Raw genomic sequence first — 62,762 nt, 5'->3', positions numbered from 1 at the left:
CCCACAAGCCAAAACCAGGCGCTTACATCTAAATCAGTACCCACCAGCTATAATGAAAGCAGAAACACCTTCACTGCACTGCTACGGGAATGACTGCGGAAGCTTTGTGACCTGCTGCCTTCTTCCCATCCCAAATTTTCCATTGACTCCCATGAGGGATTTGCGTATTCCCAAGTCCAGCCCCGTCTTCTCTACAGTGTTGTCCTGAATCCCAAAGCCGAGATGAGCTGAATAAGTGAATGCATCTAAGGTCTCTTCTTGTTCCTGTCTCTAGTGAGGGACTGGCGGGTGCTGTTGAAACCCAACTGCTTGCTCTCCTGTTTGGATCTCAACAGGTCCCATTTTAGAAACATCCTCAATTTTAGAAACATCCTGCTGAAGAAACAGCACGTTTAGCAGCTATAAAAACGACATCATCTTTAAAATCCACCTTGTGAGAAACCGGTTTTCTCCTTCATTCCTGCCCAGGATTCTTTAATTCTGGACAATATTTTCGCCAGAAAATTTGGTCTTCGACGCACATTTCCTGCTTTAGCTTGTTTTCTTACTGGAGTTAATGGCTTTGGTCTTGAGACTGTAAAGCAAGAGGGGAAAAATTTCAGCCTGGTGTCATCCAAGTGACAGGGAATTCTCCCCTCTATTTCCCCCCGCTAAAAGTTACCTTCTCTTGAGGCCAATGCAGGCAAATGGTAAAGCTTGGCTCTCTCTACGGCCAGCTGCCTTTCAATTCGTGGAAGGATCTTGCCATATTGGGCTAATAGAGAATTTCTGGCAACTGCTCTGTCGGTCAAGCGATGATCGCCGTCGTTCTGATGAAGGAAAAGCGCAAAGCAAAAGCTTAACTAATTACAAGAAGTTCCTTGCACAGACCTCTCCGGGCTATTTCGCATTAGTGAGCAGATTTCCTCTACGGGTGTGGTAAAACACCTCCACTGCACAGAACAGCGGCAAGTTCTACCCATCCGCACACACCGATTTCACCTGGTACTTGTAGCAAAGTGGAAGGAAGACTGGAATAGCAACAGAGCCTACAACTTGAAGTTAAAACAATGCTGGCACTCTGCAGAACCTTCTTCTGATACACCTGTTATCACCTGCAATTTTCTGATATCACCTGCAATTTGCAAACGACTTACTACATAGCAGGCTTTCCCTTGTTCTTCCTGAAACGCCAGTGCCCTGAATATACGGGACAACTGGAAATTACCCTGGACAACATGATGTGAAGATTAAAACAAGCAAGAAAAAGCGACCTACGCACACCACCTGGCCACATGACAGTTTTCAAATGCAGGACCTACGACTTCCAAAACCACCTTAGAAGTTTGAGTCACTGGAAAACTATGATTCCAGAAAACAGCAAACGCGTCACAAATCCAGAACACAAGTTCATGTAACACAAAATGTAATCTGGCTATTTTGAGAAATAGAGGTTAGACAAGAATTTTTGTCATAAAAGCCGTGAAATGAAAGTTGTGGAATTGGAGAGCACACTGTAACTCGCAGAAATTAAAAAAACAAAGAAAACCCACACAAATTTAACCTGTGGATTGGCACCTAGCCTGCTCTCAGCTAGAAAAATACAGTTGCGTGCAAGACACAAGCGATGACATACAACCTACTCGTCATCCCATAGGAAGGAGTGACACAAACAACTTCCAGTAATCTAAGCCACGCATAACATACGTATCTCAATAACGGAATGGTAAGATTGGCTGATGGGAAAGATACATGTTTATTCCTCAGATGCAAACAAACTGTTCTCAGTGGGGTCAACAGTGGTGTGTAACATTTAATTTATAGCTTCATAGAGTAGCTTTGGAGTAGTGACGTATATTGGTCAACATTTAGCTTCAGCTGTAACCAAAGGTGTAGAAACTTGTTCCGAGTGTTTCAAAGACTGGTATGAAAAAAACAAAGCAGGATTTTTATTGAGTACTATCAAAACCAGTTAGTAACACCCAGCAGAAACGTGCACGCTTGACAGAACAGAACTTTCACGCTTACCATAAGATTTACATTCATGGATTGATTCAGCTCTAGTGCTGCAATGTAGTTGGCACGCTGCAGATGGTAGACTAAAAGGAATTCTTGATTCTGAACACCAGCACTGGTCCTTAAAAACTTCTCCAAACGCTCCTATGAGAAAAAAAAAATCATTCCAAAAATCTGTTATGGCTCTGCCTTTTCTCTTTTCAAAGAGACGATGAACATTTTTCCTTGCTCCCACTTACTTGTTCGGTGTCTGTGAAAGGCAGCTTCAGCAAGTCTTCCATCAGGCCCATCTCACGGCACATTTTGTACATGTGTTTTAAGAGGTCTTCTAAGTTTGCCTGAGCGGCATGTTGGTGCAACAGACCCCAAGCCTCCACCATGCACCTGTAATTAATTTTTCAGACGTAAAGGGATGTTAATAGCATAACCAAGGAGATGCCCCAAGAGTCTTGTACTCAAAGTTTAAAGGAAACTTAGGGGATGATGATTTCTATTCTTTGTTCTCCATTTTCACAAGATTTGCGTGACAAAATGGTGGGGTATATTTCTTTACCTATTGGAGAGCAACACAGTGAGGAGAAGCTGCACTTCCCCGCTGCTTGCCGTGGGTGGCCTCATCAGCTGGATGTATCTGAGGGCTTGCCCACGCTCCCCTTGGCACAGGAGGGACTGAATAATTCTCTTGTGCTGCCATGACGCGGTTTTGATTGTAGCGGGATGAAAGAGCAGGGCCAGTGAATTCTGTACAAGTTAGAGATCGGGTTTTAAAATCATTTTCTAGATTATAGCTTTGTACTGCAATGTATGTCTAACTCAACTCTACCATACTTACTTCGTAATCATTGTGATCTAGAAGCCAAAAACCTTCAACAAGCTTAACAAGTCCCCAAGGCATGCCAAAGGCAGTTGCAAAGGAGTCGATTGAAGTTTCTGTCTCACTCGGAAAGGAACGCTTGATATCCAGCAGCAAGTAAATTGTCTGACATCAGGTATCTCATTAAGGCTAATCAGTTTGTAAGACCAAAACTTTATCACATTACCTTTAGAAAAACATAATGAAGTAAGAATATAAAAGTGGTAGGAAGCAGAAAATACATTCAAAACATTGGAGCATCCAATGCTCAATTATTACAGCAAATAAATTCCACAGTTGGGTTTTTCCCTCATGTCCAGCGTCTATAAAACAGTGTAAATTGTGGCATCCTTACAGTACAGCTCAGCTCCGAATGATTAAAACTGGATTTAAACCAGTATGCGGGTCACTCATTGGTAGCGTCATTTTCTCTTTCTGACGTCCGTTTTTAGGGACAAGACAGCTCTGGGCTATAAGCGTTTCTAAACCCCTTGCGGGTTAGGCAACAAACAGCAAAAGCAAGGCTGTGTATTTCAGCAGCTTAAAAATTAAGTTTCTGCCCCATGACTTTTCTCTTCTCCCTGTTGCTTATTCCGTGTGCCTGCACTTTCAACGGAACCAAAGCAAGCACTGTGAGCTGCGCTGGAAAACCCGTGATTTCAGCAAAAATCCGGTACTGGTAAACCACTCTTAGAAATCCTTTTGCTCTGAAACAGAAATTGTTTTATAACCCATCATGGGTGTTTTAGAAAATTTTAAACGGTGTTTAAATTTGGAGAAAAACTAAGGACATTTTATATCTTCAACCCTTATTACTAAAACTGTTTTCTCCCTATCGGAGAAGACTTTTGCAACAAAACGTTTAAGAAAAAAGTCATCAAAAATCCACAGTACAAAGAAATAAAACAGCGCTTCTGTCTACAACTTAACGCTAAACTAAATGTTTTCACTTGCATCGTCTTTGAAGCATAAATGAAAAAATGTCATGAAACAGGTCGGCGACCAACACTGAAGAACATTTATGTGCATCCCCTGAAGGTGTAATCAAAATAACTAGAAAGGATACAATTGCGTGTTTGCAGTTTTCTTCAATGTTTTCTAGCAAATAGAGATCCAGCAGTGCCTGAAATGAAAAATTAAAAGTTCTGAAAAAACGCCTGTCTTCCCTAAATCATTGGCTTTTGGGTGGGGTTTGGCGGGGAGGGCGGCCGTTTGTTGTTGTTCTCAGTGAACAGGACACTCACATGCAAACTGGCAGGCGGGTATTTCCCAGTTCCTCCTGCATCTCTCCGCCACAGCTTCTCCACTTGGTCTCCTAACTGGGAAACCATTCCATCAACCATCAAGCAGTCCGAGTCCCATTTTCCTCTGGAACAAAAGGTAGCAAGGATTTGGACAGAGTTAAACACTAATTCCAGCCTCCCAGTGTGACGGCTTTCCTCCAGTCTTCTGCTGACTGCAGCCCTGCCCTTTAATCTCCCGATGGCACAAAGCAGAAAAAGGACACTAGAGGCTCTGTGCTTCGAAGGAACACACGAGCCTGTATGTAAGTTACTTGAGAAGTAAGCCAAGGAAGATGAACTTTGAAGTCAATACCTCCTACCCTGCAGCTTCCACCTTAACTCACCTTGCAGCCTCTTGGTCACAGTGCCATCGCCGAAGCTTGGTCAGGTCTTTATTCAGTTTTCAGTACAATTTCCAAAGAAAAACCTATTATCGGCTAATCCAAGGCATGCCGCCTACGTGCTAGGCAGCTAGTCCAGGAAAGAGAGCTGACGTTAGCAAGTGCCTTCTATCCGACAGCCAGGAGAGTGCGAGGCGTGCCAACTCCATGTAACTCCAACCATCTTACGAAATCACACCACGTACTTGTGAGAAGGGGACTTAGGCCAATACAGTTATGACCCTCTATTGGTCATGTGGTCATAATCGGTCATATGGAGGTGACTGATCCTGTCCTAATCACGTGGCCTTTTTCAGTAGTCAGAAATTATACACATTAGCCAATGAATAAAGTAGACTACCGAAAAATGATGATACCAACCAGTGGTACTAAGCAGAGGTAGATATCAACATTTTAACACAGGAAAGTAACCTCTCTGTTCAACAGAACACACGTGTCACTGAAGTCAAGAGTATTGCTGGCAGCGGCATTACGCATAGCCCATGCAACTGTTGAGATAAAAGCCATTCCCTTCCACTTCTGAATTTGCCGTGGAAGTGTTCTAGAGTCTTCCTCTAGCTCTTACCTTGATAAACGCTCAAGTTTCTGTCGGTGACCAGTATAGTAGCTCTCAATCAGAGGATAATTGTAGAAAGGTCTCGACAAACGCGTATCGTCATCTACAGGCAACAAAGTAGAAGCAAGTTAAAGCAGTCATATCACACTTGTAAACGAAAATTTTTGCCTAAAGAGACAGAAGATCGTACAAGCTAAGCATCAAGAAGCCTCCAACTCTGAAAGAAGCCAATCCTCTTTCTGCCTTTGCTAAAAGAACTCTAAGAGACAAGACTCAATTCCTTCTTGCCCCAAGTGCCGTTTCAAGGTTACAGTTCACGCAGCATTCACAACATGTAGGGTAAGCTGAAGTTCACCTTAAAAAAAACCACCCAGTTCTCAAAGGGAATGGTTTTAAAACTATTGTTTAAAACAATTGTTTGTGAGACAATTAAGGCTGACAATGGAATTTATAATCCATCCAACTAAAGAAGGATTTCCAAGGTGTACTTTCTCCTCAAGCAACTGATAGAAAGTTCAAAACATGCAGGTAATGCTCTCACTGTAAAAACAAGCATTCCGGTACTTGTTGTTTAATAGTACTTTGTTTAAAATCTCAAGTAGTTCAAGCTGTGGACACAAGCAGCGCCTTGACGTCAGGGGTCCATTGCTATCCCTAAAATCCACCCAGCAAAGAAACTGCCTGCCTCATTCTACGCTGTGTACTTGACAACCCAGCAAAATCTCAACTTCACCCACAGAACTTCAGCATACCCTGCCACTGAAGGCACTGCACTTGGGACTGCCGGGTCCTGCACTTGGGTCACAACAACCCCATGCAGCGCTACAGGATTGGGGCAGAGTGGCTCGAAAGCAGCTCGGCAGAAAAGGACCTGGGGGTGTTGGTTGACAGCCGGCTGAATATGAGCCAGCAGTGCGCCCAGGTGGCCAAGAAGGCCAACAGCATCGTAGCCTGTATCAGGAATAGTGTGGTGAGCCGGACTAGGGAAGTGATCATCCCCCTGTACTCGGCACTGGTTGAGGCCCCACCTTGAGTACTGCGTTCAGTTTTGGGCCCCTCGCTACAAGAGGGACATTGAAGTGTTGGAGTGTGTCCAGAGAAAGGCTACAAAGCTGGTGAGGGGTCTGGAGGACAAACCTTATGAAGAACGACTGAGGGAGCTGGGGTTGTTTAGCCTGGAGAAGAGGAGGCTGAGGGGAGACCTTATCACGCTCTACAACTACCTGAAAGGCGGTTGTAGAGAGACGGGGGCTGACCTCTTCTCCCTGGTGACAAGTGATAGGACAAGAGGAAACGGGTTCAAGTTATGTCAGGGGAGGTTTAGATTGGATATTAGGAAACATTTTTTCACTAAGAGGGTTATTAAACATTGGAATAGGCTGCCCAGGGAGGTGGTGGATTCACCATCCCTGGAGGTGTTTAAAAAAAGGGTAGATGGGGCACTTAGGGACATGGTTTAGAAGTGGCTTTTGTCAGGGTAGGTTAAAGGTTGGACTTGATGATCTTAAAGGTCCCTTCCAACCTCAGCAATTCTATGATTCTATGATTCTATGAACCAGCACGACTTCTTCCTGACGAAACCGTTACAAAAACATGGCTAAGCACACGTTCGTGGGAGTCACTCACTGGATGGTCGCCTTGTTACAAACGTATGACAGGTCACGCTTACCTAAACCCTCTGGAAGGAGACCGGATCGACAGAACCAGATGACCACTCGTGCATACAAAGAAATGAGGCCGGTTACCGCTTGCTTATTTGTCACGTCTGCAAAACCTGAAAAAAGGCAGGAGATGATTAGCGTTATGCAATTCTGTTCATTTTCACAAAACTCCCTTCATCCTACTAAACCAAAAGTATAAAAATAGCACATTAGAAATCTTTGTCTTTGCGTTTTTCATGCTGTATCGCTTTCTTATTTGAAGAAAAAACCCACTATCACCACCAAAACAAAAAGCAACCCCTATAAAGAACTAAACTCACTAAAGGCTAAAATAAAAAAAAAACCAAAAAACCCAAAGCCTGAACTACTAAATGCACGCAGGAATAAGACATCTGTTTCTCACGTAGCAGAGATTCTTCTGATAGCAAAGGGATATTCTTTTCTTTTCTCAATAGGCCAAGAACCATTTCTAAGAGAAAAAGCTGTAGAAACTCAAGTAACTCACTTTGCATGTTACTCGTTTACGCTTCCTTCGTATTGTTTAGCAATTTGCAACACGGTGTCTGCATGCAACTAGAACTTGCTAGCTAAGAATTCAAAGGAATAGTTTTCAGCAATACCACATTCGGTTGCTGTAATTTCAGCCCAGTTGCCTACAAAGCTTCTCTCTGAATGTAGCCTCCCCCACCCCCTTGCATGAGCTCCACCATAAACTGTTGCCCTGAACTCAATGCGTGTTTTGTGGTGGTCCCAAGCGCTCAGCTTTAAGCCCCTTCTCCCAGCTAAATGTGACTGTCTTCCAATCCTCAAAAACAACAAAAGCCCATGTTGCCACAATTCCAAATCTTAATAAAACATACCAAAGATTTTGTAGCACTACTACAAACCTTTTTCAGTAAGCTCTTGTGCTTCTGTGAGAAAACAGTTTAAGACCGTGCTAAGGTTGCTCAAAAGCAACTGGCAGCGCTGGAGAGACCGTAATGTCTGGGGGTCAATGAAGTTGCAAGAGCCATCAAACAGCGGAACACCTTTTCAAGAATAAATATTAAATCGTTAGCCGACAGAGCAATTCCAGAGTTTCAAGGCGCACTTCAAGGACCGCGTGCAATATCCTATAGCGGCGTATTACTGAGGAAGCTCAATCAGAAAGAACGACTTTAGGTTTGCAGAATGACTACGCTAGTACTCACAGATTTGGTCAAATTCTTCCTTTGTAGAGATCACTTGGTTCCATGTCCACTCAAGAACAAACCGTAAATTACCAGCAGACCTTGGCTGCTCTTTAAACAAAGAGAACAAAAAAGAAATGAATCAACAGGCTCCAACTCAAAGAGGTACCACGTAAAAAAACAACGTTCGAAGTATTACCTTCAGATATCCAATGTTTAATGCATCCAGTCAGAAGTCCCACAGAACCTGTCTGGACAGCAGCTGACAATACTGCTTCCAGCTGCTCCTCCTAAACGTAACAGACAAACTCAAATGAGAATCTTACCTACTTGCACCATGTGAACCATCAACAGTAAATGTTTCTTTCTAACTTTATACTCATTCAGACATCACAAAGTCAATCAGGACACAGGCCAGGAACGCCACGTCCTTTCTCTTAATTCCAGCCACAGGCTGGACTGCCCGCTGCTCTGAGGAACACATTAACACACTTTTCCTCTGACATTTCAACTTACTGCAGCCTAATTCTAATCTTTCTTCGCATGCCTCTGCATTACAGTCTTCACATACTGAGTTCCAACTTACTACGTCCAGAAACATCCTCTGCTAATACGCGTTACACATCTGTGCATATAAGTTTGCCATCAGGAACGCAGGAAGGGGACAGGACAAACACAACTGTGCAACGTTTGCATGGAAACAGTGAAGCTACGGCCAAGCAGCTTTCTAGACTATGAAGACATGAAGCAGTTCTGACACCCAAAACAGTACGTTGGAATTTTGTAACGTGACAGAAAAGAAGCGAAACATTTACATCCTAATGGTTTAAATGTTAGGCTCTTCAAATACTGTATTATAGTGTAGTGGTAATCCTTACAAGGATAAATCACAGGTATGCACAGACGCGCGATATTAAGTAGTAGCTTATCTCAGCTGGTGTTCTCGTACTTCTCTCAGGTGAAAGGACCCTTCATAAGTTTTTACTTTGGTTTTTGGGATGGGATTTGTTTGGTTGGTTGGGTTTTTTTAAACACATTCAAAAGTATCTTTCCCCTCTAGGCAAAATCATGACATTCAAAGCGACTTCTACACATGTAGAACACACATGTGATATTGCCATCTTTTTCGGAAAACTGGTTTCAGACAAGGAAACACACCATTGGCCAGCTTGCCAAGAAATTTCTTTGAGCTACCACACTGTGCAGAAGCGTTCATGTCCTAACACACGTCCACAAATGTGGTGACGAATGCAGGAGACAGGAAGAGGAGGGCAGCGGGAAGGCTGCTCTCCCCTTCCTGCTGATTGCTCCAGGGAAAGGTTGGTGCATTGCAAATGGAAAACCTATGGCAGGGGGAGTGAAGTCACTGTGGTGGCATAAAGCACATAGAAGGTAGCGAGTGTCATGAGATAAAGGTGATTAAGGTGTTGCAGCTGCAAGAGGGCAGTCTCAGAGGAGCAAATTGGGCTACTGCAGCACAAGGCAGAGGCTACAGAGGTGAAGATCCGCCCGGAGAGGATGCAGAAAAGCCTACCGATGAAGGGAAAACGAGGGCAAGCCGTGAAGAAATTGCCAGGGAGAGCTGACAGCAGTAATCCTTTACCACAGCCCACTTCCTTGGAAGCAAATGATCACGTACAGTGCAGCAAGCCGACGTCTGCAAGAGCTCGCATCCCAGTGAGACGCCCCCATCGTCGGCTACTGCACTGAACCACTGCTTTGAGAAACTGACAGGGATGGGGGTTGCTCTGGGGGACACATGCGTTATGTTGGGCTGACCAGCACTGACTGCACGCTTCCTTGTGCGCATCTGTGTGTGGCACCGAATTAAGAGAGGGGTCTCTAAAGACAGATCTCTTAGGGCTGTTCCCAGTCAAAGTCACTACTTTGGATCTAAGGATACGATTACTTCTGCTAGCTCAGGTCAACACCTGTATTTCAAATTGGAGTATCGTGTCTTGTAGCCCCTCCAGCCCTGTCAGACCAGATGGATGTATTTCCCCCTTGATTCCCTCATAGGCACTCACCTGACTCAAACTGGATGGCTGGACATCAACTGGTCTTGGAGACAGCAAGCCAGCTACAAGACACCTATTGTAGCTATCCTGAATGGCTTCCCATATCGAAGGACCAGATTTCTTCAAAAAATTCAAGGTCTGAAACATCAATCGAAAACCACAGATTAAGACAGCATTGTTATTCCGTCACTACGCTTCTGGATAACCTCTAAAAGGAAGAATCTAAATGTTCACTGACACCGTCAGACAGCCTGAACCACTAAGATGCTTTAGGTTAGCAATCTGCGTAATTAAGTCTTTTCTACCTTCTCTGTCTATACACAGGCCTTGCTCTTTCCCTCAACACTGACACAAAATACATTCTATATAAGCTAAGCTAACATGCAACTTCACGCTTTGGAAGATCCTTTCTATGCCTATTCGTATGGAAGCCGATTCATGTTGGAAACATTTAGTGAGCTGAAACTTCACTCAAAATTATCTGTCACAATCTGTGCCGTGGCTCAGAAGTTATAATTTGGCCGAGTTTGGGAGAAAACAAAATTTTCACTCCTCAAACAGTTATGTGATTTTTCATTTTCTCCATTCCCTCCTTTTTCAAGAGAATTGGGGATCAAAACTCTAACTCAAGACTATGCAGGCAGTTCGACTGAGGGGCAATAAAGAAGTAACACCTTGCCCCGCCTTCTACAGTGGTTTTGTTCTTGCTCCTGGAGCAACGTTGCATTCCTTTCTAGACATTCAATCCCCGATCGTGCTTCAAGAGGAGACAACGGCAGTTGTACAGTCCCAAGAGGGGACCTAAAACATTACCATTTGCATACAACTGGCGGCAGGATACAATTGCAACTATGCGTGTGGACGGGCAGGATGAGCGTGAAACGGTCCCTAACACGGAAAGCAGTGCAACAGAAAACTTAGAAAAGCTACATCTCCTGCCACTCGCAATAAAGATACAGTAAAAGATCACCTCCTTCTGGAAGCCGGTGCAAGTCATGTGAACGACTCCGGAGGTCAGCAAGCACGTACCATCTGCAGAAACAGGGAACGTTTGACAACCTTCCGTACTCTCACAGTTATGGCATGACCAGTTTACATTTTTTACACACCGGTGTCTAGAAACATATAAGCTTTGAGCTTCAGTTCACAGGCATTTCAGGCTATAACCAGCACCACTTCACCGCCTACATTACAAAAGCACCAAAACTCAGCCGGCTGTCAGATATGTTCCACAATAGTAAATACCTTGTCAGTACAACGTGATCAGAGTTGGGTTTGTGGGCGACTGGGTGTTTTTTTGGTTTGGTTTGGGTTTTGAATGACAAACAATGACTGAACAAGAGAACCAATGAATGGCATTTGACCTCATTTTAAGCTTATCACTCTCAAAAGCAGTGAAATACCTACCAAAGTTATAGTTGCCTGGATGAAAAAACCGCTCAGGTGGTGGATAAGAAGGAGGAACTCCCCGACTTAGACTCCGCTCATGGACCAGAATATCCAAAAGGAGCTTCGGAGAAGTCACGCTCACTACAGTATCCAGCGACCACAGTGCAAAATAGGGGCACTCATGAGGGAATTCTTCCGGCCTTAAAGAAAACAAGCGCGTAAGCTAAATGCCGACATTCAAATGAATTATTGGCAGGCATATGGAAAACTACTGAAGAAAAATCTACCTTAGTGAATCTGGCATTTGAGCAGAATACCAGCGATTAATGTCAAATACACCCAGGTAAGTAGATGGTTTGCCCTGACCGTACGTATTCACTTGCCAACTGAAGACTGAGACACTGGTGTCAGGAGACGTGACTGTAAAAGACAAGACATTGTTTCTGACTTGTAGAAAATACGATAGATCCGATATTTTTAAAACACCACTTTCTATTTTGGCTTCATTCTGTTCTGTCACTCGTGAAACACAACACTTCCTAAGAGTGATTACAGTACTTACGGAATAGCAAACATCTCTGTGATAGGTTTCAGTCACACTGCCCCTTTTTCTTGTCCCCTCGTCCAGATCACTGGTCAAGATACTAAAGAGAAGTGGCCCCAGTGCAGTGCCCTGGGGAACAGCACTTGTGACGGGCTACCATCTGGATGCAGATGCGGACATCGGTTTGAAGAAGGGAAAAAATTCTGGTCACATTCCTAAGCAATGGAGAGTTTGAACTTCTTGTTCAAAGATGGCAGCTGGAGGAGTAAAACGACTGACCATCATCATACAAACGGCCCCACCATACATCGCGATAGCATGTCAGCAAGCATAAAATAAAACCCACTTTTTCCCTTAAAGAAGTCCCACATAACTTAAGCATCCATTTTTTCTTCGTAAATAATCCCAACAATCTAGTCTATGCAGATAGGCAAGACTTTCAGACTGTGGGGACAGAACAGCATTCGTCGCTTAGGTTCCAAAAGCACTTCTTTTAAAATCACCAAACACGGACATCAGAACAAACCTTCATTTACGCTATCCTCTCCGTCAACGTCGCTGCGGAATTTTTCGACAGTCTGGCAGCTGATTAATTTAGTACTCATCTGGCCTCTCAAGGGAAAGGCTCCACCCGTGAGATCTAAACTGAACTTTTTGCCATGGTATTCCAAACCCTGGGGGAAAAAATCAGAGAAGAGAGCAAAGGTCATTCTAAGATAAAAACATACATTATGGCTAAATATGAGAGACAGTCTAACAGAATAGGCTTATTATACTGTGTATTTCGCATGAGCCTATTTCTGATGGTAAACAGAAACTACGCCTGACATGCAAGAGAATGCAGTGTCAAATCGTAACGGGTAAGTTTGGCTGTAAAGGCTTTGCACTTTTTCAAAATTTAGAATTTCCCTAACGTTATTCAGATCTAAACATGTTTTGCAGAATTCCTTGCGACATCCAAGAATGTTCTTTATAAAAATAAATATATCGCTACAAAGAGATATCTAAAATGATGCAACACACATGCATGCAAAGCTCTTTGCTCCATGTCTTGATTGCAGAACTGATGAAGTTAGAGAAGCCCCAGCATTAGAGCAGCTAAAGCTGTCAAGAGGTATTTTCTATGGGCACACCACCAGAGTGACCGTGCACCCCTCTCTAGTTACTGTGAGAACTTCATACTGATTAGCAATCTTCTTTCAAGCCACGTAAGCTATGGCAGCTCCTCCTCTCATCTTGTCAGAGACTAACGGGTGAAATATCCCTCAGCTCCTTCACCAAGCACAGCCAACAGCAAAAGGGAAAACCAGAAAGGACACGGGGTGCACGTGGCCAAGGCTTTTAGCATCACGAATTACTACACAGTAAACAAACTAATTTTGAGATACACAGAAACCCCGGCACGATTGTGGTGAACCTCTGATAGCGCCATTTTTTAAGTAAGCGTGAAGTGAAATACCGTCTTTCCAAATACAGCATTCATTCAAACTGTCTACCATACAACACATGAATGGGTGTACTGGGGACAAATAGCAGCTCTATAATTAAAAAAAAAAAAAAAAAGAGGGAAAAAGAAACCCAACCCACACAACCCATAAACTGATAACGCCACATTCTACCCAAGTTTCCTAAACTTGCAGAGCTCTGAAACGAACTGGCATGAAACCACACATTCCCGTATGATCTCATAGGATACATCTAATTCACCTAATCTGAGAAGAGGCGAGCTTTCTCTTAATGATTCCAGGAAGTGTTACAAATAAATATGAAGGTTGTCTAAAAAGAAAAATTAAATAATTAAAAAAAGTCTTTCATAACTAAAAAGAAAATGCTTCTGAAGCAAAGCAGTGCATTTTAAACTTTCCACGCCGGGCAAAGTCATTCTAAGGAACTCCATTGTATGGCAGATGTTAAGTAATGACTCCATTGACTAGCAAAACACAAAAACAAGTTTTCAAACGAGATGCACTGGTCAAACTCTGATATCAAAGTAGAGAGTGTATACTCTGCCCATCCGCAAGCATTGTGCAGAACGAGGGTAAAGATGCGCTCTACGATCGTGATTTGATGCACCAGATTTAGCAACTGCTGCGACAGTACAAAAAAGGTCTTTGGAAGCATTACTTAAACATACCTTTCTGTTTAATTACTTAAGCAGACTTAAACCAGCCTTGAAGGCAACGGAGACAAGAGTTTGACACGCATATAGAAAAACACAGTACCACATGTTCCATAAGTCCTATTTGTGACTTTTACCATGACACACAGTCAAAGAGGCACTGCTTCATAGCCTCAAACCTAATTCCTGGAACAAAAAGCACTGCTGTATTGAAAAAGTCTTTTGAGCTCCTATGAACTCTATCCAATGAACAAGGATCAACAGTAGATTCCTCCTTCTTTACTCAAACTTGGCCTAGCAAACGGGAGACACTTAAATTTTCTACCCCTGAAGATGGACAAGAAACTTGACTCAGACAGCCATGCAGGCAGACAGTCATGTAGTACTAACCAATCTGTGACTACAAGGAAGTGTTCTGAGACTAAAAGCATCCGCTGTGGAGCACAGGTCCCGCACATCAACAAAGATAAAGAGATAGCATCCAGCACGCGATGAATCACTGGAAGATCCTTCTACTTGGTCACCGTGATAGATAATGCATTTTAAAGAAACACCACCTTTTCCAAACACCTAACCTCTCTCTATGCAAAAGCAACAGTGGCAAATGAGGAAGCACCTTTCCTACACATAAGCAAAACACTCAAAATCTAAATTAATCCAAAAAAATCAAAAGGCACAGTCCCTACAAAAACCAGAGTACCACGATACAAGAGTCACCCCTGTTTCGTTCCATAGCTATTGAGAACATGCAAGAGAAAGTACCAAATCAGGAGGAAAGACTTGCTCTGAACTAAGATTACTGTCCCCTCAAAAAGATTTTGGAAGACTTCCAGGCGTACAACTGAACGGAATTACACATCTAACAGATGCGCCTTGTCTCTGTTAGCTATCTGAGATACAAGGATACCTCACATCTGTATTTTAAACGCATCCTCTTGGAGACAGATCTAACATTTAGGTACACTCTTCTGACCAAATTACATATTTTCCTGGCTTTAAGAGTAGATTGAATAGGTCACCCAGCCAAAAAGAAGAACAAGTTATCTTTACAGCTACTAAGTGTCAGGATCAACACTGAAGAGACACTCTAGGTGCATTTCATGTGAAAAGTCCGGCTGACAAAGCTCTAAGGGAAACCAAGAATATAAAACTGAAGATCAGCAAAGAATAGAGTATGACTGTATTTTAAGAAAGGGAGAGAGACAGAAGCTTATTCAAGTCCCAAGCTTGGTTAAACCAAGCGATTCAAGGCCCAATCTTCTCTTCCTACATGCCATTCATTTGGTATTTCAGAATAATTTTATTTGCAAAAGCCGCGTCCTCTTCAGGAATTTCATTTATACGGGCTCTTTGCAGATGAATCTAGCTGGAACACACGACACTGCAGTATAAAATGGTACGCCTTCTTTCCAAAAGGTATGGACAAAGGCCGTGCCCAAGAAGACTCAGCAAAACATTATTATTTTTTCAGCCAGCTCTGAAGTTTGATGGTAAATCTCACCCCTGTAACTCAACTGATACTCCCTTAGAGAAAATTACTATTGTCTGCTTTTCCCACGCATGCACCTCTTACCTCATACATGACTTGTCCTGAGGCCACGCGTTTTCTGTCACCAAACGCTAACTGCAGCAGGTGTAAACTCACCACATCACCTTCACTGAAAAAGGGATAAATTATGAAATTTGGTTACAAAGCTGCTTTATAGTCCTCATTGTCGTGTTAGTAGACCTAGACGTTTTCTTAATAGCATGCTCCTGCTGAAAAGAACACCACCTCTTCCCAAAACATGATCATCGGCCACATTTAGCCACTGAAACATGAAGGAGGACATTTTGACACTAACAGCTTCAGGGACAAAAGCCAACCGTACAATTGGAAAGCTGTAATATGTTGTATGGACTAAGAATTGTTGGAAATAGTTCTTCACAATGAAGAGTTCTCCATCAAAACTGCTTTGAAGTCAAATTTTAAAAGACTGCCACTCTACCAACAGCTGAGCTGATGGAATCGCTTGCTGATGCAGAAAGAGAGATCTCTCTGCCCTTCCCTTACCACCAAAGTTCCCCTCCCCCTCTTGCACACTCTGCACCCTTCCAAGTCCGATTTGATTCAGCAGAACAGCAGGAACCCGTTGGCTTTTCTGCTGAATCGTTTTCTGCCAGGGGAGCTGCACTGGCTCACCAAGGCTCCACAGACTGCTGACGCTGGCACAAGGCCATCGGCAATACTGTCACCGCCGCCTTTAGGGGTGGCAGGCTGTTGTGTGGGCACATCTGGTGTTCTAGATCTGCAGCCTCAACTGCTCCTAGTGGTATTTTAATACCACGGTGTGACTATCAAACAAATGATGAAGCGGTCATCGAGGAACAAAAGCAAACCATTTGAGAATGCGAGCAGAAGAATATGGCCACTGTTGCTTTGCCTTCTGACAGAAGGCAGGAACTAGTAGGTCCCTCTTCACGTCTGGTAAATCCTGTAAAAATTGCATTCTAAGTTTAACACCTTCCGTACCGGAAAGAATCGCAGACACACAACAAATACACATGTTCAACTGTATGGGAACAAATATCCTTAAAAAAAAAAAGAATTAATTCAGTGGCTGATAGTTAAAGTTTTTATTCACCTTTCCTGCGTAGACTGAACAGCCCACAAGTAGCAACAATTGCGAGGATCATTCTCAGGCTCTTGAAAAGTGACAGCATAGACAGGAATCCTCCCTCCTTCAAGCTGAGAGTGGTGCCTACAGGTTTAGGGGAAAAAAAAAGTAAAACGAAAAAGAAAACAAAAGGTGAGCCTAGTGGCCCAAACACAGGTAGTTTCTCGTTTCTTGGACTACGTCAAGCATTGTTCTTCCTGACTTCTGAACCTTATTTGTACCTCCACACTCTACTCTTGCCACCTAATTATTCCTCCACTGTCTATTTATGCATCCAACAGCTTCTGGGGAGTCAGAGCAGATCTGCTGAAGTGAATCCCGACCAGAAGTTAGCCAAATATTTCAGGTGAGATTGCTCTTTCGGCCAAAGCTGACATGCAGGAAAGAATACATTTTTCAGGCACAGGTCAGCTATTGAGTTTTCATGTCTCACTAGTTTCACCCTGGACACTTTAGAGAATATCGGCACCAAAATCACATCACTGACATACTTCAGCCTTTCAATGGATGCCCCAGTTGCAGTAACCGGTTCTGAAAACCCCAGGAAGCATGCTTTCCACAGTTCCTCAATCCACAGGCACAATAAGGAAAACAATCCTAGTCCACTGGGGAGAAGGCGGACCACTTCATCCAGGTATGACTGAAAAGTTATGTCAGAAGAGGATTTCTGAACGTGCCAAGATTATACTCATACTCATGTCAGTCCCTGAAAAAGTTCTCTTTACATTCACATACTTCCTTAAGCAACAAATCGAGAGCCCCACACCTCCAGGCATGGCCAAGTGTAAAGGCCTACTTACTCTCTCTTCAAAGTTTTCATATTCCAGAGCGACAGGTAGCCATCCGAGAAACCCACAACGAGCTGGTTGCTTCTGCTTATGTAGCACAGGGCTGATACTGCTGTTCCGGAAGCATTTTGTAGTTGAAAACAGAGACACCTCCATTCGCTGGTCACAGTTTCTCTTCTTTGTGCAACTTCAGCAGGATTTTTAGTGACAACTTCTAGATCTACACACACAAAACCAAGCAATAAATGAATACGTTATGCCATTTAGGCTGCATTTTAGGCACTGATGTGACAACCCCTATCATCTAATGCTACCGTGCCAGGCAAAATAGCCATTTATGCAACACTTTTTTTTGCCATTTCCATTATGTATGTCTTCAAAGAACATAAGAACTCTCGGATAAGACAAGTATTCTCACTCACATTTGAAAGCTAGGTAAAAACGTAACCTTAATAACGTAACCAAATTCTTCCTGGACTCTGAAAAGCAGGAGTCTGGGCCTCGTGATGAAATTTGAAGTGGCACCTCGTGTTTGAAGTGGCACCAATTTCTGAAGCTGCTGTTGTAATAGCCAAAACGGTGTATGCAATCTGAGTACACCTATTCGAGATTTCATTCATCCAAATGCATGGGTGTTGGTAAGTCGGGTTTATTTTAAAAAACAAGCCCAAAATTTGCCCCAAGTCAATTAACACAAGCAGAAGAGCATTCCCGGGAAACAGGGCTCCTCCAATACAACTTCCTACCAGGCGGCCGCACCGGCTCACGTGGCAAAATTCCTACACCTCTCTGGCAAGAATCATAGTGGCACAGGGATCTTGGTGGGAGGGGGCATTTACAACACTGCGAGGAGCAGTCAGACACTCCCAGGTTTAATCAGGTCAGGACTATACGATGTCAAACTGCCACCTGTAACCAGTCGTCAGAAATGTCTGACACAAGGGTCTTCAAAGTGGGATGCATACTGTTTCGTTAGAAGACAGAAGTTTTCTTGCGTTTAAATTCATGTGGAAAAACTGCAGGCTCACCCAATGCTTCGATATCATTCTGAGTGCAGGAGCAATCATCCAAACTAAGGTCAACCAGAAGTAGATGGCCAGCATCTGTAGCCACTGCTGCCACCCCAAAGAGCCATCGCAGACTCTGATGGAGGTGCTGAGTGCTCACGCTGGGTCCTCCGTGATTCGCTATGGGTTCTATAGCGGTTACCTACAGGAAAACTACAAGTTACTATTTGAGCTCTTTGACAAGCTCAATAGAAAAAGTAAATACAGGCGCATCAAAGCATTGTTTGCAATTAGATCAAGAAAAGAGACAAAGACAAAAAAGCCCCGTACAAAAACCTGTTACTGCCTTCCATTTACTAGATTTCCTGCGGGTAAGTGACTTAACTTCAACTTACATGGGGCATTCTATTAGTACAGCTTAGCAATTTCCATTTCCTACTTCGCAGTAATTAACTGGAGGAAAACACAGAAAATCAGTTATACACAAGAAACTTTATTGTATTCAAGGGGCTTAAGACAGACAAACACAACTACATCGAGGTCTCCCACCGCTCACAGCCCACCAGCACCGCAATACAGTCTATGCCTTCTTTGACAAACGGGCGTTAGGATAAATCAGGGCTCGAGAGTCAGACGAGGCAGCGGCCAAGTTGCATGGGAGACACACCATTTCCATGGGAGTGAAACGTATTTAGAAAGCGTTGAAGGGAGAGACCAGCTTAGTAAAATTCACACTAGTCCGCATTTAGAAGAAAAGTAACAACCACATAAAGGAAAAGAAGCTTTAAATGCACACCAGCGCTTTCACGAATGTTGAGAAAAATGTTAAAAGCCAGCCTAAAGCAGCAGCTTCTCAGATAAAAAGGTGACTCCACCTAAAGGAGGAAGCGCACGCTGCTCTTTCACGTGCCCAGCAGTCTGCACGCAACTGTCTCACAAGGCGAAGACAGACCTTTCAGCACACTTTGCAGCACATCCCAGCACAACACTGACTGCTAGAGCAGAGACACGAGCACACAAAGACTCCTGCGCTAAAGCTGCACGTATTTCTCTCTCTCAGTGACCCCAATACGAATGCTTACTACTAGTCATCACACTGTAGCATTACAAACAAACAAAACTCCACCTGTATTCTAGCAAGTCAAACCAAAGCACCTGATGGAAAGCTGGCTAAGAAGTTAGTTAGTTAGTTGTTGCAGATTCTAAGATGATAAAAATGAATCTTCATGTTCTATTGACTTCCACCGATTCTTGTTTACATTAAGATAATGAGGCTAGGGGACACACATCATTTGAGTTTCTGGGTTACAGAAGACAGAAAACATCAGCAACATTACACCAGTGTGTCCCATCTACACAAACACACTAGTCAGAGAGCAGAGATTCAAGGACTGCAGGCTGAAAGGTGACCTCCCAACAATCTGTCAGATAACTCACTAGAGGCTCTTTTTTCCTCTCCTAAGTCAACAGAAAAATGTGTTCTCCTCAGCCTGCTTGCTAGGCTGAGATTCAAGGCAATGTGTCGAAGTCATTTACAGCACAACTATGGAATTCTGAGCCATTTTAAAGACGGTATTTCTGATGGAAATCAAGCAATTAGGGCCAAAAAAAGGTGCTTTTCAATGCCTTTTTGTGGAAGGAGAGAATCAGGTAACTTTGTGCTCTACAATAAAACCAGAAAACTTGGTTTACTCTCAGTAAACTCAAACAATAATGGCACATTAAGCCCAAGATTTTACAGCAACACCGTCTTGACTGGATACTCTCAAGTGACAGGATGTTAACGCACAATAGAAAAAATACCTCCTACAAAGAGACGCTCCAAAGTTTGTCCTAAAACAGGCCTACGCAGCACCTAACAACATCAAAGCTTCGTTTCTCCAATGAAAAAGTACCTACCCTCCCGGGAAGAACAACTGCTTTAACCACTCTTGAGAGTCCAAGGTCGTACAGACAGAGAACACTTCCCTCTGCGTCTTCCAACCCAACCAGCAGTCCAGTTCTCTTCTCCCAGGAAAACTCCTTCACCACACGAACAGTGGGAGGCTGTTCATTGACTCCACTGAAACGGTACGCAGAGAGCCGCTCTCCTGTCACAGAGTTCACCACCTCAAGGTGAGGACCACGTGCCAACCACGCCAGGCCGTTTCTCCCTGTGAGAGAAAAGAAAGAGGACTGAAGCAAATGTCCAACGGAAGACTGAAAACAGCTGAAAAAAAATCACAGTGCCTGCCCCTTTCCTTCAATAAACGTACCTAGCAGAGGAAGACCGACCTACCTCATTCTAGTCAATGATTCAAAATCACCCGTTGAAATCCCCAAGCAATCCCTCCTAAAATTAACCACCTTGTTATTTTGCATTTGTACTTGTCATTCCCGCACCGAAGAATCTGGGTTGTTTGGGATAAAGATTACAAGGTCCTGATCGACAGCCTTTATACCATATTCGCCTTGGTTTTGCTAGAAATGATCTAAACGCATATGGGAATACAAGTCTTGGAGCGTAGAGGAAGAATTGAAGGCATTTTGTTTCACTGAACTACTGCCAGCCCAAAGGAAGTATGAGCTCAATTCCTGCATTTACACTCAGGTAGATAGATTCTACCTGGTCTTAACAGAAGCCTAGACCTCCAGATAGGCACCCAGCTCTACTGTCACATCACCTGGAAAGTCCACTTCAAAGTTTAACTACACTCACGTTTTAATATTAGCATTTGTCATCGCTGAAGCACCCTTTTTGTTCTCTCTCTCTAAACAGGATGCCCCTTAACAGCACCAACCTGACACAGCTGATACGATGACCTGAGGCTTCAGGTAGCCTCCAGGCAAGAACAGCTTTATACCGAGACCAAATTTAAAGGAAAATGCTCACCTCCAGAAAACCTCCCGCACAGCACAGAGCCGAGGGTTCCCTCATCTTCCCCAAGTGCCTGAAGAGTCACCTCTGGAAACTGCAGCAGACTGCTCGTTACCTCAGCTGTTAGGTCTTGCATTCTTCACTGTAAATACAGGAAAAAATTGCACAACTAGACTCACGCCAGCCAGAAATATTCTTGAGAGTGACACAAGTTTCATCAGTATGCAGTGAAAAATCCCCTAGACGTCACCTCTAGCTCTTTTCCTTGCAAATAATGGCACTCGGGAGACTTTTTGCTCTCCCAGCAGAGCAAAAGGAGAATCCTTTGCTTTTCTGATGCCTGTGAGATCACCAACAAAAAGTGACCCAGACGTATCAACAGAGAAATAACAGGAAAAAGCCCAATACACTGAGTTCAAGTCTACTCACACAGGTTAGGAAGATGGGAGCTGAGAAAAATCAGATTTTAAAAAGCTTCTCAGTAACAGGTACAACTTTCCATTTGTCCTTTCCCTTGATTTCGTACTTTACCCTTTGTTACTTATTGTCAGTTGTCTTCTAGCAGCCAAAATTACCATTGTTCTTCACCTTAGGTACTTAGGACTTCCAAACTATTTCCAAAGAAAGGAGCGTACCACGAGTCACAGGCTGAGGATAGATTTTTGCATTAAAAAGCTCCAAGAAAAATAAACATGGAGAAATTACATGTTCAAGCAGAATCGCATTCAGCCAAGTCAGGGTTCAGGGACGTCAGTTTTGACTGACGGTAGTACCTGAAAATCCGTTTCAAGGGCCAACAATGCAATGGGCTTACTGACGAAAAAGCTAAAAATATGGCCAGCCGCAGCTGAAGAGATGGTTTCACAAAACATGCTGACTTCCCGGCCACCAAAAGAGAGGACTTGCCGCCGCCTCCCATCTCTCCATCTGCTCCTTTGTTCTACTACCGTACTCCTGTGGCTCACCTCGCACTGCCTTAACAGTGCCTTAGAGCACTTTAGGAGCCAAGTTCACTCCCTGAGCAGGCAGGAAACTCACCCAGAAAAGCAGGTGGTGTTCCACCAGCTTCGAGAGCTCAACTGCCTTGCAGAGACAACCAGCAAGCATAAGAGGTGGCACAAGGAAGGAGGCAGGACCACGCATCGGGAAGAAGGAGAGGGAATTTGTCCATCTCCTTTTTGTGGCAGTCAGCCCGGGCTGCTAGCTCATACCCGGGTGAAACGACACACTCCGTTTGCAGGGAGGGCTAAAAACCCCTTTACTTTTAGAAAGGACACCACCCAGGACACAGTCAGGCATCTTTTAAGGCAACTTTTAACTCCCTCTTGCACGGAGAGACTCCCTAGCTCTCTGGGAAAGGCTGCAGCTGACAGGCGTCGTTCTTTCCTTCCGCCAGAGGTGGAAGCTAAAGTGATTTCAGGGAAGGGTTATAAAAGGGTTTATAAAAGTTATACCAATTTTTGAATTGTTGTTAATGACTGGTTCCATGACATTTTCCCCAGAGAAACAGGAAGCAACTCACAAGCACTGGAGGAGCACCAGATGGAAAAGTCACTTTCTGCACTCTCGTAGTCGTCAGGTTCAGTGAATTTGCACTTTGCCGGATTTTACTCCTGCAGAAAGAGGATTTAGCGGGTGAGTGAGCAGGTGATTTAGGGAGTACCACCGGGTCAGGTCTTTCCCACTTAGGCAGAAAGCCTCCCCGCTCCCGGCGGTTTAGGCAAAAACCCTACATTTCATCCAAGCCCTAAGCTGTAGTCTAAAAAGCCACCAGCGTGACAGAGATGGTCTGTACCAGAATCCTACAATCGGCCTTATTTCACTCAAGTGCAGCCTACAGATTGTCTTGCAGAGTTTGTGCAGATGCTCCACAAGCACAAAGCTACAGCAGAAGGTGAGACGAGGAAAGAATTTCAGCTCTCTACCCCAACAGCCCCCAACAGCGAAGACCCTGTGTCTGATGCAGACCACAGATTTGACATCCCTCTCCATGAAAAAACAAACAAAACCAACACAGATCAGAACTTGACGCTGGAGCCACTTTACCCAGCTACCTCCTGCGGTTATTCCCCAACACGACTATACTTCCGTTCAAGAGTTGCAGTCCCCGTCTACCGTGGCGAAGCTCGCAGCAGTTCCCAAAGGCACTTCTGACCTTACGCTCTTTTTTACCTTGCTCGGTGCACCTGGACAGACAGACGTAGGCGCTGAGTGTCTCAGGACAGAACATACACGCAGCCTTCCCAGCACAGGGAGACAGTGGTGAGCAAGGCACTCCCAGCACACCACACCGCTCGCCTCTCCCAGCACGAATTCCAGAATCCCAGCACGAATTCCAGAATCCCAGCATCACAATGAAGAGAAAGGCCTTCCAGAATCACTGGAGGTCCTCTGGTCCAGCCCCCCTGCTCAGGCAGGGTCACCTACAGCAGGCTGCCCAGGACCGTGTCCAGGCGGCTTTTGCGTATCTCATTCTGAAACATACTTTGACAAAGAGCAACCTGACAAGCCCAACTGCAAATGCATTTGCAACACGTGCAACAGGCCCGGCTTGTTGGTGACTCTCTCCTGCCAATTTAAGGCTTCTCTCCACCACACAAGTCAAGCAATACCACACCAGCAAAGCCTTGTCACCATTAGTTCTCTAAAACTGTATCCGACAGCTTCCTAGGTAGAAGGCACAAAATTAACAGAAGCCTGGATTATGTTCCTTTCACTGTCTTAACAAAGCAAACCCCAGGCAGGTCAATGCAGGAAAACCAGTTGATGCAGCAGGTGAACAAGAAGCTGTCCTCAGCAGAACAGGGTACGGTACTGTGTGCCCAAACGCCTGTGCCAGCTGCCAGCCAAGACCGATACAACCATCCAGAGGGAGCACCTGAACGACCCCGGTTAGCCATACACCCCACACAGGGCTCAGCATTCCCGACAGAATTAAGTCCCTAATTTTTATCAAACCCCCATCATTTTATCAAACATGATCAGGAAGCAATTATTAGATCTGAAAGACTGACGCCACGCTTCCTTTCTATTGGCAGAAGTTCCAGACCTGGAGTCACGGTTTATTAAGGAAGGGCAGAGAGGGGCGTGAGTAACAAATCTTAAAGATGACAAAAAGGGGAAAACATCAGACTCAGAAGACCAGAGGTTAATGGATCTGGCCGCAATGCCCGTTACTGGGAAACTCGCCTGAGCCACAGCAATGTACTGGTGCTCCCACTCCTTCCAGGCTTCCTCCGGACGGGACTCCCACGTGGCCTGTGTGCTCCGGATCCGCCACTCATTCCCAGCCAGCAGAAACTCTTCTCCCTCCTGCCTGCAATAGCCTTACTTACACTGGGTTTGGGCTTTTGTCTTGATCAGCACTTGATAAGGGAACTGACTCTGAGCAACTGGATGTGCCCACGCCAGTGCTGCGGATGAGGACAGGGACCATTTCTCAAAGGCAGAGCTGTCTTCTTTTCTTCTCAAGTTTTTAAAAACAATGTGTCTGTGGAGAAAAAAACCCAACAGAACACCTTTGAAAAAAAATCCCAAGTCACAGATATTAAGTACTACTCCTGTATCGCCAGGCAGAAATGCAGCAGTGCTGCTAAGATGCCTTAATAGAGCAGAGCACGAGCTGGCCAGCAGGCAGTAAGGGGAGAGCAGCCGCTGTCAGGGAGCGCCCACCCCAGACAAGGCTTCTGGGGGTCTTGGTTCACATGGGCCTCATCTCCGGGTCAGATGGAGTCCTAATTCAGACACAACAAGGGGTCTGCGTTCATCGGCACGTGAAAGCAATTCAGCTCTTTGCAGGACTGAACTGGTGCGGGAAACGTTAAATCTTCTGGCCACAACTGGAGTACTGTGTCCAGTTTTGGGCTCCCCAGTTCAAGAGGGACAGGGAACTACTGGAGCGAGTCCAGCGAAGGGCAACCAAGATGATTATGGGACTGGAGCACCTCCCTTATGAGGAAAGGCTGAAAGAGCTGGGACTCTTTAGCCTGGAGAAGAGAAGGTTGAGGGGGGACCTGATTAATGTTTACAAGTATCTAAAGGGTGGGTTTAAGGAGGACGGAGCCAGGCTCTTTTCAATGGTTCCCAGCGACAGGACAAGGGGCAATGGGCACAAGCTAGAACATAGGAAGTTCCGTTCAAATACACGGAAAAACTTCTTTACAGTGAGGGTGACAGAGCCCTGGAACAGGCTGCCCAGGGAGGTTGTGGAGTCCCCTTCTCTGGAGATTTTCAAGACCCGCCTGGATGCAGCCCTGAGGGATGTGGTTTAGGCAATCCTGCTCTAGCAGGGGAGTTGGACTAGATGATCTCTAGAGGTCCCTTCCAACTCTGAAGATTACGTGATTCCGTGATTCCGCTCCTGATATCTCCTCGTAGCCAGGCAGCTGCAGCCATGCGGTCACTGAGCCATGAACCGCGTTGGGACAGCAGACATCTAAGTGCCTGAGCTCTTTTCAGGGGAGCTGGAATAAGAAGGAATAATTAGTGCTGGAGTCCCAGCGAAAGCCTGTCTGGAAGGACTGCAAAGAGGGCCGTTTTCAGTTCTGAGCCCCAGAAAGGCCAGGAGGAGAGAGGGAACCTTCTCTTGCAGAAGGAGACGAGGGACTGGGGAAGTGGCCGGGAAGCAAACTGCTCCTGGGCAGGAAGGAATAGCTCTGTGTGGCACTGTCGCTGGGATCCGGCATCGGGAAGCAGAGACAACCAACGCCTGGCAGCAGGGGTCATCTGTACGCTCTACGTTTCAACTCTGTGCTGCATTGCCGGGAGAGAAAGGGAAGGAAAGAAGCTGAATTAAGCCACGCACACGAGAGAGACCCAGAATTCTCAGGAAAAAGAGCTACCTCCGTCACATAACTTAGCTGTCAAAATATACGCCGTGCGTTAATAAGAATACAGAATAAGCTCTTAATATGCTGCCCTCCCTTATTGGCACATTCACCCTTTCCTTCCTCCTCAGCTGTCAGTCACTTTGAGCTGGTATCTCTTCTCATTTTGCCCAGCACCTGACCGCAATTGGCACCGAGACCAGAGCGGGAAAAACTATGAAAGTGTGCCTTTCAGCGTATCGTCAGGTTGACAGAGTTCCTTCGTAACAGAGGTCTGCTGGAGTCTCGGCTGCAGTCTGTGAGCGTATCAAACGTATTACCTGCCATTGGATTTTGAAGGAGGTTTTTAAAATTAGTTTTAAACCCTACCAAAAATGAGATAGGGATTAACATGGAAAAGATGACCATAAAGTCCTTAAACATAAAAGAAGAATCCTAGTGTCTTAGCAATCTGGCTATAAACTAACTCTTTTTAGCAGGTTAGCAATTTAGGAGAAAGAGAGACAGACAGATGAGAAGACAGAGGTGGTTTTTGTCAAAGTGAATACTGAAGGTGCTCAAATCCTGGTAACTCTGCCTTACGCTAGCACCAACGTAAAAAAAACCTCAAAACCACGTCGATGGTATTGGTACAAGTAACAGTTGAAGAATCTGTCCTTAAATTTGTTCAGAACAGTAAGAAAGTTAGCATTTGAAGAAACTCAGGTAAGCTGTTTGAAGACTGTCAGCATTTACAGTCAACATTTACACATGTGCACGTTTTCTAGTTGTATTCTTCCATCTTTCATTTGATAGTACTTGCTTTAAGAAAAAATACCTCTTCAAAGGTGCTGGAGTATACAGTTAATTCACCCGAGACAAAGAGGACCCTGTCGGGGTTTCATCTTATTTAGGAATGCAACATCTGGTGCACAGGACCAACAGTAATCTCAGATTCCAGGAAACAAAACTACTTGTTTTATAATACTGCCTCGCTTTATGTAAAGAACACGGCGTTTATATAAAACAGGTGCTTATAGTTTTATAGCTGCATTTATCTCTATTTAGTTAAATTTTTCCAAATATGCAGAGAACTCTTGCAAAAGAAGTGGGGTTTCAATCTCTAACGTAGAAAGCGAGAGATCGATTTTGTGTCAGCCACGTTTCTGTTCTGAAAACAGAAATGGTCTCCATTTGAGTGATGCATTAATAGTGGTACGAATCTTTTAGAATCATAGAATGGTTTGGGTTGGAAGGGACCTTAAAGATCATGTAGTTCCAACCCCCCTGCCCTGGGCAGGGACACCTCCCATTAGGCCAGGCTGCTCAAAGCCCCATCCAGCCTGGCCTTGAACACTTCCAGGGAAGGGGCAGCCACAGCTTCCCTGGGCAACCTGTTCCAGTGCCTCACCACCCTGACAGTAAAGAATTTCTGCCTGATATCTAATCTAAATCTACCCGCCTTCAGCTGTAAACCGTTACCCCTCATCCTATCGCTACACTCCCTGATAAAGAGTCCCTCCCCATCCTTCCTGTAGGCCCCCTTTAGGTACTGGAAGGCTGCTATAAGATCTCCCCAGAGCCTTCTCTTCTGCAGGCTGAAGAACCCCAACTCTCTCAGCCTGTCCTCATAGGAGAGGTGCTCCAGCTCTCGGATCTTCCTTCTTAACCCCCTTTTTTCTTCAAAAAAGGAGGACAACCCAGAAAAGAGAAAGAAGGAATGTACTACAAGAGATGAAACAGCTTGGCCAGTGTTACGGCAGAGCAGCCGGATGGCTCAAGCAGCAAAACGATGCTCTTAGGTCCAGGCAGCACCCACACACTTCAGCCAACATGCCCAGAAGGGTCACGTTAAGAGAGCATAAAGGATGATTTTCAAATTACAATGAGCAAAAAAGAAATCAATGTACACAGAAAACTAAGATTTGTTAATACGGAAGCAAAGCGACCTCATTACCTGGTGTCCTGGTTCCGGTGGGTATAGGGTTAATTTTTCCTGGTATTCCATGCCATGTGAGCCACGCCCACCCTGAGCTGCCAGGGGAGGGGGCAGGAAGTTGCTGCTTAAAAGCGGGCTGGGGCATCCCGGGTCCGGCCGGCGAGCGGCGGGGGAGCGGCGGTTCCATAATCGTGTTTGTATATTCCCCTATCCGTGTTGTTGTTGTTTGCCTGTTCCCTTTGCTGTTCTGTTAAACTGCCTTTGTCTCAACCCAAGAGTCTTGCCTTTTCTTACGATTCTTCCTGTATTAGGAAGGTGCGAGCGAGCGGCACGTGGTTCTTTGTTGCCGTCTGAGGCTAAACCACGACAGTCCTTTTTGGCGCCCAACGTGGGGCTCGAAGGGTTGAGATAACGACAGAATCCAACTAGAACGTGGAAAAAACGGTTTTGGTTTTTTAGGTAAATAGTCACTGGTCATCCTGTTGCTTGGTTTCTTCTCATGGCTGTGTTACATAAATTCCTATATGGCTTATGTACTCCCTGCAATGCTGTTTACCATGTCTGGAAGAGGGATGAGGATTATCATTCTGCTGTCCTGTGCGATATCTATTTATGATATGATAACATCACTGTTCAGACGGCTATTTTGGGGTGTTTATGTGGTTTTGCTGTCCTGTCCGTACATTGGACACCGTCTCTCAGAATTTGTTAATAATTTCCCCAGCCCTTTTGCCTCCCTTTTCTCCTTCGGGTCAGGTATGACAGCTTTTGAGAATTTTGAATATCCTTGGGATACTCAAACCAGCGTGTTCCTAGTGCTATGTCTCCTGAATATGTTCCAGGTCTTGTTTAGGGTTAAGCGACTATTTAAGACTACCACCCGGAGATCTGCTCCAAGGCTGGATAGTCAGGGGTGGCACGGCATGTGGGAGAGCATGGGCAGGTACCTAGAGAACTACTCACCTCCAATGGTCTGGGATTTCACCCCTGAACAATTACAGGACCCTGATAAAGTGGTAGAACATTTGAAGGGAAAATGCTGTGGCTATTCTAGAGAGGCACAACTCACCGCGCTGTGCTGGGCCCTGGCCAGTATCTACCAGGCACTGCTCAGAATTATGCAGCACCCTCAAGGGGAAGAGATGGAAACCAGACCTGCGGCGGCCCCTGCAGCAGCCCCTGCGGCTACCGCAACCCCTATGGCGGACACTGCGGCTACCGCAACCCCTGTGGTAGCCACTGCGGCTACTGCAACCCCTGTGGTAGCCACTGCCACTGAACCAGGGAATCAACCCGTGCCGGTATCAGTTGCCCCCATACAGAAGAAGAAGTACACAAAGAAATCAGTTTGCTTAGTAAAAGATGATGATGAACCAGGGTCATCACGAGAGCAGGAGGAAGAGGCAGAACCAGAGATAATTACTCGATCCCTATCCTTGAATGAGCTGCGGGATATGCGAAAAGATTTCAGCCGACTTTCAGGCGAGCACATTGTCACCTGGCTGCTCCGGTGCTGGGATAATGGGGCCAGTAGCCTGGAATTAGAGGGTAGGGAGGCTAGGCAGCTGGGATCCCTGTCTAGGGAAGGCGGCATTGACAAGGCGATCGGGAAAAAGACCCAAGCCCTCAGCCTCTGGAAACGACTCCTGTTAGGCGTGAGGGAGAGGTACCCCTTCAGTGAGGATGTTGTATGTCAGCCAAGCAAGTGGACTACCATGGAAAGAGGTATCCAGTACCTAAGAGAATTAGCCGTGCGGGAGATGATTTATTATGACTTGGACAATGCAGACTTACCCACAGACCCTGATGAGGTGCGATGCACAAGGCCCATGTGGCGGAAGTTTGTACGGAGCGCACCATCATCATATGCCAACTCCCTGGCAGTAATGGAATGGAAAGGTGAAGAGGGACCAACGGTGGATGAGGTAGCTGGCCGGCTCCGGCAATATGAAGAAAGTCTCTCTTCCCCCCTTGTCTCAGCTGTGGAGAAACTGTCGCGGAAGGTCCAGCAACTTGAAGAGAATATGTCCTACTCCCCACCTGCACGGGCCAGCATCTCAGCTATTAGAAGCAGGCATTTCCCCACTCAAGAGAGAGAGTACGGAGGGTACACACCACGAGGCACCCTGTGGTTCTACCTGCGGGACCACGGAGAGGACATGAGGAAGTGGGATGGACAACCTACTTCGATCCTGCGGACACGGGTACAGGAGTTGCAAGGAAGGACAACCACAAAAGGGGATCCCTCCAGGAAAAGTGCCACCCCAGTTTCCAGTGGGCCGTTCCCCAGACAAAGCAGAAGGCCTGATCTTGCTTCTGATCCTCTTGAAGGAACTTCCAAGTCATTTATGCAAGAAGTGAGTAATGGATACTATGACCAGTATTAGGGGGGCCCTGCCTCCGGCCAGGTGGAGGAAAGGGACAACCGGGTTTATTGGACGGTGTGGATTCGATGGCCTGGCACATCAGACCCACAGGAGTATAAGGCTCTAGTGGACACGGGTGCGCAGTGTACTTTAATACCATCAAGCTATAGAGGGGCAGAACCCATTTGTATTTCTGGGGTGACAGGGGGATCCCAAGAGTTGACTGTACTGGAGGCGGAAGTGAGCCTAACTGGGAATGAGTGGCAAAAGCATCCCATTGTGACTGGCCCAGAGGCTCCATGCATCCTTGGTATAGATTACCTCAGGAGAGGGTATTTTAAGGACCCAAAAGGGTACCGCTGGGCCTTTGGCATAGCTGCTTTGGAGACAGAGGAAGTTAAACAGTTATCTGCCTTGCCTGGTCTCTCGGAGGATTCTTCTGTTGTGGGGTTGTTGAGGGTCAAAGAACAACAGGTGCCGATTGCTACCACAACGGTGCATCGGCGGCAGTATCGCACTAACCGAGACTCTCTGATTCCCATCCATGAGCTGATTCGTCAACTAGAGGTTCAAGGAGTGATCAGCAAGACTCGCTCACCCTTTAACAGTCCCATATGGCCGGTGCGAAAATCTAATGGAGAGTGGAGGCTAACTGTAGACTATCGTGGTCTGAATGAAGTCACGCCACCGCTGAGTGCTGCTGTGCCGGACATGCTAGAACTCCAGTACGAACTGGAGTCCAAGGCAGCCAAGTGGTATGCCACGATTGATATAGCGAATGTATTCTTCTCAATCCCTTTGGCAGCAGAGTGCAGGCCACAGTTTGCTTTCACTTGGAGGGGCGTCCAATACACCTGGAATCGACTGCCCCAGGGGTGGAAACACAGCCCCACCATTTGCCATGGACTGATCCAGACTGCACTGGAACAGGGTGAAGCTCCAGAACATCTGCAGTACATTGATGACATCATTGTATAGGGAAACACAGCAGAAGAAGTTTTTGAGAAAGGGAGTAAAATAGTCCAAATCCTTCTGAACGCTGGTTTTGCTATAAAGCGAAGTAAGGTCAAGGGACCTGCGCAGGAGATCCAGTTTTTAGGAATAAAATGGCAAGATGGACGCCGTCAGATTCCAATGGATGTGATCAACAAAATAGCAGCTATGTCTCCACCAACTAGTAAAAAGGAAACACAGGCTTTCTTAGGTATTGTGGGTTTTTGGAGAATGCATATCCCAGATTACAGTCAAATTGTAAGCCCTCTGTATCAAGTAACCCGGAAGAAGAATGATTTTAAATGGGGTCCTGAGCAACGACAAGCTTTTGAACAAATCAAACAGGAAATAGTCCATGCAGTGGCCCTGGGGCCAGTCCGGGCAGGACAAGATGTTAAAAATGTGCTCTACACTGCAGCCAGGGAGAACGGCCCTACCTGGAGCCTCTGGCAGAAAGCACCAGGGGACACTCGAGGTCGACCCCTAGGGTTTTGGAGTCGTGGATACAGAGGATCCGAAGCCCGCTACACTCCAACAGAAAAAGAGATATTGGCAGCATATGAAGGGGTTCGAGCTGCTTCGGAAGTAGTTGGTACAGAAGCGCAGCTCCTCTTAGCACCTCGACTGCCGGTGCTGGGTTGGATGTTCAAAGAAAGGGTCCCCACCACACATCATGCAACCGATGCTGCATGGAGTAAGTGGATTGCACTGATCACGCAGCGAACTCGAATGGGAAACCCCAGTCACCCAGGAATTCTGGAAGTGATCATGGACTGGCCAGAAGGCAAGGATTTCGGAATGTCACCAGAGGAGGAGGTGACGCGTGCAGAAGAGGCCCCACCATATAATAAACTGCCAGAAAATGAGAAGAAATATGCCCTGTTCACTGATGGGTCCTGCCGTATTGTGGGAAAGCATCGAAAGTGGAAGGCTGCTGTGGGAGTCCTACACGACGGGTTGCAGAAGCCAGTGAGGGACAGGGTGAATCGAGCCAGTTTGCAGAGGTGAAGGCTATTCAGCTGGCTTTGGACATTGCTGAGCGAGAAAAATGGCCAGTACTTTATCTCTATACTGACTCATGGATGGTGGCAAATGCTCTGTGGGGGTGGTTACAGCAGTGGAAGCAGGGCAACTGGCAGCGCAGAGGCAAACCCATCTGGGCTGCTGACCTATGGCAAGATATTGCTGCCCGGATAGAGAATCTGGTTGTGAAAGTACGCCATGTAGATGCCCACGTACCGAAGAATCGGGCCACGGAGGAACATCAGAACAACCAGCAGGTGGATCGGGCCGCTAGGATTGAAGTGGCTCCGGTGGATCTGGACTGGCAACATAAGGGTGAATTATTCATAGCTCGGTGGGCCCATGACTCCTCAGGCCATCAAGGGAGAGATGCGACATATAGATGGGCTCGTGACCGAGGGGTGGACTTGACCATGGACACTATTGCACAGGTCATCCATGAATGTGAGACATGCGCTGCGATCAAACAAGCCAAGCGTTTGAAGCCTCTTTGGTATGGAGGGCGATGGCTGAAATACAAATATGGGGAGGCCTGGCAGATTGATTATATCACACTGCCACAAACCCGTCAAGGCAAGCGCTATGTGCTCACAATGGTGGAAGCAACCACTGGATGGCTGGAAACATACCCTGTGCCCCATGCCACTGCCCGGAACACTATCCTGGGCCTTGAAAAGCAAGTCCTGTGGCGACATGGTACCCCAGAGAGAATTGAGTCGGACAACGGGACTCATTTCCGAAACAGCCTCATAGACACCTGGGCCAAAGAGCATGGTATCGAGTGGGTGTATCACATCCCCTATCACGCACCAGCCTCTGGAAAGATAGAACGATACAATGGACTGTTAAAAACTACACTGAGAGCAATGGGTGGTGGGACTTTAAAACACTGGGATACACATTTAGCAAAAGCTACCTGGCTAATTAACACCAGGGGATCTAACAATCGGGCTGGCCCTGCCCAATCAAAACTTCCACGTACTGTAGAAGGGGATAAAGTCCCCGTAGTGCACATGAAGAATATGCTAGGGAAGACAGTCTGGGTTAGTCCTGCCTCAGGCAAAGGCAAACCCATCCGTGGGATTGCTTTTGCCCAAGGACCTGGGTGCACTTGGTGGGTGATGCGGAAGGATGGGGAAGTCCGATGTGTACCTCATGGGGATCTGATTTTGGGCGAGAATAGCCAATGAATCAGATTGTGTGCTGTTAATTGCTATAATTGCTATCAGTTGTACTACAAGTAAGGCACAGGGATGATGGGATAAGAACTGATCTCAGCAGCTGGCGCCCAGGAGTTTCCTCAAGATCTACATCTTCAGCCTACGGACGGCGTGCATGAGCCACACCAGGTGCACCAGTCACAAGCTCCGAAAAAATACAGCATGCAACAGACCAGCACCACCCAGCATCTCACCTGCCCTGAGGGACTGTTCTAACAGATGGAGCCCAAAGCCGTGGATTAAAAGAACTCAACGGACACTTTGGAGGGATGACCCATAAACTAAGGGCATTATATGTGTGTGTATATATATATATACATAACAGGGGAAAGTGGTGGCAATCCATTGGAACCTGCTGGGCATGGCATAGATGGTATGGAATAAGGGGTGGATAATGTCCTGGTTCCGGTGGGGATAGGGTTAACTTTTCCTGGTATTCCATGCCATGTGAGCCACGCCCACCCTGAGCTGCCGGGGGAGGGGGCAGGAAGTTGCTGCTTAAAAGCGGGCTGGGGCGTCCCGGGTCCGGCCGGCGAGCGGCGGCGAGCGGCGGGGGAGCGGCGGTTCCGTAATCGTGTTTGTATATTCCCCTATCCGTGTTGTTGTTGTTGTTTGCCTGTTCCCTTTGCTGTTCTGTTAAACTGCCTTTGTCTCAACCCAAGAGTCTTGCCTTTTCTTACGATTCTTCCTGTATTAGGAAGGCGCGAGCGAGCGGCACGTGGTTCTTTGTTGCCGTCCGAGGCTAAACCACGACACCTGGTCATTATAGATTTCCAGCACGTTGAAAGTGTTCTGTAAAGACAAGAAGTAATTAGAAGGTAAAAGAGACAGGCAACAAACAGCAAAAGCTAGGCTCTGTATTTCAGCAGCTTAAAAATTAAGTTTCTGCCCCATGACTTTTCTCTTCTCCCTGTTGCTTATTCCGTGTGCCTGCACTTTCAACAGAACCAAAGCAAGCACCGTGAGCTGCGCTGGAAAACCCGGGATTTCAGCAAAAATCCGGTACTGGTAAACCACTCTTAGAAATCCTTTTGCTCTGAAACAGGATATTTCACCACATCATTCTAGTAAGAAGCCATTTGCTACAGATAGGAGGGTTTTAAAAAATTTAAAACGGTGTTTAAACTCTGAGAGAAACTAAGGGATTTGATATTTTCAACATTTCCTACTAAAACTGTTTTCTCTTATCAGAGAAGACTTTCTAAACTCCATCGTAACATACGTTTCAATACACCATTTTATTGTATTTTTGTTGTATTTTCCCCTAGCCAAATGTGCACGAGGAAACCGCTAGCAGACCTCAGGGTGGGCTAGCCAGTGAGCAGGAGGAAAAGCCATCTCTGGAAAGATGCGTTGTCTCAGCCAGAGGTCAGAGACGGAGCCCAGAGTTGGGGCACAGACGACAGCTGGGCTCAAGGCTCTGCTGATCCTCTGGGGCTCTGCAAATGTGGCTGCGTGGGGGAACCTGCAGAGTGACAGCATGCCTCTGGTGTCACTCGTGAGCTTCAACTGCAACAAGCCAGAGAGGCGGCTTTCTGTGAGCTGCCCCAGTGCAAGATGGCAGGTGGTAAAGGCACGGCCCCGTCTCTGGCAGCCTGCGTAGCCAGCCGCGTTGCTGTCGTGCATGTGTGTGGTGCACCCTCAGCCTTGCTACTGGCCTGACCTGCAAACGGGAAAGCAGCAGCCGCATCCAAGGGTCTGGGACAGAGACACCCCCAGGTCTGGGGTGCACCAGGCCGGGCTCCTGCCGCCAGGAAGGACGAAGCCCGCCCCGGCTCAGCAGATTTGTAACAACCCTTCGCTACTTGGCAGACACCGGCATCAAGCTTTAAGCTTCGCAGTATTAAGTTCACCAACGCCAAAAAGAAACCTGTTCTGTACCAGTAAGACTACGGATAAGAAGTAAATGACTCGTGAGACACTATGGATTGGTTTCTGCCCGTAGCTTGTTTTCCCCACCAGAAATCAACAACAAAGCTATTTACGAGTGGTTACATGGGAACTGATGAAATTGCAGCAAACAATTTTATTGAAATAACAAGCCTGAGAGTAGTGTTCCACGAGGGGAAGTTCTGATGGGGGATTAAACTGCTCGGTTATCCTCAGACATATTTGCACACTGGGCATATTCTTGCAATACGATCCATGGCTTTATCCAGTGCACTTCCAAAAGGAGAGACGAATTTTATTTCCACTGGTGGAGGTGACCAAGAGCCTCCTTTTCTTGTGGTCCTGAAAAGAAAGAGAAGTATCAAATTGATTTTTTGATTACCAACAGTATTCAGTAGAGGAAAATGTTTTGCAATGTTGGAATCACAAAATCGATGCCAAAGAATTATTTATGGGCTTCTTTGAAGATAGGGTCAAGGCAGAAAACATAGAGAAACAAGCTTCCTTTTGCTTTCGTTCCTTACCAGACTGTCCCAAGCATTCTCACTCAGTATTCGCGTGAGCTTTTTGAGCGCCCCCACGCCCTGATTTTAAGAGGCAACTCTCCCCAGACGGTTTTCCAGAAGGAACCGGAAAACACGGCCAGAAACAAGACGTTCTCTTTACTCGTTGTCTGACCCACTCCTGCCTTCTATGGGGAACTAAAGACCGTAAGAGCATGGTTTCGTAAGGTGGAATGACAGGAGAGCACGCCATCATTGCAAAGAGTAGCATCCACTTGGCCTTTCCTAGCCCCTCCCTCTTCTGGTTCCAATAGAAAACTGAACCGTGAAGTGGGGAAAACGGTGCCCAGGAGACCAGCAAGCTGGACAGGCTCGCAAAGTCAGAGCAGAACTGTACCGCCAAGTGAGGAAGAGCAAGTGAGGTGGCCAAAAGCTGAATTGCTACCAAAATAAAGGAATGCAAGTAAGCGTTCAAAAAGCTTTTCATACTTGCTTGCTTTCTTCATTTTTGATTTTGCAGTTCTACCTCTCTTCAATTTTTGCTTTCCCACAGACTCTGTATATTTGGCATCCTCTTCCTCTTTAGTCAGAAGCTGCTATGATAAGGCAACAAAAACATTACTTATTCACAAGTTCTTACACTTCTACAGAACACAGATGAATGTTTCTTTCATGAACAAGTCATGACAAAGGTATTGCCGAAAGCATTACAGTTTCCCTCCACAAAAACAAACCTTCCATCTCAAACTCTCACACCAACCTAAAAGCTGAAATTCAGAAATCAACAGATAACACACCCAGTAAGTTTAAGGAAAGCCACTGTGCCTTTTCTTGAAGGCAAAGCAACACTTATTGACCCCACTGTCTTCAATCACCGAAAGTTAAAAAAAAGCCTGTTCATGCAATAGTCATTACCAAAGAGACCGACTTCAAACTGACCCAGATGAAACCGAGGACAGTGAAATGCTGCTTTTCCTTTCAGATCACTGCTGGGTGTGACGTTAGAAACATACAGTGTACTCTCTGCTACACACGACAGCTTCTGTGTTTAAGGGACAGAGAAGAGAGCGTTCAGTGTACGCCATCGCGTGCTCCATTTACCATCTAACAGGGTAAAAGGCAACGATGAGAGAAAAGCTGAAAGTTCCAGTCGGCAACACTTTGTCAAACTGGCCAGCTCTCACATCCGACAGCTCAACCCTGCACTCTAAGGAGCCACTTGGATTGCCTGAGACAACACAGCATATTCTAAATAGCTCCACCTCGTGTTTTTATGGTGCGAACAAAGGCAGTATCTGTTACGTATTTCCAGGGACTCAGATGGTCAAGATAATTTAATCCACGTGTAAAGATCTTTTCCCAGCCCTCTAAGTTGTAGAGCTAGCCAACACCGGCAGAAGGAAGAAGCCCCTCAAGAGCACTCCCCAGTCTCCATAGAACTTGCTCATTTTCTTGCCTCCTGCTTTGTCAAAAGTTGCTAAAGCATCATATTATAGCAACACGCCATGCTTCAAAACTAAATCCAAGAAATACCAGTCTGCATAAGCTTTCCTTTTACACTTACAAATCTACGAACAAGAAAGCAGTAAGCAGTTTGCCCTAAGTTTCCCAAGTCTAGAACCATCTTCTCTACAGTGTTGGGCCAAATTCAAGTCTGCCATTCTGATTTGCAATTCCAGTTCTCAATTTAAGGAGGCAGGCAAACTCTATAAAAATCCAAATCCAAACACAGTCTATAAAGACTTTAACTGGAAAAAGATCACTCACTGCAGCCCAACTTACCCCAACAGTCCATGCTGCGTTCGAGTTCTCCTCCCTGAATGATACTCTAGGTTTCTTTGCTCGTAAAGGAGGAGTGACCGATCGTCCCGGAGACGCGGAGGGAGTAGCTAGGGGAGTGGTGCGAAGGCTGGATCTGAGAATAGACCGAGGAGTAAACCCAGGAACACCAGAAGCAGATGTGGCCAAAACTTTAGCTCTCTAGGAAAAGAAATAAAAGCACTTAATTTAAAACCCATTAAATGTTCGAAACAGAAGGCTTCCCTTGTCAAAAGTAAGAGTTTAAATTACAAACCGAGTTTGTACCAGCAGGGAGGATGTTTAGCCTCTGCACTGCTCTTTTTCCAAAGGTACGAAAACCTTAACGATAAAAAAGCCCCGTGCTTTTTATATCTACAAGCTTTTGGTTGGTTGTCACTGGTGTGTTGCGTTGGTTTTTTTAATACAAACCTTAACCACAGGAGGAGTGGTAAGTAAATTCAGCTCTGAGCCTCCTGAAAAATTATTTTGTGAGATGGAACCATGCATATTTGATCTCGGTGGGCTGGATGGCATGAACGATGTGGAAGCTCTGCATGGTGACTGTGCTGCAGAACATGAAGGAACGGGATGGACCATCAAATCAGGCAACCTGTTAAGAGACACGATTTAAAAGAGGAAAACAGATAAATCAATGGGGACAAGATCATGCTGCGTTCGAGAAATCTGACATGACACAGCACAAAAACATTCAATCAACAAGAAATATGGGTAAGCCCTCAGCTGTTCAGGTGATGTATCAGGCCCAGGAAGAAGTTACAGGCATTTCCTTTTTGTAATTATTTCTCTACATTTCACACTTAATTTCCCAAATCACTGCCTCTGAGGTAAGAGTAATCCCATTTCAAGTTGCACGAGGCATGTAAGTCCCATGCCAGAAGAAAACGTATCTACATTTCTGCGCTGGGACCACTTCCAATTCTCCACTTAGTCGTGTCCCTGAGTTGGCCTTTTGGAAGCATTCATTCTGTGGATGTACTATAGCTGGAACGCTTCCATGAAGATTTCGTAACTGGCGTCCCGACAAATGCATCGCGCCACTCTGCACCAGGGAGAGGATGTGTTATGGCTGGTGGTCCTGTAGCTCAAGGTCTAGAATTAAAAGGAAAATGTAACTGACTGTCATTCCCCTGAAGTCCACACGTACCAGAACTCAAGTTCATTCGACCACGCCACTCGTAGGAAAGTCATCTGACAACTACGAGCCTCCTTCCTGCTCTTTATAACTCTGCCAAATTTTAAGCAAAAAGGGCAGAAACAAAGCAGACCCTGGGCAGGAGGTGGTAAAACAGGACTATTTGATCCCACAATCAAGTCTATCAGTATCTGTACACCCATACCTTGATGGTAATCATAGTCTTAGTTTCAGCTACCTAAAAGCCTGTAAACACACTTCCCAGAATGTAAACATATATGTATTTGCATAAATGAGATTACCATAGCAGAAAAACTGTCTCTCCACACAGTACTTATGAAGTATTGATTCTTAAATGTAATATGTTGAATGTGCAAAAAAGCCAAACAAGGCTTTAGTCAGGTGCACCTTCCTTCTGGCACACAACATAACGTATCTGAGCAACTGAATGGTAAGGCTGTCTGAGTAAGAAGACGTGTATTTATTGCTCAGTTGCAAAGAAACTGTTTTAAGTGGGGTCGTCAATGGTGTGTAACATTGAATAGCTTCATAGAGTAGCTTTGGAGTAGTGCCATATTTTGTTCAACATTTAGCTTCAGCTGTAAGCAAAGGTGTAGAAACTTATTCCTAGTGTTTCAATGGATAGTACAAAAAATACAGGACGATTTTTATTGAGAACTAGCAAAACCAGTTAGTAACACCTAACAGAAGCTTGCACACTTGAGAGAACTTTCTCCTGGAGCAGGCTGCAAAGGTTGGCATCCAGGCGCCTTTTGGGTACCTCCAGTGAAGGAGACCCCACTACCTCACTGCAAGCAGGCGAGTAAGGACAAAAGACCACATAACCTCAAGACAACGCTACGGAGTCAGGTGACCTTTATAACACGTAGATCAAGACTAAACTTTGTTAAAAGGCTGCTTACCTATCAACTCGTGAGAAACCGGTTTCCTGCTCATTTCCTTCCCAGACTTCTCCAGTTTTGCACAATACAGCACTGAGGAAATTTTCTCTAGTACAGAAATGTCCTGCATTAGCTGGGTTTGTTACTGTGGATAATGGCGTTGGTCTTGAGACTGGAAAGCAAGAGGGGAAAAATATCAGCCTAGTGCCATCAAAGAGGTGGTTAGTTCTCCACCATATTTCCCCCCCTAAAAGTTACCTTCTCTTACGACCGACGCAGGCAAATGGTAAGGCTTGGCTCTCTCTACGGCCAGCTTCCTTTGAATTCGTGGAAGGATCTTGCCATATTGGGGTAATGCAGAATTTCGGGCAACTGCCCTCTCTCTCAAGCGAGGATCATGATCATTCTGATGAAGGAAAAGCATAAAGCAAAACTTTAACTAATTACAAGAAGTTCCTTGCACAGACCTCTCCGGGCTATTTCGCATTAGTGAGCAGATTTCCTCTACGGGTGTGGGAAAACACCTCCACTGCACAGAACAGCGGCAAGTTCTACCCATCCGCACACACCGATTTCACCTGGTACTTTTAGCAAAGTGGAAGGAAGACTGGAATAGCAACAGAGCCTACAACTTGAAGTTAAAACAATGCTGGCACTCTGCAGAACCTTCTTCTGATACACCTGTTACCACCTGCAATTTTCTGATATCACCTGCAATTTGCAAACGACTTACTACATAGCAGGCTTTCCCTTGTTCTTCCTGAAACGCCAGTGCCCTGAATATACGGGACAACTGGAAATTACCCTGGACAACATGATGTGAAGATTAAAACAAGCAAGAAAAAGCGACCTACGCACACCACCTGGCCGCATGACAGTTTTCAAATGCAGGACCTACGACTTCCAAAACCACCTTAGAAGTTTGAGTCACTGGAAAACTATGATTCCAGAAAACAGCAAACGCGTCACAAATCCAGAACACAAGTTCATGTAACACAAAATGTAATCTGGCTATTTTGAGAAATAGAGGTTAGACAAGAATTTTTGTCATAGAAGTGGTGAAATGAAAGTTGTGGAATTGGAGAGCACACTATAACTCGCAGAAATTAAAAAAACAAAGAAAACCCACACAAATTTAACCTGTGGATTGGCATCCAGCCTGCTCTCAGCTAGAAAAATACAGTTGCGTGCAAGACACAGGCGATGACGTACAACCTACTCATCATCCCACAGGAAGGAGTGACACAAACAACTTCCAGTAATCTAAGCCACGCATAACATACGTATCTCAATAACGGAATGGTAAGATTGGCTGATGGGAAAGATACATGTTTATTCCTCAGATGCAAACAAACTGTTCTCCGTGGGGTCAACAGTGGTGTGTAACATTTAATTTATAGTTTCATAGAGTAGCTTTGGAGTAGTGACATATTTTGGTCAACATTTAGCTTCAGCTGTAACCAAAGGTGTAGAAACTTGTTCCGAGTGTTTCAAAGAATGGTATGAAAAAAACAAAGCAAGATTCTGAACACCAGCGCTGGTCCTTAAAAACTTCTCCAAACACTCCCATGAGAAAAAAAAAATTCATTCCAAAAATCTGTTATGGCTCTGCCTTTTCTCTTTTCAAAGAGACGATTAACATTTTTCCTTGCTCCCACTTACTTGTTCGGTGTCTGTGAAAGGCAGCTTCAGCAAGTCTTCCATCAGGCCCATCTCCCGGCACGTTTCGTACATGTGTTTTAAGAGGTCTTCTAAGTTTGCCTGAGCGGCATGTTGGTGCAACAGACCCCAAGCCTCCACCATGCACCTGTAATTAATTTTTCAGACGTAAAGGGATGTTAATAGCATAACCAAGGAGATGCCCCAAGAGTCTTGTACTCAAAGTTTAAAGGAAACTTAGGGGATGATGATTTCTATTCTTTGTTCTCCGTTTTCACAGGATTTGCGTGACAAAATGGTGGGGTATATTTCTTTACCTATTGGAGAGCAACACAGTGAGGAGAAGCTGCACTTCCCCGCTGCTTGCCGTGGGTGGCCTCATCAGCTGGATGTATCTGAGGGCTTGCCCACGCTCCCCTTGGCACAGGAGGGACTGAATAATTCTCTTGTGCTGCCATGACGCGGTTTTGATTGTAGCGGGATGAAAGAGCAGGGCCAGTGAATTCTGTACAAGTTAGAGATCGGGTTTTAAAATCATTTTCTAGATTATAGCTTTGTACTGCAATGTATGTCTAACTCAACTCTACCATACTTACTTCGTAATCATTGTGATCTAGAAGCCAAAAACCTTCAACAAGCTTAACAAGACCCCAGGGGATGCCAAAGGCAGTTGCAAAGGAGTCGATTGAAGTTTCTGTCTCACTCGGAAAGGAACGCTTGATATCCAGCAGCAAGTAAATTGTCTGACATCAGGTATCTCATTAAGGCTAATCAGTTTGTAAGACCAAAACTTTATCACATTACCTTTAGAAAAACATAATGAAGTAAGAATATGAATATAAAGGAAGCAGGTAGCAGAAAACACATTCAACACATTGAGCTTAATTATTACAGCAAGTAAATTCCACAGTTGGTTTTTTCCTTCATTTCCAGCCTCTATAAAACAGTGTAAATTGTGGCATCCTTACAGTACAGCTCAGCTCTGAATGATTAAAACTGGATTTAAACCAGTATGCGGGTCACTCATTGGTAGCGTCATTTTCTCTTTCTGACGTCCGTTTTTAGGGACATCATCTAACAAGACAGCTCTGGGCTATAAGCGTTTCTAAGCCCCTTGCTCTCTAGGCTCCCCTCGCGGGTTAGGCAACAAACAGCAAAAGCAAGGCTGTGTATTTCAGCAGCTTAAAAATTAAGTTACTGCCTGTGATTTCAGCCAAAATCTGGTACTGGTAAACCACTCTTAGAAATCCTTTTGCTCTGAAACAGAAATTGTTTTATAACCCATCATGGGTGTTTTAGAAAATTTTAAACGGTGTTTAAATTTGGAGAAAAACTAAGGACATTTTATATCTTCAACCCTTATTACTAAAACTGTTTTCTCCCTATCGGAGAAGACTTTTGCAACAAAACGTTTAAGAAAAAAGTCATCAAAAATCCACAGTACAAAGAAATAAAACAGCGCTTCTGTCTACAACTTAACGCTAAACTAAATGTTTTCACTTGCATCGTCTTTGAAGCATAAATGAAAAAATGTCATGAAACAGGTCGGCGACCAACACTGAAGAACATTTATGTGCATCCCCTGAAGGTGTAATCAAAATAACTAGAAAGGATACAATTGCGTGTTTGCAGTTTTCTTCAATGTTTTCTAGCAAATAGAGATCCAGCAGTGCCTGAAATGAAAAATTAAAAGCTATGAAAAAACGCCTGTCTTCCCTAAATCATTGGCTTTTGGGTGGGGTTTGGCAGGGAGGGCGGCCGTTTGTTGTTGTTCTCAGTGAACAGGACACTCACATGCAAACTGGCAGGCGGGTATTTCCCAGTTCCTCCTGCATCTCTCCGCCACAGCTTCTCCACTTGGTCTCCTAACTGGGAAACCATTCCATCAACCATCAAGCAGTCCGAGTCCCATTTTCCTCTGGAACAAAAGGTAGCAAGGATTTGGACAGAGTTAAACACTAATTCCAGCCTCCCAGTGTGACGGCTTTCCTCCAGTCTTCTGCTGACTGCAGCCCTGCCCTTTAATCTCCCGATGGCACAAAGCAGAAAAAGGACACTAGAGGCTCTGTGCTTCGAAGGAACACACGAGCCTGTATGTAAGTTACTTGAGAAGTAAGCCAAGGAAGATGAACTTTGAAGTCAATACCTCCTACCCTGCAGCTTCCACCTTAACTCACCTTGCAGCCTCTTGGTCACAGTGCCATCGCCGAAGCTTGGTCAGGTCTTTATTCAGTTTTCAGTACAATTTCCAAAGAAAAACCTATTATCGGCTAATCCAAGGCATGCCGCCTATGTGCTAGGCAGCTAGTCCAGGAAAGAGAGCTGACGTTAGCAAGTGCCTTCTATCCGACAGCCAGGAGAGTGCGAGGCGTGCCAACTCCATGTAACTCCAACCATCTTACGAAATCACACCACGTACTTGTGAGAAGGGGACTTAGGCCAATACAGTTATGACCCTCTATTACCAGTCAATGACGGAGATGATTGTTTTTTAAAAAACACGCTTTCTTCTGCTTCCAAAACAATTGTTCTGTGAACACCCTGCTTTGCTGAACTGGAGGTGACTGATCCTGTCCTAATCACGTGGCCTTTTTCAGTAGTCAGAAATTATACACATTAGCCAATGAATAAAGTAGACTACCGAAAAATGATGATACCAACCAGTGGTACTAAGCAGAGGTAGATATCAACGTTTTAACACAGGAAAGTAACCTCTCTGTTCAACAGAACACACGTGTCACTGAAGTCAAGAGTATTGCTGGCAGCGGCATTACGCATAGCCCATGCAACTGTTGAGATAAAAGCCATTCCCTTCCACTTCTGAATTTGCCGTGGAAGTGTTCTAGAGTCTTCCTCTAGCTCTTACCTTGATAAACGCTCAAGTTTCTGTCGGTGACCAGTATAGTAGCTCTCAATCAGAGGATAATTGTAGAAAGGTCTTGACAAACGCGTATCGTCATCTACAGGCAACAAAGTAGAAGCAAGTTAAAGCAGTCATATCACACTTGTAAACGAAAATTTTTGCCTAAAGAGACAGAAGATCGTACAAGCTAAGCATCAAGAAGCCTCCAACTCTGAAAGAAGCCAATCCTCTTTCTGCCTTTGCTAAAAGAACTCTAAGAGACAAGACTCAATTCCTTCTTGCCCCAAGTGCCGTTTCAAGGTTACAGTTCACGCAGCATTCACAACATGTAGGGTAAGCTGAAGTTCACCTTAAAAAAAACCACCCAGTTCTCAAAGGGAATGGTTTTTAAACATGCCGCGTGAGCATCTGTGAGACAATTAAGGCTGACAATGGAATTTATAATCCATCCAACTAAAGAAGGATTTCCAAGGTGTACTTTCTCCTCAAGCAACTGATAGAAAGTTCAAAACATGCAGGTAATGCTCTCACTGTAAAAACAAGCATTCCGGTACTTGTTGTTTAATAGTACTTTGTTTAAAATCTCAAGTAGTTCAAGCTGTGGACACAAGCAGCGCCTTGACGTCAGGGGTCCATTGCTATCCCTAAAATCCACCCAGCAAAGAAACTGCCTGCCTCATTCTACGCTGTGTACTTGACAACCCAGCAAAATCTCAACTTCACCCACAGAACTTCAGCATACCCTGCCACTGAAGGCACTGCACTTGGGACTGCCGGGTCCTGCACTTGGGTCACAACAACCCCATGCAGCGCTACAGGATTGGGGCAGAGTGGCTCGAAAGCAGCTCGGCAGAAAAGGACCTGGGGGTGTTGGTTGACAGCCGGCTGAATATGAGCCAGCAGTGCGCCCAGGTGGCCAAGAAGGCCAACAGCATCGTAGCCTGTATCAGGAATAGTGTGGTGAGCCGGACTAGGGAAGTGATCATCCCCCTGTACTCGGCACTGGTTGAGGCCCCACCTTGAGTACTGCGTTCAGTTTTGGGCCCCTCGCTACAAGAGGGACATTGAAGTGTTGGAGTGTGTCCAGAGAAAGGCTACAAAGCTGGTGAGGGGTCTGGAGGACAAACCTTATGAAGAACGACTGAGGGAGCTGGGGTTGTTTAGCCTGGAGAAGAGGAGGCTGAGGGGAGACCTTATCACGCTCTACAACTACCTGAAAGGCGGTTGTAGAGAGACGGGGGCTGACCTCTTCTCCCTGGTGACAAGTGATAGGACAAGAGGAAACGGGTTCAAGTTATGTCAGGGGAGGTTTAGATTGGATATTAGGAAACATTTTTTCACTAAGAGGGTTATTAAACATTGGAATAGGCTGCCCAGGGAGGTGGTGGATTCACCATCCCTGGAGGTGTTTAAAAAAAGGGTAGATGGGGCACTTAGGGACATGGTTTAGAAGTGGCTTTTGTCAGGGTAGGTTAAAGGTTGGACTTGATGATCTTAAAGGTCCCTTCCAACCTCAGCAATTCTATGATTCTATGATTCTATGAACCAGCACGACTTCTTCCTGACGAAACCGTTACAAAAACATGGCTAAGCATGCGTTCGTGGGAGTCACTCACTGGATGGTCGCCTTGTTACAAACGTATGACAGGTCACGCTTACCTAAACCCTCTGGAAGGAGACCGGATCGACAGAACCAGATGACCACTCGTGCATACAAAGAAATGAGGCCGGTTACCGCTTGCTTATTTGTCACGTCTGCAAAACCTGAAAAAAGGCAGGAGATGATTAGCGTTATGCAATTCTGTTCATTTTCACAAAACTCCCTTCATCCTACTAAACCAAAAGTATAAAAATAGCACATTAGAAATCTTTGTCTTTGCGTTTTTCATGCTGTATCGCTTTCTTATTTGAAGAAAAAACCCACTATCACCACCAAAACAAAAAGCAACCCCTATAAAGAACTAAACTCACTAAAGGCTAAAATAAAAAAAAAAAAACAAAAACCCCAAAGCCTGAACTACTAAATGCACGCAGGAATAAGACATCTGTTTCTCACGTAGCAGAGATTCTTCTGATAGCAAAGGGATATTCTTTTCTTTTCTCAATAGGCCAAGAACCATTTCTAAGAGAAAAAGCTGTAGAAACTCAAGTAACTCACTTTGCATGTTACTCGTTTACGCTTCCTTCGTATTGTTTAGCAATTTGCAACACGGTGTCTGCATGCAACTAGAACTTGCTAGCTAAGAATTCAAAGGAATAATTTTCAGCAATACCACATTCGGTTGCTGTAATTTCAGCCCAGTTGCCTACAAAGCTTCTCTCTGAATGTAGCCTCCCCCACCCCCTTGCATGAGCTCCACCATAAACTGTTGCCCTGAACTCAATGCGTGTTTTGTGGTGGTCCCAAGCGCTCAGCTTTAAGCCCCTTCTCCCAGCTAAATGTGACTGTCTTCCAATCCTCAAAAACAACAAAAGCCCATGTTGCCACAATTCCAAATCTTAATAAAACATACCAAAGATTTTGTAGCACTACTACAAACCTTTTTCAGTAAGCTCTTGTGCTTCTGTGAGAAAACAGTTTAAGACCGTGCTAAGGTTGCTCAAAAGCAACTGGCAGCGCTGGAGAGACCGTAATGTCTGGGGGTCAATGAAGTTGCAAGAGCCATCAAACAGCGGAACACCTTTTCAAGAATAAATATTAAATCGTTAGCCGACAGAGCAATTCCAGAGTTTCAAGGCGCACTTCAAGGACCGCGTGCAATATCCTATAGCGGCGTATTACTGAGGAAGCTCAATCAGAAAGAACGACTTTAGGTTTGCGGAATGACTACACTAGTACTCACAGATTTGGTCAAATTCTTCCTTTGTAGAGATCACTTGGTTCCATGTCCACTCAAGAACAAACCGTAAATTACCAGCAGACCTTGGCTGCTCTTTAAACAAAGAGAACAAAAAAGAAATGAATCAACAGGCTCCAACTCAAAGAGGTACCACGTAAAAAAACAACGTTCGAAGTATTACCTTCAGATATCCAATGTTTAATGCATCCAGTCAGAAGTCCCACAGAACCTGTCTGGACAGCAGCTGACAATACTGCTTCCAGCTGCTCCTCCTAAACGTAACAGACAAACTCAAATGAGAATCTTACCTACTTGCACCATGTGAACCATCAACAGTAAATGTTTCTTTCTAACTTTATACTCATTCAGACATCACAAAGTCAATCAGGACACAGGCCAGGAACGCCACGTCCTTTCTCTTAATTCCAGCCACAGGCTGGACTGCCCGCTGCTCTGAGGAACACATTAACACACTTTTCCTCTGACATTTCAACTTACTGCAGCCTAATTCTAATCTTTCTTCGCATGCCTCTGCATTACAGTCTTCACGTACTGAGTTCCAACTATTTTCAGAAACATCCTCTGCTATCACCTGTTACGCATTCTGTGCATGTAGGTTTGCCATTGGAGTGCACAAAGGGGGCAGAACAAAACACTTGAAACACTTGAAGCTACAGCCAAGCAGTTTTCTAGACTGTGAAGACATGAAGCAGGTCTCATACCCAAAAACACTGTTAGAATTTTCAGTCAGCCAGAAAATTAAGTTATAAATCAGCCAGAAAAGGAAGGTCAAAAAAAGCGTACCCCCTCCACGAGCAGTGCTGGCAAATTGGTAACAATGCCCAGTGACTGGAAAAAGGGAAACACTGCACTCATTTTTAAAAATGGTAGAAAGGAGGACCCTGGGAACTACCGACCTGTCAGCCTCACTTCTGTGCCTTGGAAGATCGTGGAACAGATCTTCCTAGAAGCTATGCCAAGGCACACGGAGGACAGGGATGTGATTTGAGACAGCCAGCATGGCTTCACCAGGGGCAAGTCCTGCCTGACCAACCTACTGGCCTTCTATGATGGAGTGACTACACCAGTGGACAAGGGAAGAGCTACGGGTTCGTTTACCTGGACTTCTGTAAGGCCTTTGACATGGTCCCCCACAACATCCTTCCCTCTAAATTGGAGAGACAGGGATCTAATGGGTGGCCTGTTCAGTGGCTGAGGAATTGGTTGGATGTTGGCATCCAGAAGGTAGTGGTCAATGGCTGCATGTCCAGATGGAGATCAGTAACAAGTGGTGTCCCTCAAGGATCCATATTGGAACCAGTACTGTTTAGGATCTCCATCAGTGACATGGACAGTGGGATCAAGTGCACCCTCAACAAGTTTGCAGATGACAGCAAGCTCAGTGGTGCGGCTGACATGCCTGGAGGATGGGATGCCATCCAGAGGGACCTGGACAAGCTCGAGAAGTGGGCCTGTGTGAAGCTCATGAGGTTCAACAACGCCAAGTGCACCTTGGGCAACACCCAGTATCAATACAGGCTGGGGGATGAAGGGATTGAGAGCAGCCTCGAGGAGAGGACTTGGGGGTACCAGTGGATGAAAAGCTGGACGTGTGTCAACTGTGCAGCACAGAAGGCCCACCATATCCTGGGCTGCATCCAAAGAAGTGCAGCCAGCAGGTCGAGGCAGGTGACTGCGCCCCTCTATTTCGCTCTCCTGAGACCCCACCTGGAGTACTGAGTGCAGCTCTGGAGCCCCTAACATCAGAAGGACATGGACCTGTTGGAGCGGGTCCAGAGGAGGGCCACAAAGATGATCAGAGGGCTGGAGCACCTCTCCTGTGAGGACAGGCTGAGAGAATTGGGGTTGTTCAACCTGGAGAAGAAAAAGCTCCGAGAAGACTTTATTAGGGGTTTCAGTAGTTAGAAGGCGGTTACGAGAAAGATGGGGACAAACTTTTTTGCAGGGCCTGTTGCGATAGGACACAGGGGTAACGGCTTTAAACTAAAAGAGGATAGATTCAGTCTAGATATACAGAAGACATTTTTTACAATGAGGGTGGTGAAACACTGGAAGAGGTTGCCCGGAGAGGTGGTAGATGTGCCATCCCTGGAAACATTCAAGGTCAGGCTGGATGGGGCACTGAGCAACCTGATCTAGGTGAAGACGTCCCTGCTCACCGCAGGAGAGGTTGACTACATGATCTTTTAAGGTCCCTTCCAACCCAAACGATTCTATGAATTTTCTGAAATAACAGAAAAGAAGTGAAACATTTCCATTCTAATAGGTTTAAATTTTAGGCTCTTCAAATACTGGATTATAATGTAGTGCTAATCCTTTAGAAGAATAATTCACAGGTATGCACAGACGCGCGATATTAAGTAGTAGCTTGTCTCAGCTGGTGTTCTCATACTTCTTTCAGATGAAAGGATCCCTCAGAAAAGTTTACTTTGGGGTTTATTTTTTTCGGGGGGGGAGGGGGAGGATGGGAGAGGGGAGATTTGTTTATTTGTTTGTTTTTTTTAAACACGTTGAAAAGTATCTTTCCCTTCCAGACAAAATCATGACATTCAAAGCGATTTCTACGCATTAGAAGACACATGAGATATTTCAACCTTTTCTGAATACTGGTTTCAGACAAGGAAACACACCAAATACTGCTCACAGTGGCAAACAAAACTGCAAAGCAAGCTTCTTGACCCTACTTCTGAAATTTGTCTTCCTAACACTCACAGGAAATCCCTGCTCAAATGCATAACAAGCCTGATGTAGAATCCAGGAGACAGGAAGAGGAGGGCAGCGGGAAGGCTGCTCTCCCCTTTCTGCTGATTGCTCCAGGGAAAGGTTGGTGCATTGCAAATGGAAAACCTATGGCAGGGGGAGTGAAGTCACTGTGGTGGCATAAAGCCCATAGAAGGTAGCGAGTGTCATGAGATAAAGGTGATTAAGGTGTTGCAGCTGCAAGAGGGCAGTCTCAGAGGAGCAAATTGGGCTACTGCAGCACAAGGCAGAGGCTACAGAGGTGAAGATCCGCCCGGAGAGGATGCAGAAAAGCCTACCGATGAAGGGAAAACGAGGGCAAGCCGTGAAGAAATTGCCAGGGAGAGCTGACAGCAGTAATCCTTTACCACAGCCCACTTCCTTGGAAGCAAATGATCACGTACAGTGCAGCAAGCCGACGTCTGCAAGAGCTCGCATCCCAGTGAGACGCCCCCATCGTCGGCTACTGCACTGAACCACTGCTTTGAGAAACTGACAGGGATGGGGGTTGCTCTGGGGGACACATGCGTTATGCTGGGCATGACCAGCACTGACTGCACGCTTCCTTGTGCGCATCTGTGTGTGGCACCGAATTAAGAGAGGGGTCTCTAAAGACAGATCTCTTAGGGCTGTTCCCAGTCAAAGTCACTACTTTGGATCTAAGGATACGATTACTTCTGCTAGCTCAGGTCAACACCTGTATTTCAAATTGGAGTATCGTGTCTTGTAGCCCCTCCAGCCCTGTCAGACCAGATGGATGTATTTCCCCCTTGATTCCCTCATAGGCACTCACCTGACTCAAACTGGATGGCTGGACATCAACTGGTCTTGGAGACAGCAAGCCAGCTACAAGACACCTATTGTAGCTATCCTGAATGGCTTCCCATATCGAAGGACCAGATTTCTTCAAAAAATTCAAGGTCTGAAACATCAATCGAAAACCACAGATTAAGACAGCATTGTTATTCCGTCACTACGCTTCTGGATAACCTCTAAAAGGAAGAATCTAAATGTTCACTGACACCGTCAGACAGCCTGAACCACTAAGATGCTTTAGGTTAGCAATCTGCGTAATTAAGTCTTTTCTACCTTCTCTGTCTATACACAGGCCTTGCTCTTTCCCTCAACACTGACACAAAATACATTCTATATAAGCTAAGCTAACATGCAACTTCACGCTTTGGAAGATCCTTTCTATGCCTATTCGTATGGAAGCCGATTCATGTTGGAAACATTTAGTGAGCTGAAACTTCACTCAAAATTATCTGTCACAATCTGTGCCGTGGCTCAGAAGTTATAATTTGGCCGAGTTTGGGAGAAAACAAAATTTTCACTCCTCAAACAGTTATGTGATTTTTCATTTTCTCCATTCCCTCCTTTTTCAAGAGAATTGGGGATCAAAACTCTAACTCAAGACTATGCAGGCAGTTCGACTGAGGGGCAATAAAGAAGTAACACCTTGCCCCGCCTTCTACAGTGGTTTTGTTCTTGCTCCTGGAGCAACGTTGCATTCCTTTCTAGACATTCAATCCCCGATCGTGCTTCAAGAGGAGACAACGGCAGTTGTACAGTCCCAAGAGGGGACCTAAAACATTACCATTTGCATACAACTGGCGGCAGGATACAATTGCAACTATGCGTGTGGACGGGCAGGATGAGCGTGAAACGGTCCCTAACACGGAAAGCAGTGCAACAGAAAACTTAGAAAAGCTACATCTCCTGCCACTCGCAATAAAGATACAGTAAAAGATCACCTCCTTCTGGAAGCCGGTGCAAGTCATGTGAATGACTCCGGAGGTCAGCAAGCACGTACCATCTGCAGAAACAGGGAACGTTTGACAACCTTCCGTACTCTCACAGTTATGGCATGACCAGTTTACATTTTTTACACACCGGTGTCTAGAAACATATAAGCTTTGAGCTTCAGTTCACAGTCATTTCAGGCTATAACCAGCACCACTTCACCGCCTACATTACAAAAGCACCAAAACTCAGCCGGCTGTCAGATATGTTCCACAATAGTAAATACCTTGTCAGTACAACGTGATCAGAGTTGGGTTTGTGGGCGACTGGGTGTTTTTTTGGTTTGGTTTGGGTTTTGAATGACAAACAATGACTGAACAAGAGAACCAATGAATGGCATTTGACCTCATTTTAAGCTTATCACTCTCAAAAGCAGTGAAATACCTACCAAAGTTATAGTTGCCTGGATGAAAAAACCGCTCAGGTGGTGGATAAGAAGGAGGAACTCCCCGACTTAGACTCCGCTCATGGACCAGAATATCCAAAAGGAGCTTCGGAGAAGTCACGCTCACTACAGTATCCAGCGACCACAGTGCAAAATAGGGGCACTCATGAGGGAATTCTTCCGGCCTTAAAGAAAACAAGCGCGTAAGCTAAATGCCGACATTCAAATGAATTATTGGCAGGCATATGGAAAACTACTGAAGAAAAATCTACCTTAGCGAATCTGGCATTTGAGCAGAATACCAGCGATTAATGTCAAATACACCCAGGTAAGTAGATGGTTTTCCCTGACCGTACGTATTCACTTGCCAACTGAAGACTGAGACACTGGTGTCAGGAGACGTGACTGTAAAAGACAAGACATTGTTTCTGACTTGTAGAAAATACGATAGATCCGATATTTTTAAAACACCACTTTCTATTTTGGCTTCATTCTGTTCTGTCACTCGTGAAACACAACACTTCCTAAGAGTGATTACAGTACTTACGGAATAGCAAACATCTCTGTGATAGGTTTCAGTCACACTGCCCCTTTTTCTTGTCCCCTCGTCCAGATCACTGGTCAAGATACTAAAGAGAAGTGGCCCCAGTGCAGTGCCCTGGGGAGCACCACTTGTGACGGGCTACCATCTGGATGCAGATGCGGATATCGGTTTGAAGAAGGGAAAAAATTCTGGTAACATTCCTAAGCAATGGAGAGTTTGAACTTCTTGTTCAAAGATGGCAGCTGGAGGAGTAAAACGACTGACCATCATCATACAAACGGCCCCACCATACATCGCGATAGCATGTCAGCAAGCATAAAATAAAACATATATTTTCCCTTAAAGAAGTCCCACATAACTTAAGCATCCATTTTTTCTTCGTAAATAATCCCAACAATCTAGTCTATGCAGATAGGCAAGACTTTCAGACTGTGGGGACAGAACAGCATTCGTTGCTTAGGTTCCAAAAGCACTTCTTTTAAAATCACCAAACACGGACATCAGAACAAACCTTCATTTACGCTATCCTCTCCGTCAACGTCGCTGCGGAATTTTTCGACAGTCTGGCAGCTGATTAATTTAGTACTCATCTGGCCTCTCAAGGGAAAGACTCCACCCGTGAGATCTAAACTGAACTTTTCGCCACGGTATTCCAAACCCTGGGGGAAAAAATCAGAGAAGAGAGCAAAGGTCATTCTAAGATAAAAACATACAGTATGGCTAAATATGAAAGACAGTCTAACAGAATAGGCTTATTATACTGTGTATTTCGCATGAGCCTATTTCTGATGGTAAACAGAAACTACGCCTGACATGCAAGAGAATGCAGTGTCAAATCGTAACGGGTAAGTTTGGCTGTAAAGGCTTTGCACTTTTTCAAAATTTAGAATTTCCCTAACATTATTCAGATCTAAACATGTTTTGCAGAATTCCTTGCGACATCCAAGAATGTTCTTTATAAAAATAAATATATCGCTACAAAGAGATATCTAAAATGATGCAACACACATGCATGCAAAGCTCTTTGCTCCATGTCTTGATTGCAGAACTGATGAAGTTAGAGAAGCCCCAGCATTAGAGCAGCTAAAGCTGTCAAGAGGTATTTTCTATGGGCACACCACCAGAGTGACCGTGCACCCCTCTCTAGTTACTGTGAGAACTTCATACTGATTAGCAATCTTCTTTCAAGCCACGTAAGCTATGGCAGCTCCTCCTCTCATCTTGTCAGAGACTAACGGGTGAAATATCCCTCAGCTCCTTCACCAAGCACAGCCAACAGCAAAAGGGAAAACCAGAAAGGACACGGGGTGCACGTGGCCAAGGCTTTTAGCATCACGAATTACTACACAGTAAACAAACTAATTTTGAGATACACAGAAACCCCGGCACGATTGTGGTGAACCTCTGATAGCGCCATTTTTTAAGTAAGCGTGAAGTGAAATACCGTCTTTCCAAATACAGCATTCATTCAAACTGTCTACCATACAACACATGAATGGGTGTACTGGGGACAAATAGCAGCTCTATAATTAAAAAAAAAAAAAAAAAGAGGGAAAAAGAAACCCAACCCACACAACCCATAAACTGATAACGCCACATTCTACCCAAGTTTCCTAAACTTGCAGAGCTCTGAAACGAACTGGCATGAAACCACACATTCCCGTATGATCTCATAGGATACATCTAATTCACCTAATCTGAGAAGAGGCGAGCTTTCTCTTAATGATTCCAGGAAGTGTTACAAATAAATATGAAGGTTGTCTAAAAAGAAAAATTAAATAATTAAAAAAAGTCTTTCATAACTAAAAAGAAAATGCTTCTGAAGCAAAGCAGTGCATTTTAAACTTTCCACGCCGGGCAAAGTCATTCTAAGGAACTCCATTGTATGGGAGATGTTAAGTAATGACTCCATTGACTAGCAAAACACAAAAACAAGTTTTCAAACGAGATGCACTGGTCAAACTCTGGTATCAAAGTAGAGAGTGTATACTCTGCCCATCCGCAAGCATTGTGCAGAACGAGGGTAAAGATGCGCTCTACGATCGTGATTTGATGCACCAGATTTAGCAACTGCTGCGACAGTACAAAAAAGGTCTTTGGAAGCATTACTTAAACATACCTTTCTGTTTAATTACTTAAGCAGACTTAAACCAACCTTGAAGGCAATGGAGACAAGAGTTTGACACGCGTATAGAAAAACACAGTACCACATGTTCCATAAGTCCTATTTGTGACTTTTACCATGACACACAGTCAAAGAGCTTCATAGCCTCAAACCTAATTCCTGGAACAAAAAGCACTGCTGTATTGAAAAAGTCTTTTGAGCTCCTATGAACTCTATCCAATGAACAAGGATCAACAGTAGATTCCTCCTTCTTTACTCAAACTTGGCCTAGCAAACGGGAGACACTTAAATTTTCTACCCCTGAAGATGGACAAGAAACTTGACTCAGACAGCCATGCAGGCAGACAGTCATGTAGTACTAACCAATCTGTGACTACAAGGAAGTGTTCTGAGACTAAAAGTATCCGCTGTGGAGCACAGGTCCCGCACATCAACAAAGATAAAGAGATAGCATCCAGCACGCGATGAATCACTGGAAGATCCTTCTACTTGGTCACCGTGATAGATAATGCATTTTAAAGAAACACCACCTTTTCCAAACACCTAACCTCTCTCTATGCAAAAGCAACAGTGGCAAATGAGGAAGCACCTTTCCTACACATAAGCAAAACACTCAAAATCTAAATTAATCCAAAAAAATCAAAAGGCACAGTCCCTACAAAAACCAGAGTACCACGATACAAGAGTCACCCCTGTTTCGTTCCATAGCTATTGAGAACATGCAAGAGAAAGTACCAAATCAGGAGGAAAGACTTGCTCTGAACTAAGATTACTGTCCCCTCAAAAAGATTTTGGAAGACTTCCAGGCGTACAACTGAATGGAATTACACATCTAACAGATGCGCCTTGTCTCTGTTAGCTATCTGAGATACAAGGATACCTCACATCTGTATTTTAAACGCATCCTCTTGGAGCCAGATCTAACATTTAGGTACACTCTTCTGACCAAATTACATATTTTCCTGGCTTTAAGAGTAGATTGAATAGGTCACCCAGCCAAAAAGAAGAACAAGTTATCTTTACAGCTACTAAGTGTCAGGATCAACACTGAAGAGACACTCTAGGTGCATTTCATGTGAAAAGTCCGGCTGACAAAGCTCTAAGGGAAACCAAGAATATAAAACTGAAGATCAGCAAAGAATAGAGTATGACTGTATTTTAAGAAAGGGAGAGAGACAGAAGCTTATTCAAGTCCCAAGCTTGGTTAAACCAAGCGATTCAAGGCCCAATCTTCTCTTCCTACATGCCATTCATTTGGTATTTCAGAATAATTTTATTTGCAAAAGCCGCGTCCTCTTCAGGAATTTCATTTATACGGGCTCTTTGCAGATGAATCTAGCTGGAACACACGACACTGCAGTATAAAATGGTATGCCTTCTTTCCAAAAGGTATGGACAAAGGCCGTGCCCAAGAAGACTCAGCAAAACATTATTATTTTTTCAGCCAGCTCTGAAGTTTGATGGTAAATCTCACCCCTGTAACTCAACTGATACTCCCTTAGAGAAAATTACTATTGTCTGCTTTTCCCATGCATGCACCTCTTACCTCATACGTGACTTGTCCTGAGGCCACACGTTTTCTGTCACCAAACGCTAACTGCAGCAGGTGTAAACTCACCACATCACCTTCGCTGAAAAAGGGATAAATTATGAAATTTGGTTACAAAGCTGCTTTATAGTCCTCATCGTCGTGTTAGTAGACCTAGACGTTTTCTTAATAGCATGCTCCTGCTGAAAAGAACACCACCTCTTCCCAAAACATGATCATCGGCCACATTTAGCCACTGAAACATGAAGGAGGGCGTTTTGACACTAACAGCTTCAGGGGCAAAAGCCAACCGTACAATTGGAAAGCTGTAATATGTTGTATGGACTAAGAATTGTTGGAAATAGTTCTTCACAATGAAGAGTTCTCCATCAAAACTGCTTTGAAGTCAAATTTTAAAAGACTGCCACTCTACCAACAGCTGAGCTGATGGAATCGCTTGCTGATGCAGAAAGAGAGATCTCTCTGCCCTTCCCTTACCACCAAAGTTCCCCTCCCCCTCTTGCACACTCTGCACCCTTCCAAGTCCGATTTGATTCAGCAGAACAGCAGGAACCCGTTGGCTTTTCTGCTGAATCGTTTTCTGCCCGGGGAGCTGCACTGGCTCACCAAGGCTCCACAGACTGCTGACGCTGGCACAAGGCCATCGGCAATACTGTCACCGCCGCCTTTAGGGGCGGCAGGCTGTTGTGTGGGCATGTCTGGTGTTCTAGATCTGCAGCCTCAACTGCTCCTAGTGGTATTTTAATACCACGGTGTGACTATCAAACAAATGATGAAGCGGTCATCGAGGAACAAAAGCAAACCATTTGAGAATGCGAGCAGAAGAATATGGCCACTGTTGCTTTGCCTTCTGACAGAAGGCAGGAACTAGTAGGTCCCTCTTCACGTCTGGTAAATCCTGTAAAAATTGCATTCTAAGTTTAACACCTTCCGTACCGGAAAGAATCGCAGACACACAACAAATACACATGTTCAACTGTATGGGAACAAATATCCTTAAAAAAAAAAAAGAATTAATTCAGTGGCTGATAGTTAAAGTTTTTATTCACCTTTCCCGCGTAGACTGAACAGCCCACAAGTAGCAACAATTGCGAGGATCATTCTCAGGCTCTTGAAAAGTGACAGCATAGACAGGAATCCTCCCTCCTTCAAGCTGAGAGTGGTGCCTACAGGTTTAGGGGAAAAAAAAAGCAAAACGAAAAAGAAAACAAAAGGTGAGCCTAGTGGCCCAAACACAGGTAGTTTCTCGTTTCTTGGACTACGTCAAGCATTGTTCTTCCTGACTTCTGAACCTTATTTGTACCTCCACACTCTACTCTTGCCACCTAATTATTCCTCCACTGTCTATTTATGCATCCAACAGCTTCTGGGGAGTCAGTGCAGATCTGCTGAAGTGAATCCCGACCAGAAGTTAGCCAAATATTTCAGGTGAGATTGCTCTTTCGGCCAAAGCTGACATGCAGGAAAGAATACATTTTTCAGGCACAGGTCAGCTATTGAGTTTTCATGTCTCACTAGTTTCACCCTGGACACTTTAGAGAATATCGGCACCAAAATCACATCACTGACATACTTCAGCCTTTCAATGGATGCCCCAGTTGCAGTAACCGGTTCTGAAAACCCCAGGAAGCATGCTTTCCACAGTTCCTCAATCCACAGGCACAATAAGGAAAACAATCCTAGTCCACTGGGGAGAAGGCGGACCACTTCATCCAGGTATGACTGAAAAGTTATGTCAGAAGAGGATTTCTGAACGTGCCAAGATTATACTCATACTCATGTCAGTCCCTGAAAAAGTTCTCTTTACATTCACATACTTCCTTAAGCAACAAATCGAGAGCCCCACACCTCCAGGCATGGCCAAGTGTAAAGGCCTACTTACTCTCTCTTCAAAGTTTTCATATTCCAGAGCGACAGGTAGCCATCCGAGAAACCCACAACGAGCTGGTTGCTTCTGCTTATGTAGCACAGGGCTGATACTGCTGTTCCGGAAGCATTTTGTAGTTGAAAACAGAGATGTCTCCCTTCGCTGGTCACAGTTTCTCTTCTTTGTGCAACTTCAGCAGGAATTCTAGTGACAACTTCTAGATCTACACACACAAAACCAAGCAATAAATGAATACGTTATGCCATTTAGGCTGCATTTTAGGCACTGACGTGACAACCCCTATCATCTAATGCTACCGTGCCAGGCAAAATAGCCATTTATGCAACACTTTTTTTGCCATTTCCATTATGTATGTCTTTGAACAACATAAGAACTCTCGGATAAGACAAGTATTCTCACTCACGTTTGAAAGCTAGGTAAAAGTGTAACCTTCATAGACAAATTCTTCCTGGACTCTGAAAATCAGGAGTTTGGGCCTCATGATGAAACTGTTTGAAGTGGCACCAATTTCTGAAGCTGCTGTTGTAATAGCCAAAACGGTGTATGCAATCTGAGTACACCTATTCGAGATTTCATTCATCCAAATGCATGGGTGTTGGTAAGTCGGGTTTATTTTAAAAAACAAGCCCAAAATTTGCCCCAAGTCAATTAACACAAGCAGAAGAGCATTCCCGGGAAACAGGGCTCCTCCAATACAACTTCCTACCAGGCGGCCGCACCGACTCACGTGGCAAAATTCCTACACCTCTCTGGCAAGAATCATAGTGGCACAGGGATCTTAGTGGGAGGGGGCATTTACAACACTGCGAGGAGCAGTCAGACACTCCCAGGTTTAATCAGGTCAGGACTATACGATGTCAAACTGCCACCTGTAACCAGTCGTCAGAAATGTCTGACACAAGGGTCTTCAAAGTGGGATGCATACTGTTTCGTTAGAAGACAGAAGTTTTCTTGCGTTTAAATTCATGTGGAAAAACTGCAGGCTTACCCAATGCTTCGATATCATTCTGAGTGCAGGAGCAATCATCCAAACTAAGGTCAACCAGAAGTAGATGGCCAGCATCTGTAGCCACTGCTGCCACCCCAAAGAGCCATCGCAGACTCTGATGGAGGTGCTGAGTGCTCACGCTGGGTCCTCCGTGATTCGCTATGGGTTCTATAGCGGTTACCTACAGGAAAACTACAAGTTACTATTTGAGCTCTTTGACAAGCTCAATAGAAAAAGTAAATCCAGGAGCATCAAAGCATTGTTTGCAATTAGATCAAGAAAAGAGACAAAGACAAAAAAGCCCCGTACAAAAACCTGTTACTGCCTTCCATTTACTAGATTTCCTGCGGGTAAGTGACTTAACTTCAACTTACATGGGGCATTCTATTAGTACAGCTTAGCAATTTCCATTTCCTACTTCGCAGTAATTAACTGGAGGAAAACACAGAAAATCAGTTATACGCAAGAAACTTTATCGTATTCAAGGGGCTTAAGACAGACAAACACAACTACATCGAGGTCTCCCACCGCTCACAGCCCACCAGCACCGCGATACAGTCTATGCCTTCTTTGACAAACGAGCGTTAGGATAAATCAGGGCTCGAGAGTCAGACGAGGCAGCGGCCAAGTTGCATGGGAGACACACCATTTCCATGGGAGTGAAACGTATTTAGAAAGCGTTGAAGGGAGAGACCAGCTTAGTAAAATTCACACTAGTCCGCATTTAGAAGAAAAGTAACAACCACAAGGTGACCTCCCAACAATCTGTCAGATAACTCACTAGAGGCTCTTTTTTCCTCTCCTAAGTCAACAGAAAAATGTGTTCTCCTCAGCCTGCTTGCTAGGCTGAGATTCAAGGCAATGTGTCGAAGTCATTTACAGCACAACTATGGAATTCTGAGCCATTTTAAAGACGGTATTTCTGATGGAAATCAAGCAATTAGGGCCAAAAAAAGGTGCTTTTCAATGCCTTTTTGTGGAAGGAGAGAATCGGGTAACTTTGTGCTCTACAATAAAACCAGAAAACTTGTTTTACTCTCAGTAAACTCAAACAATAATGGCACATTAAGCCCAAGATTTTACAGCAACGCCGTCTTGACTGGATACTCTCAAGTGACAGGATGTTAACGCACAATAGAAAAAATACCTCCTACAAAGAGACGCTCCAAAGCTTGTCCTAAAACAGGCCTACGCAGCACCTAACAACATCAAAGCTTCGTTTCTCCAATTAAAAAGTACCTACCCTCCCGGGAAGAACAACTGCTTTAACCACTCTTGAGAGTCCAAGGTCGTACAGACAGAGAACACTTCCCTCTGCGTCTTCCAACCCAACCAGCAGTCCAGTTCTCTTCTCCCAGGAAAACTCCTTCACCACACGAACAGTGGGAGGCTGTTCATTGACTCCACTGAAACGGTACGCAGAGAGCCGCTCTCCTGTCACAGAGTTCACCACCTCAAGGTGAGGACCACGTGCCAACCACGCCAGGCCGTTTCTCCCTGTGAGAGAAAAGAAAGAGGACTGAAACAAATGTCCAACGGAAGACTGAAAACAGCTGAAAAAAAATCACAGTGCCTGCCCCTTTCCTTCAATAAACGTACCTAGCAGAGGAAGACCGACCTACCTCATTCTAGTCAATGATTCAAAATCACCCGTTGAAATCCCCAAGCAATCCCTCCTAAAATTAACCACCTTGTTATTTTGCATTTGTACTTGTCATTCCCGCACCGAAGAATCTGGGTTGTTTGGGATAAAGATTACAAGGTCCTGATCGACAGCCTTTATACCATATTCGCCTTGGTTTTGCTAGAAATGATCTAAACGCATATGGGAATACAAGTCTTGGAGCGTAGAGGAAGAATTGAAGGCATTTTGTTTCACTGAACTACTGCCAGCCCAAAGGAAGTATGAGCTCAATTCCTGCATTTACACTCAGGTAGATAGATTCTACCTGGTCTTAACAGAAGCCTAGACCTCCAGATAGGCACCCAGCTCTACTGTCACATCACCTGGAAAGTCCACTTCAAAGTTTAACTACACTCACGTTTTAATATTAGCATTTGTCATCGCTGAAGCACCCTTTTTGTTCTCTCTCTCTAAACAGGATGCCCCTTAACAGCACCAACCTGACACAGCTGATACGATGACCTGAGGCTTCAGGTAGCCTCCAGGCAAGAACAGCTTTATACCGAGACCAAATTTAAAGGAAAATGCTCACCTTCAGAAAACCTCCCGCACAGCACAGAGCCGAGGGTTCCCTCATCTTCCCCAAGTGCCTGAAGAGTCACCTCTGGAAACTGCAGCAGACTGCTCGTTACCTCAGCTGTTAGGTCTTGCATTCTTCACTGTAAATACAGGAAAAAATTGCACAACTAGACTCACGCCAGCCAGAAATATTCTTAAGAGTGACAGAAGTTTCATCATTATGCAGTGAAAAATCCCCTAGACGTCACCTCTAGCTCTTTTCCTTGCAAATAATGGCACTCGGGAGACTTTTTGCTCTCCCAGCAGAGCAAAAGGAGAATCCTTTGCTTTTCTGATGCCTGTGAGATCACCAACAAAAAGTGACCCAGACGTATCAACAGAGAAATAACAGGAAAAAGCCCAATACACTGAGTTCAAGTCTACTCACACAGGTTAGGAAGATGGGAGCTGAGAAAAATCAGATTTTAAAAAGCTTCTCAGTAACAGGTACAACTTTCCATTTGTCCTTTCCCTTGATTTCGTACTTTACCCTTTGTTACTTATTGTCAGTTGTCTTCTAGCAGCCAAAATTACCATTGTTCTTCACCTTAGGTACTTAGGACTTCCAAACTATTTCCAAAGAAAGGAGCGTACCACGAGTCACAGGCTGAGGATAGATTTTTGCATTAAAAAGCTCCAAGAAAAATAAACATGGAGAAATTACATGTTCAAGCAGAATCGCATTCAGCCAAGTCAGGGTTCAGGGACGTCAGTTTTGACTGACGGTAGTACCCGAAAATCCGTTTCAAGGGCCAACAATGCAATGGGCTTACTGACGAAAAAGCTAAAAATATGGCCAGCCGCAGCTGAAGAGATGGTTTCACAAAACATGCTGACTTCCCGGCCACCAAAAGAGAGGACTTGCCGCCGCCTCCCATCTCTCCATCTGCTCCTTTGTTCTACTACCGTACTCCTGTGGCTCACCTCGCACTGCCTTAACAGTGCCTTAGAGCACTTTAGGAGCCAAGTTCACTCCCTGAGCAGGCAGGAAACTCACCCAGAAAAGCAGGTGGTGTTCCACCAGCTTCGAGAGCTCAACTGCCTTGCAGAGACAACCAGCAAGCATAAGAGGTGGCACAAGGAAGGAGGCAGGACCACGCATCGGGAAGAAGGAGAGGGAATTTGTCCATCTCCTTTTTGTGGCAGTCAGCCCGGGCTGCTAGCTCATACCCGGGTGAAACGACACACTCCGTTTGCAGGGAGGGCTAAAAACCCCTTTACTTTT

The 62,762-nt window shown here is 45.1% G+C and overlaps 1 protein-coding gene across 1 annotated transcript; it reads right to left on the bottom strand.

Moving 5' to 3' along the window:
* Positions 1–36,313: 36,313 nt before the first annotated feature.
* Positions 36,314–61,634, bottom strand: LOC128907206 (protein ELYS-like). The gene is made up of 27 exons (XM_054195754.1): positions 61,512–61,634; positions 60,539–60,792; positions 59,296–59,476; positions 58,302–58,509; positions 57,469–57,585; positions 56,417–56,501; positions 53,257–53,404; positions 52,474–52,606; positions 52,205–52,386; positions 51,768–51,829; positions 50,807–50,935; positions 47,435–47,525; positions 47,257–47,346; positions 46,954–47,094; positions 46,073–46,177; positions 44,417–44,510; positions 43,345–43,468; positions 43,167–43,223; positions 42,147–42,293; positions 41,868–42,055; positions 41,554–41,698; positions 41,353–41,454; positions 40,150–40,330; positions 39,913–40,063; positions 38,266–38,446; positions 37,819–38,016; positions 36,314–36,632 (listed from the first exon to the last, which is right to left on the bottom strand). Exons 1-27 carry the CDS (start codon positions 61,630–61,632, stop codon positions 36,417–36,419), a joined length of 3,831 nt encoding a protein of 1,276 aa, XP_054051729.1. The 5' UTR covers positions 61,633–61,634; the 3' UTR covers positions 36,314–36,416.
* Between the last annotated feature and the right edge of the window lie 1,128 nt (positions 61,635–62,762).

This window comes from Rissa tridactyla, chromosome 3 (assembly GCF_028500815.1).
Source record: "Rissa tridactyla isolate bRisTri1 chromosome 3, bRisTri1.patW.cur.20221130, whole genome shotgun sequence".
Lineage (NCBI taxonomy): Eukaryota > Metazoa > Chordata > Aves > Charadriiformes > Laridae > Rissa > Rissa tridactyla.
Note: the sequence above shows the minus strand (reverse complement) of the source record. Positions and strands in the feature narration are given on the sequence as shown.

Excerpts from the sequence above, each read along its gene's own strand:
- LOC128907206 (XM_054195754.1), bottom strand. The coding sequence starts at position 61,632 with ATGCAAGACCTAACAGCTGAGGTAACGAGCAGTCTGCTGCAGTTTCCA. Across the intron at positions 59,477-60,538 it reads CAGTTGTTCTTCCCGGGAGG|GTAACCGCTATAGAACCCAT; the intron begins GTAGGTACTTTT and ends GTTTTCCTGTAG. Across the intron at positions 40,331-41,352 it reads AACAAGTTTCTACACCTTTG|TTAAAGTTTTGCTTTATGCT; the intron begins GTTACAGCTGAA and ends TCTTGTAATTAG.